Source organism: Nuphar pumila, chromosome 2 (assembly GCF_984573655.1).
Source record: "Nuphar pumila chromosome 2, dmNupPumi1.hap1.1, whole genome shotgun sequence".
NCBI lineage: Eukaryota > Viridiplantae > Streptophyta > Magnoliopsida > Nymphaeales > Nymphaeaceae > Nuphar > Nuphar pumila.
This window is the reverse complement of record NC_143250.1, coordinates 90560572-90632660: the sequence shown is the minus strand read 5'-3', so window position 1 is coordinate 90632660 and position 72089 is coordinate 90560572. Positions and strand designations below refer to the sequence as shown.

Genomic DNA, 72089 nt, shown 5'->3' with positions numbered 1-72089 from the left:
TCTATCACAGTGGAGTCTTACAGTTTTAATCTGATCATCCAATTCCTTCTAACTGTATGACGTTAAGCTTCTTTTCTTCATCCTTGTTTCATAAGCGTCTGTGTTAGGTTCCTCCAATGTTTTCTCATCCATTGTTTGCTTCGTCTGTTTGAACCCAGGCAGCGTCACCCATTTGCCTCCCCTCCAGCCCGTTACATCTCATGGGAAAGGACTACTGTTCTGGAGGATATGGCCATTATCCATGGCAGCTTCCTATGAGGAGTTATGGAGGCTTACCATCTGACCGTGGCCTTAGGTGGATTGAAGCTGGTGCCCACCCTGTTGGTGATGGCGGTTGTTACTCTAATTTCAAGCCGGCACTAGGTGCAGTTGGTGGATTTGCAGCTGATGCATGTCAGCTTCTAAATGAGCAGTTTCAACCATGGCGAAACTATTGCGAGAACCCATCCGTTCAGTTTTCAAATGCATCTTGGTGGGAGAGGGCCCAAGCCGCTTCTTATTATGACTGTCGTTTACAACTCAAGAAGCTTGATTTAGGAGCACCATTATTGGCACCTCCAAGTTCAGAAAAGAAATTCATTGTGTTTGATCAATCAGGAAGCCAGATAAGCATGTTTATCAGTTCGTTCAACTCTCCATCTCCGTGTGCTCCCCTTGAATATGTTGTCAACCAAAAATCATGCGGTGGACCTTTGCCCACAGGTCCTGGACTCTGCCAGAAAGTGCCCGGCCTTGTTACTTATGCCTCAGAACAGCCCAGTTGGGAAGAAAACAAGATATTGGCCGTTAATGAGGTCAGTGAGATGCATGAGAATACAGAAGATCTCGAAGCTCTTCTATGTTCAGAAGATGAAGACGATGAAGTAGCGAGTACAGGGCATTCACCCAGCAATGTTACTGGGCACGTGAGGAAAGAAAGGGATGATGAAGTCGCTAGTTCAACTGCTCAGTTTAAGAGAAGGAAGATGAATGATGTCGAGGAAGAGCAGGCAAATGAGGAACTGATATCAGATACGGAAAGTTCATACAGGTCTTACAACTCCATTTATTCACCTCATATAGGAGATTCCGAGTCGTTTTGCTGCTCAAGGTTTTCTCTAAAATCAATGCCTAACAAAAGTACTAGCCGGTTCCAAGGAAGAGAATCAATTTGCGGCAAAGACAATGAGGGAGAAGATAAAGAAGACGGTGGGCATCCTTCTGAGCTTTCTTCCAGGAAGCAATTCAATACCTGCGGTCGCTTAGGCTGAGTGTGAGAGCCTTGGAGGGCAACCCTTGGTAAAGAAAACGAGGGGTGGAGGAGAAGTGTATTATCGTATCTCAGTAGTCGTAGTAATAATCGTCAGATGGTTCTGTTTCTAGCTTTCATTAGGTTCATGCTTTGACGTCATCTTGAGTGGCCTTTCTCGGCTCTGGTAGTGGTAGAAAGTTAGGCAAGCAAGCGTGCGTTTTGATGGGGCTCACCAGAGAGAGAGAGAGAGAGAGAGAGAGAGAGAGAGAGAGAGGCACCCGGGGAGGGATGTGATCCTTTTGATGTCCACTTCAATGATTCAAGTAGTATCTGTTCTCAGTGGGATGTTGAGAAAGCAAAAGAGAAACGTATGGAAATGATGATGAGATGGGCCACTTGGACATGATTGGTTTTACATATGGGTCAGTTTGTGTTTGTTGGCCCTATCCCTTCCCGAAGGCTTGTTGAGTTTCGTGTTTCTTGTTCTAACTACTCTGCTCATGTGGGGGATTGCTTTCTACGTGCTCTGCTGGGATCGCTACTGCTCCATAGGTTCTCGTCCTTTTTCATCTGACCATCTTTTGCCCTTTTTGCCAGTAATTGTGATATGGGATGCTGTAAGTCCAACTAATAATCTTGCTGCTGACTCGGGTTTTTTTCTGTCTGGTTACATGATTTGCCCTTGTGACTGAGGAGGAACGCCGCTGGTTGTTGCAGTTGTTATGTGTTTCCGTCTGGTATATGTAAGTCTTTCTTTAGATGTAGCATTCCGGTAGTAAAACTTCGGAATCACTTTCCTTATTTGCCTTGTTTGAGATAAATCCGTGGCTATTGGATGACACTGATTTGAGGGTTTTATCATCTTTTTGCCTGGGCCACTGAATGTACTCAGGTTGAGTCACTGAGCCTGGGAACTGGGATTGAGATGCGTCTCAATGGAGTAATTAACCTCACTCAGCTTGTTCGGATCTCAGTTGTCTGGATTACTATTCTACCTCCAGCCCACGAGGGCTCCACTCATCTGGTAGGTGTAACTCGTGAATGCCGTAGGGATGCACACGAGTCGGGCTCAAGATGAGCTTGGCATGTGCAAGCTTGGTTCGCCCAACTATGTAATTGTACGTGCTCGGCTCATGCCGAGCCCAAGCACAACCAGAGAGGGCTGAAAAATAACCTAGAATGGGATTATGGTCTCGAGTTAAGACGACAGGAAGATGATGGTGTTGGAAAACCAATGTTCATGTAAAAAATTCTGTAGAATAACAAAGGAATTACGATGAGAATTGCAAAATCATAGATTCTAAAAACTGTAATTTTGTTTTTTAACCAAATTCACCACTCCCATAACATTGACAACCCGAGAACAAAGTAGGGAAAAATGCTAAAATTATTGAAAAAAAAAATGAAGGGAAATGGAGAAGCATCCTTAATTATTATCCAAGGTTTTTGAGACTACAAAGAAAAAGGGAAGAGGGGGAGAGAGTGGGAGTACCTAAGGCAAAAGACCTTGAATTGGGTCTTTAAATCTCTTTTGCGTGGAAGGTAGATCTTCTAGAGCTATTTGTAGGTTAGCTTTTCTCTTCTTTTTAGCTTTACTTTGAGGCGCCACTTGTGTAGTGTGTGTTTGTGAGTTAGATCCACTGGGTCTAATAGGGTTTTCGTCTAGTCTTGGGCTAGCATACAAGAGCTTCACGTATTAAGCTCAAAATAAGGCTCATGGCCTGCCTTGGCTACACTCAGTTGACCTATCAACCTTGCCACACTCGGTACCTTACAAAGTATTACAATACAACGTAGCAGGGGGAGGTTCACAGATTGCACATGGCAGTGGAATGTAGAGTTGCTGCGACTATCCTCGTGCTAGGCCTGTGTGGTGATTTGCTGGGATGCGTGCACTGGAATGTGCTGCACTATGCAACTGTCGACTACTCAGCTTATGTGCAGGAGATGGCACACTGGAGTGTGGGAGATGGCACATAGTTAGGTGTGCGCAAAGGATCACTGCAGGATGTAGTATTTGTCTGGATTTGGTGCGTGGCTGTGGTAGACGACATCGTGTGGAGGTCTGCGCACTCGGTGAAGCTGCGGCACACGGGAGTTGCGCAACAGAGGTGTTGTGCAAATGCAGCAGAAGGCATGACACTTAGAAGCTTGCACACAAGCAACGTGAAACAAGGCTTGTCCGCTACTCGATCCTGAGCCTATGGACAATCTCCACGCGGTTTGCTGTGGAAGACCTCATGTCTTCACTGCACTAAGCGTGAAGGACTTCTCTAATCGAGAAACCTCCCTTCACTTGGTGCTGATACTGAAAAGGCATGACTGCATCTGCAGTGGTGCTCGGTGAAGTGCTAAGCCATCGACACTCGTTCGAATAGGTGCAGCACATGCAAATAGATTGAATTAGAGCGCGCGCTAGATGAAACAGAGATAACAAAGATTTAACTGTGAAAAGGTCAAGTACTCACCTTTAGTGCAAGGTCAGCACTGCACACATCTTCACTTCAACGTTGTAATTGAGAAGATTCGCAAGTTGCTGGATGTGCGATGAGCTTGTACTAGGCACGAAGCATTTGATCTCACTCTAATCCTATTCAGATAGCTTTAAACTAGCCGATATTGGCCCAAAGGAAGATGCATGTGCATAATCCTCCAATATCCCTTAAAAGGAGATCTGAATGTCCTAAGGCACCAAGAGAGAAACTCTCTTCGAAAAGCAATTCTATTTCAATATTCAAAAGTTTTCAAAATAAGAGCATGAGGCGCCTATTTATAGGCCATTACAAAACCGAAAACCGGCTCAAAGCAAAACCACTCAGTTGGTTAGAGACAAGTTGGTTTCAAGCTCCGCCCAATGCCACTTGCAAGTGGTCCATGCACAAGGCTCTCATTCACTGCATCTAGACGGTTGAGGTGGCGCATCTATTATGCGTTGCTAGCCAAACTGTTATTCCCTGTTGACTCATGCACTGAAGTGGCGCTATGCTGACTGGATGTCCACTGTCATGTGCGCTAGCCCATGCCCTGCTTATTCACTACCCACGCAGGCAACTAAAGCCTTTAAGCCATGCGGCTACGCCCTGCATGGTTGCGCTGGCTGATATAACCGAATGTCTGGCCTGTGATGCTATCACATACTGAGTGCTAAACTGCGGGTCACATCAGCCCACCATGCTCTGCCTACCCTTTGTCCTCAAGGGGGTATTTGTCTTCATCATGCGTCTCTTCCCCCGTTCGAGATAATGCATCTGCCACTATGTTACATGTTCATTTTTTGTATTCAATTTTAAAGTTACAACTTTGTAGCTTGACAATCCATCTTTGTTGACTCACTGTGATGACTCTCTATTCTAGAGAAAACTTGAGACTATGATGATTTGTCCTTACTTTAAACTTTCTTCCAAGTATATAGGGTCTTTATTTTTCAATGGCTAATACAATAGCCAACATCTCATGATCGTAAACACTCATAGTATTTACTCTTTTTGGTATAGCCTTGCTCATAAAGGCTATTGGGTGCTCATTTTGTAGAAGAACAACTCTGATTCCATAGTCACTCGCATCGGTTTCAATCACAAACTCTTTTGAAAAACCAGGTAGTGACAATACCAGAGCACTAACCATGGCCTCCTTGAGTAAATTGAATGCTTCTTTGGCTTTCTTATTCCATTCAAAGGCATTCTTTTTTAACAAGGGGGGCGGCAATTGATCCATAGTTTTTGATGAAGCGTCTATAATACTCGGTTAAAGCAAGAAACCCTCTCAACATTTTAGTAGTTTTTGGCATGGGCTAATTTTGCATGGCTTGTAGTTTCTCGGGATCCAGCATGACTCCCTTATTTGAGACAATGTGTCCAAGATACATGACTTGTTGTAAGCCGAATTCACACTTGGATCTTTTTGCAAACAATGTGTTCTCTTTAAGGATCCCCAATGCTTTCCTTACGTGTAGTAAGTGTTCTTCCTAACTTCTACTATAGATAAATATGTCATCAAAGAAGACCAAGATATACTTTCTCGAAAATAGTCTAAAGATGTCATTCATGGTTCTTTGAAATGTTTTCGGGGCATTTATAAGACCAAAAGGCATCACAAGAAATTCATATTGCCAATCATGTGTTCGAAAAGCAGTTTTGAAGATATCATTTTCGGCCATTCTTATTTGATGATACCCCAGCCTTAAATCCAACTTGGAGAAGTATCTTGCCTCATGTGACTCATCAAGTAGCTCTTCAATAACCGGTATAGGGTGTTTATCTTTAACCGTGATATTGTTGAGTGCTCGATAATCAATGCAAAACCTTCATATGTTATCTTTCTTTTTACTAGCAATACTGGAGATGAAAAAGGGCTAGCACTTGGCCTAATTATTCCACTTTCTAATATTTTTCTTACCATTTCTTTCACGGCTTCTTTTTTAGTGACCGTATATCAATACAGACGTACATTATTGGCTTGGAGTTGTTGCTTAACACAATGTGGTGGTCTTGTGTTCTTTTAGGGGGTAATTCCTCTGGCTCTTGAAAAAACATATAGAATTCTTTCGAAAGCATAACCATATCCGGTTGGATGTTGGATTGATTTTCTTTCTCCTCTACCTTTTGTATCAAGCATAAAATAGCACTCTTAGATGCTTTTAACATTTTAAGAACTTTTTTGTCTTTTAGATGTTTGGAACCGTTTATTTTGAGAGTTACTCATTCATCTCTCTTTCTATATGCCAACTCCATGTTGTCAAAGTCCCATGTCACTCTACCAAATTTCTTGAGCCATGTCATTCCCAAAACGACATCGATCTCTTTGATAGGAAGAAGATATAAGTCCATCATGAACTTAGAGTTTTGAAGCATTAGTGGAGCATCTTGGCAAACTTGGAGGCATTGTAAGCTACCTCCATCGCCAATGAGGACTTGGAACACTGGATGTTCCTTGATATGACAACTTGTTCTCATTGCCATTTCATCTTGTATAAAGCTATGTGTTGCCCTCGTATCCACTAGAACTTGAACTTTATGCCCATTAAGCTTGCCTTCAAGCTTCATGGAATTGGGACCCAAAATTCTGGATAGAGCATGGTATTCTTCTCTGACTTCATCATTCTCTTCAAGTGTCTCCTCATTATCGTATTCATCCTCCTCTTCCTCATGGATTTTGAGAATTTTGAGACCTTTGCATTTGTGGCTTGGATTATATGGTTCACCACAACGAAAATACTCACTTTTCTTTCTTTTCTCTTTGAGTTGTGATTGAGTCACAAACTCGGTTTTAGGATTTTGAAAGCTTCCTTTCTTCTCCTCCCTTAGAGATGGCTTGATATGTTTGGGAACCTCCTTTCCCTTCCACTTGAGTAATGAATTACTTAACTTTAATTTTTCTTTAAACATCTTTGCTATTTTCAATGCATAATTCATTTTTTAAACTCCCCACATATGAGCTAAATAGTATTTCTTGATCCATAGGAGGAAGCATAGAGAAAACTTCTTCATACGCACTTTGGCAGTCATCTAGTGTTCCTCTTTGCTTGAGTTGCTTAAGAATAACACTATGATTCACCATCATAGTAGGGCCAAATCTCTCTATTAAGGCTTGTTGGAAGGTATTTCAATATGGTTTCCCATACATTATTTCGTACCATGAGTGCCACCTTAAAGCAGTCTCCTCTAACCTTGAGATGGCCTCATCCACTTTGCGATCATAAGGAGTTTGGTGGCAAGTGAAGTAGTGAATAGCTTTGAAAAGCCACTCTCATGGATTCTCTTCTTTGAATATAGAGAGCTCTACTTTGATTTTTGGCTTTTGAATAATATTCCAATTAGGAACCGCATTTATCCGTTCTTTTTCTCTACCCTGGTTTTCATGGACTTGAATTGGTGTAGCTCTATCATTTGTCCTTCCCACCATAGCATTCATGTTTTGAGTGAGTTAGAGCATAAGCATTTCAAGCTTTTTCATCCGTGCATTAACTTCATCATCTCTTTGAGTAAGCTTCCTCATGAAATCGGATTGAGTTTTAACATAGAAGGAACAAGTAAGTTCCTCACCCCCATAATGTGAGCTAGAACCTTCCTCGGTTCTATGGCCTTCATTAGCTTTGATACCACTTAGTGAGACCTTAGTTTTATGATCCATAATCGAAGGCAAAAGACCTCGAATTAGACCTTTAAATCTCTTTTGCGCGAAAGGTAGATCTTCTAGAGTTATTTGCCTTAGCTCTTCTCTTCTTTTAGCTTTAGTTTGAGGTGCCACTTGTGTAGTGTGTGCTTGTGAGTTAGATCCACTAGATGCACTATACTATTACAAGGTCTAATAAGGGTTTTGTCTAGCCTTAGGCTAGCTTACAAGCTTCAAATCAAAACAAATGAGCTTCACATACAATAAACTCAAAAGAAGGCCCACGACCTGTCTCGACTACACTCAGTCGACCTGTCAACCCTGCCACACTCGGCAACTTACAAAGTATTACAATACATTGTAGCTGAGGAAGGTTCATAGACTGCACACGACAGTGGAATGCAGAGTTGTTGCAGCTATCCTGGCACTAGGCTTGTGCGGCGATCTGCTAGGATGCACTCTCTAGAATGTGCTACGCTATGCGGTTGTCGCCTACTCAGCTTCAGATGCAATGCAAGATGCGCAGGAGATGGCACACTGAAGTGCGCAGTGAGGTGTGCGCAAAGGATTGTTGCAGGATGTAGTGTTTGTCTGGATTTGGTGCGTGGCTGCGGTAGATGACATCGTGCGGAGGTCTGCGCTCTCGGTGAAGCTGCGATGCACTAGAGTTGCATTGCAGAGGTGTTGTGCAGATGCAGTAGAAGGCGCAACACTTAGAAGCTTGTGCACAAGCAGCGTGCAACAAGGCTTGTCTGCTACTCGATCCTGAGCCTATGGACAATCTCCACGTGGTTTGTTGTGGAAGACCTCAAATCTTCACTGCACTAAGCATGAAGGACTTCTCTAACCGAGAAACCTCCCTTCGCTTGGTGCTGATACTGAAAAGGCATGACTGCATCTGCAGTGGCGCCCGATGAAGTGTTAAGCCATCGACACTCGTCCAAAGAGGTGCGGGACATGCAAATGGATTGAATTAGAGCATGCGCTAGATGAAACAAAGATTTAACTGTGAAAAGGTCAAGTACTCACCTTTAGTGCAAGGTCAGCACTACACTCTTGACATCTTCACTTCAACGTTGTAATTGAGAAGATTCGCAAGTTGCTGGATGTGCGATGAGCTTGATCTAGGCACGAAGCACTTGATCTCACTCCAATCCAATTCGAATAGCTTTAAACTAGTCGATATTGTCCAAAAGGAAGATGCATGTGCATAATCCTCCCACTACAAAAAAATAGTTGATTAGCGACGGAATTTAGCGACGGAGTTATATCGTCGCTACTTAGCGACAGATTAACGAGAGAAATGAATCCATCGCTATATTTGTAGAATTTTACGAAACTAGCGACAGATTATATTCCCTCACAAAATTTGTCGCTACTTAGCGACGGATTGTGCGAGAGAATATTTTGTCGCAATAAATACGACAGTTAGCGACGGAATTGCGACGGCTAAAATTCCGTCGCAACATAGCGACGGCCTAGGCGACGAAATATTTTCTGTCGCCTTTTTTGTTTTTTGAATTACGATGGCTTAGCGACGGAATTAATCCGTCGCTAAATGTCGCATTACCCCTAATCCCAGCCCTCTTTTTCCTTTCTCCTTTCGCTGCTCCCGCCCGCCGCCCTCTCCCTCCTGCCGCTTTCTTCCTTCGGCCGCCCTATACATCCCGTCGACCTCTCTGCCGACCCCCACCGTTCGCCGGAAGTCGATCTCCGTCAACCTTCCGCTGCCGCCGTCGCTGCCCGGAGCAACCGCAGGTACGTATTTCACCATAAATGGATTGGAGGTCGACCCCCTGCGTTTTCCGGCAGGGGGTCGACTCTGCCAGGCGGTCGACCCTCTGCCGTGTCCGGCCGGGGGTCGACCCCCTGCCGTGTCCGGCCGGGGGTCAACCCTGGTAGGGGGTCGACCCCCTGCCGTGTCCGGCCGGGGGGGGGGGGGGGTCGACCCCCCGCCATGTCCGGCCGGGGGTCGACCCCCCGCCGTGTCCGGCAGGGGGTCAACCCCTTTTGATGTCCGGCAGGGGGTCACCCCCCTGCCTTGTCTGGCCGGGGTCGACCCCCTGCCGTGTCCGGCCAGGGGTCAACCCCCTGCCTTGTCCGGCAGGGGGTCAACCCCTTTTGATGTCCGGTCGGGGGTCGACCCCCTGCCGTGTCCGGTCGGGGGTCGACCCCCTGCCGTGTCCGGTCGGGGGTCGACCCCCTGCCGTGTCCGGTCGGGGGTCGACCCCCTGCCGTGTCCGGCCGGGGGTCGACCCCCTGGTTTCTTGCTCTCTTTTTTCTTTTTTCAGAAATTAGGGTTTTTATTTTATTTTTATTGTTTAGTTTTCTTTGATTTTCATTGATTAGGATTTTTTATTTTGATTTTCATTTATTAAGCAATTGAATCAAATTTCTTAAATTAAGGCTATTTGTAGTTAATTTAATTAGGGTTTTTTATTTGATTTTATTTTATTAGGGCTTTGAATCAAAATTTAAAAATTAGGGCATTTTATAGTTAATTTGATTAGGGTTTTCTTGGATTTGATTAGAGCTTTTATTTTTATTTTCTATGATTAGGGATTTGAATCATAATTTTTTTAATTAAGGATTTTTAGTTAATTTGGTTAGGACTTTAAATCAAATTTTTTTAATTAAGGCTTTTATAGTTAATTTGATTAGGTTTTTTTTATTTATTTAGAGTTTTTATTTTTATTTTCTATAATTAGGGATTTAAATCACATTTTTTTAATTAATACTTTTTAGTTAATTTGATTAAGGATTTTTTTGTATTTGATTTGGGCAGGTTTTTTCCTTGTTTGATTAAGGTTTAAATTGTGGCTTTTTTATTTAATTTTATGATTTATTTTTCTTATAGTTTATGATGTTTTGGTTTATTTATAATTTATTTTCTTGTATTTTAAGGTTTTATGATTTAATATGGTCGAATAATTTCATGGTGACTTCATTTTAAAACATCATTTTTTTTTGCAGATTTCTCAACAGAACTCGCTTGTGCCCCACCACCCGTGGTAAGTAAGTGACAAAAACAATGCAAATCGGGTAAATACCCGTGGTGAGTAAGTGATGCAAGCGCATCACATGTTATTTAATTTATTGAATATAACACTTTATTGTTCACACACTCACTTAGTTGTTGATATCTAGGACTACTTTGTTGGAGTTCGGAGATCATGCTGAGCATGATTTTAATGTATGAATATGGAAGTGTTCTTATTTTTGGAGTACGGAGTCCATGCTATGCATGGTAGTAGTTGGTGGGATATTGAAGTGTGTTTGCTGCAGGTACATGTTTGATATTTGTTTGATATGAATTATTTCGATGTATTGCAATGTTTGATGTGATTGTATCCATGCTTACATGTAGTTACTTTCAATTTGATTATGTCTTCCATGTGAAATTGTATACTGAAAGCATGCTTCAAATGAATGTATCGTGTCATGAATAGTTTGCACATGAAAATATTAAGTTATCAATGCATGCATCATAATTCTTGTGATTGTATGACATCATATATTGCATGATAAATTTGATATTTTCTTCATCATAGTATTCTGATGGTTCTCTTTTAACTGGTTAGGATACTATTCGTAACATCATACGACAGAATGACTGCAAACCGTGAATGGATGTACTGTAGGATAGTGGACAATGAGTTATCGCATGAATATATGGATGGTGTCGACAGTTTTATTGAATTTGCAACGGCAAGTGTCAGTACGGTAGATCCCACAGGTCGGATTAGGTGTCCCTGCAAGATTTGTAAGAATAATCGATTTGTAGAACCTCATGGCGTTAGACATCACCTATACAGGAAGGGTTTTGTGAGTGATTATCAGAACTGGACGTTTCATGAAGAAGAATTTAGAAACGATTTTGATGCACGGGTGAATGTGGTGCACGATAATCCATATACGAATTTGATATTTGATGCTGCAGGAACAGAACTGGGTTCTGCTATGAGTTCTAGTGATGTAAGAACTGTCGTAGATGAAGAATCACCAAACGATGCAGCTAGTAGATTTTATGATTTACTTAGAGATGCTGATGAGCCACTTTGGAACGGTTGTGAGAGTCACACTATCTTGTCTGCAGTTCTTCAACTAATGAATTTGAAGTCCGAGTATAATTTGAGTCAATCATGTTTTGACCGTTTGTGCATGATTGTGAAGAGTATGTTGCCTAAAGATGAGAAATTGCCACAAAATTTCTATCGTGCGAAAGTTATGGTCAACGCTCTAGGTATGGGTTACAAAAAGATTGATGCTTGTCCAAATCACTGCATGTTGTATTTCAAGGAGCAGGAAAACGACATATCATGCCCGTCATGTGGGCATCCTCGGTTCAAGCCAAAGACAAGAGGCAATGGTAGCACGAGATCAAAGGAAGTTTCATACAAGTCGCTCCGCTACTTTCCTATCACTCCTAGATTGCAGCGATTGTATATGTCTTCAAAGACAGCTAAACACATGAGATGTCATGCAAATAAAGTTCGACACGATGAAAACAAGATCACGCATCCTGTTGACGCTGAAGCTTGGAAGCACTTTGATCGTACTCATCAGAACTTCGCAATGGAAGTGCGAAATGTTAGACTCGGTCTATGTACAGATGGATTTAATCCATTTGGGGGTAGATCAACTCCATACTCGTGCTGGCCAGTATTTGTAACTCCATACAACCTTCCACCAAGCTTGTGTATGAAACGTCCAAATCTTTTCTTGTCTCTGTTGATCCCTGGTCCGACCTCACCTGGCCAAAATCTTGATGTATATCTAAGGCCATTGATTGATGAATTAAAAGTACTGTGGGATGACGGTGTTACCACGTATGATGCCCACAAAAAACAAAATTTCAACATGAAGGCCGCTGTTCTATGGACAATCAGTGACTTCCCTGCATATGGTATGTTATCTGGTTGGAGCACACATGGGAGGTTGGCTTGTCCGTACTGCATGGAGGATTCCAAAGCTTTTAGATTGAGGCATGGAAGGAAGCCTTGCTGGTTTGATTGCCATCGTCGATTTCTACCCAGCGATCATTCGTTCCGACGTCAAAAGAATGCATTTACAGCAGGCACAACTGAAATGGAAGGTCCATCCTCAAGATTGTCTGGCATAGAGATTTTAAGAAGATTGCGATACTTTCCAGATGTATTAACAGATGCCCGCAGTCCTACACCCTTCCGTGGATTTGGGAAGAAACACAATTGGACGAAAAAATCTATTTTTTGGGAACTACCGTATTGGCCGACCCTATTGATACGACATAATTTGGATGTGATGCATGTAGAGAAAAATGTGTTTGATAATGTGTTCAATACAATAATGAATATTAAAGGAAAAACGAAGGATAATCCGAAGGCCCGTATGGATTTAAAATTAATATGTAAAAGACCAAAATTGGAACTCAAAGAGTATAATGGCAAAGTACTGAAACCAAAGGCGAAGTACGTGCTCGGACCTGATCAAATAAAACATGTATGTCAATGGTTGAGACAACTGAGATTTCCAGATGGATATGTCTCTAACATTGCTCGGGCTGTGAAGATTGACGATGGACAGTTATATGGGTTGAAGAGCCATGATTGTCATATCTTTATGCAACGATTGATACCCCTAGCATTCCATGATATGTTAGACAAACCTATATGGGGGGTATTGTCTGAGTTGAGCGGATTTTTCAGAACATTGTGCGCATCGGAGGTCATTGTATCAGATGTAAAGAATCTCGAGGACTCTGTCATCACCACTGTTTGTCTGTTAGAAAAGATATTTACGCCAGCATTTTTCGATATTATGGAACATTTGATCATACATTTGCCATATGAACTAAGGGTTGGTGGCCCTGTGCAATATCGATGGATGTACCCATTTGAAAGATATATGTTTTTAGCCTCGCAAGCTCAACAAGTTTATTATACTTCATATCCGAGTATAAAAAAGTCAGATAGAAATGAATGGTGGGCAGTTTGCAAGGTGAAATCCAAACTATACCCCGAGTATGATCAGTTACAAGAAGATGAGTTAGCTGAAGACAGTGATTACTATCAATCAGATGATGTCTGTGACTTCGCTTATGGTCACGATGTTGCGCATGATATGCATGTCATATCTCCATTGGCTGATGAAACATTCATAGAGGAATGTGATCCAAATGATGTACCAAGTGGATGGGCAAACAATGAAGAAGAAGAAGAAGAAGAAGAAGAAGAAGAAAGTCAAACTAGTGACGAGAAAGAATTCTCAAGCTAGTGAGCAAAATCTTATACTACAAACCTCTATTTAAATGCATTGTAATACTTGATGTGAGTTGTATTGCAATACTTGGTGTGAATGATTAAAAATTTTATTTCAATGTATTGTAATACTTGATACGAATGATTCGAATGCATTGTAATACTTGATGTGAATGATTTCAATTATCTGAATGTATTATAATTTATGCAATTAACGAATGATTTGAATTAGTACAATACTTGATGTCAATGATTTGAATTATTTGAATGCATTGCAATGCTTGATGTGAATGACTTGAATGCATTGTAATACTTGATGTGAATTATTTGAATGTATTGTATGACATATGTTATTTGTTAGAATATGGTTCGTGGAGGTTATAGTGGTCGCTCATCCAGTAGTAGTCAGGCTCAACCTTCATCTTCACGGGCTCCTGTGATAGGTATATCATATAACTAATTAGATGCTTGATTAGTTCAAATGCACATTCTGAGAACTTGGTGTGTATTTTTTTACAGATGATGTTGCGCCTGTACACGACCCACCTACACCAGTTGATCGCACAAGTCAACAACCAACACAGGAAACAGGGTCTTCTCAGGCTGGCACAAGAAGACTCATTTGAATAGTGTATATCGATAATCGACCGTAAGTATTTTGTTTTCAATTATTGCATATCTTTTAAATATTTTATATTGATATTTACTGTGTAACAATTCATGTGCAGCACGAGGTTTGAGCCACAAGAAGTAGTACGGGAGATTAGGAATTCACTTCTTCAACATCTACCAGGACCAGTTGCTCAATGGAAAGAGTACCCAAAGGAGGTATTAGACAGATTGTGGTCCTCATTCATGGTATACAGTTGTTCCTCATAGTTAATGTGTTTCATATTTAATTTATTTAAGCAATGTCTACTAACTTTCTGAAAATATTTGTAGGCTTCGAATCGCTTTGCAACTACGGTGAAAGAAAATGATGCAAGGAAGGTGTGGCAGAAGGTGGCTGCCAATCGATTTGCAGACATGCTGCACACTATGAAGACTGCAGCAAAAAAAGCATCTGGCGTAGTAGATGATCCATTACTGTGAAAGGGCCATGGTCCTATTACTATCAGGAGAGATTACTGGGATGAAATGTGCGATATGTGGGCGGGAGATGCATTTAAAAATCGCTCTGCGAAGGCTTCACAAAATCGATCAAAGATGCCCGAAGCCCATCTACACACAGGTGGATCTAAGACATTTGGGAGCCACCTAAAGAAAATGGTAACTCATCAATATATAATATTAATTTTATAAGTATTGTTGCAAATTTGTGTACTAAATCTTTTGTCATTTAACTTCGCAGGAAGCAGAAAAAGGAGACAGTGTACCATATAAGGATGTGTTTGTAGAAACACATAAACGGAAGACCACGGGAGTCTTCGTATCAGAGAAGGCGAGAACGACAACGGTATGTATTAATTCTATTAATAATCATTGCAATATATATGCAAGTCATCATAATGTTATCATTAATTATTAATGAATACTTTAAACATTATTTTGTAGGAGGCATATGAGCAACAAATGGTAGAGCGATATGGCGAAGACGCTACTCAGCATCCATCATTTGATCCTACAGCATGGGTGACTGCAGCAGGTGAACCCAAAAAAGGTCGCGTGTTCGGGTTTGGGAGTAATATGAACACTTCACCAGTTATTGGTTCTTCCAGTTACGGCTCACCAACTTCTTGCGCCGACATAAGCTCCAAGCAGCCGACTATTCTTTCCGGTGATGATGTACGCGAGATCATTAATGAATCACTGAATAACTACTTCCAATACACCGTCGCCCCCTTTCTCCGAAATGAGATCAAGGCCGCTGTTCAGGATAGGGGATCTTCGATTCCAGGTCCCTCTCAGGTATAATCACATATATAGTTTTTTTGACTGTCTTAAGGCACATCTGAGCATGGTAGAATCACATATAGAGTTTTTCTAGATGCCTTAGAACACATATGAACATGCTATAATCACATATTCAATTTTTTTACTGCCTTAGCACACATATGAGCATGATAGAATCACATATATATATATATATATATTTAACTTTTTGTCTGTCTTAGAGCACATATGAGCATGATAGAATCACATATAAAGTTTTTTTGATTGCATTAGAACACATAAGCATGCTATAATCACATATTCAGTTTTTTTACTGCCTAAGAACACATATGAGCATATTATAATCACATATTCTGTTTTTTGACTGCCTTAGCACACATATGAACATGCTATAATAACATATAGAGTTTTTTAACTGCCTTAGAACACATATGAACATGTTATATATCATTTATGATAGAATCACATATAAAATTTTTGGCTTTGCCTGCCTTAGAGCACATATGAGCATGCTATATTCACATATTCAATTTTTTTACTGCCTTAGCACACATACGAGCATGATCGAATCACATATATAGTTTTTTGCCTGCCTTAAAGCACATCTGAGCATGGTAGAATCACATATAGAGTTTTTTTATATGCCTTAGAACACATATGAACATGCTATAATCACATATTCAATTTTTTGACTGCCTTAGCACACATATGAGCATGATAGAATCACATATAGAGTTTTTTTATTGCCTTAGATCACACATGAGCATATGATAGAATCACATATAGTGTGTAATTTATTTCATTATATTTTGTTTATCAATACTGACTGTTCTTTTCTTGTGTAGGCTGCTAGCGATAATCAGGGTAGTGGAGCTGAAGGGACAGATAAAGACAATGAACAAGAAGACGCACAAAATCTTGGCGATGATTAGAGGACTGTGTTGAAGAAGTTCTATTTTTTTTATTTTTCCTAATTGTAATTGTTGAATTGTAAATAATTAAACTTCTTAGTTTTAAGGTGGAACGATTAATTATTATAGATACTTGTTATATGAATTTTTTTGTGTGGTTTGTTTTTTATTTACAGGAAATATAAATTGTACAGTTCTCGGTAATTAATTTTTAAATAAATTTTTTTTTATTTTTTTTCGTTTTTGCGACGGATTAGCGACGGATGATTCCGTCGCTATTCATATTAATCTAGCGACGGCTTAGCGACGAAATTAAATCCGTCGCCACGCCGTGGTCGCCGTTTAGTACCGGCGGATTGGCGACGGAATATAGCGCTCGTTATTCCGTCGCAATTAGCGACGGACTTGGCGACGGAATTATTCCGTCGCCAGTTAGCGTCGAAATATTCGCGACGTAAACATACTGTCGCCGCGTTGTCGCTAATCCGTCGCTAACATGGTTAGCGACGGATTAGCGACGGAATGTGGTCGTCGCTAATCTACTGCTTTGTTGTAGTGTCCAATATCCCTTAAAAGGAGATCCGAATGCTTTAAGGCACCAAGAGAGAAACTCTCTTCGAAAAGACTGAAGTCAATTCTATTTCAATATTCAAAAGTTTTCAAAATAAGAGCATGAGGCACCTATTTATAGGCCATTACAAAACCGAAAACCGGCTCAAAGCAAAACCACTCAGTTGGTTAGAAACAAGTTGGTTTCAGGCTAACCCGCCCAATGCCACTTGCAAGTGGTCCATGTGCAAGGCTCCCATTTACTGCATCTAGACGGCTGAGGTGGTGCAGCTGTTATGCGCTGCTGGCCAAACTGTTATTCCCTGCTGACTCGTGCGCTGAAGTGGCGTTGTGCTCACTGGCTGTCCACTGTTATGTGTGCTAGCCCATGCCCTGCTTATTCACTACGGACGCTGGCAACTGAAGCCTTCAGCCATGCAGCTGCGCCCTGCGTGGCTGCGCTGACTGATACAACTGAATGCATGGCCTGTGATGCTGTCACATATCAAGTGCCAAACTGCAGGTCGCATCAGAGGGCCATAGGCCCACAACAAGGTTTGTTGGTGGGCGATGAACAATGGAGATCGGTGGCATAGAGAAGCGGTCCAGTGACCCTTTTTCGGCCAAAACGGCTGCACCAATGCCAGAGGCAAGTAATGGATGAGGGGCACAAACCTCGTTGGTGGAGAGGCAACTTAGGTGAGGAGGATGCCGATCGGAGGCAGGTCACGGAGGACATCATCGGAGGAGAGGAAATTTAGGTGAGGGGGCATCGACCATCGAATGGACGAGGGGTTGTGACACTTGCGAAGGCAGAAATGGCAAAAAAAAAAAAACTAGGTCGAATTCGATAAGGGTTAAAGAGCTGGAAGGGTGCTGCGGGTCTGAAAACTGGAATACTTGTTTACAATCCGATCGAGCTTTATCGAGCTCAGTGGGCTGATTAAGCTCAGCTCGTTTGCTGGTCCGAACCTCCAACCAACATACAAGCTCGCTCATTTACAGCTCGAGCCCGAGTCAAACCCGAGTCTGCTCGGTACGTTGTGCATCCCTAGCCATGAGTTCACAAACCACTGTTGTGTGCCCTTTGCCGTGTGGCAGAAACTGGTGGGGAAGGGGGGACCTGAAGTCTTTTACACAAATGAACTTGGTGTGCGAGGTGGTTTTCCCCGGTTCCAAGTTCAATCCTCTTAAGATGGTTTGAAGCCTACCCGATTGGCAACGGGCCCAGGCCCCAGCCCGTTTGCCAAACATTTATGGGTTTGAATGGTTTTGTTCTTAACAATTTCTTACCCAAACTGTTATCAACCTGGTCGAGTTCACATACAAGACAAACCTAACCCCGCATGTTTAAAGGCATAGCCAGTTTCTATCTAATGCATTTACCCCTGCCTTGATCTTTCAACATTGTAAAAGGGATTTGTTTTTCCTCTTTTTTTTATCGAGTCTTTTTCCACAGGTCCAAATTCCTCTGAAACCCATCTCCAAACGGAGAAAGATCTGGGTGCTTTTATTTTGCACTTGAGAAAGTCTTTCATATAAAAAATACTTTCTTGCTGATGACTCTCAAGGGCATATTTGCAAACTTATAGCACTTTCTTGCTGATGATTTCTTTCCAATCATAGGATTTGCATTCATGAGTCTTTTTTTCGTTAAAAAATCAACTGATTTTTTTCCTGGTGATAAGTCATCTTGCTTTTCTTGCAAAGCTAGCCCCATCCAACCTCCATTAATGAATAAAACTGTCAGTTTTATCTGTTTTAGCCTTGCACTGCACCAGTGTACCCTACAGAACAATTTCACCAATGTATCCTGCTTCAATAATCTAACAAGTAAATTTGTTGTCCGAAGTCTGTGCTTCAGCATCAAAATAAGATGGATCCGGTTCTATTAATTAACTGCTACTGCATTTGGACCCCAATATGGCTTTAAGGTCTCGAAGTCTATTGCTGATATTCACTTAAGAATCAGTTTATCAGTCTCCAAAGATAGAATGTGTAAGGAGCTAAGCAGTCAGATGACTCCTATTTACACGAGCAATCAGTTTTTGTGCAAAGCAAGAATTCTCATTAAATTGGATTCTGATCAGTAAAACCAAATGCAGCCATTGAAAATTTTCCACAAGTCGGTGTGATGGGTAGGTCTGAACTAGATTAATCGAGTACGCATCCCGTATGGATCAGTCCCAACTAAACTAAAAGAAAAAAAGGGTTACAAACTTACAATCAGCTGTGTATCAATTATTTCAATTTTCATTCATTTCAAATAATTCTTTGTTTTCATGCGATTATGTTTTAAGCTTTCAATGATAAAAACCCATCTCAACCCTACTTGATTTGTCAATCATGATCAGCTTGTTGGAATTTCTCGGCAATAGGTGGGACCAAAAGCTTGGAGTCGCACAACAATGACACTTTCTTAAAAGCAGTAGTCACCCCACCAAAGGTGAACCCGAGTGCAGTAGAGTTGGACACAATCTCGCTTCTGGGATACAATTAAGCCAACACTTCACGTGCAATACCAGGCACTCCTAGTAGTAAGAAGACTTGCCTTCACGACATGACAAACTTGAACAACTTCAAGAAAAAATGATAGATAAAGAGAAATGAAAAGCACGAAGAAAAGAGAGTGGGTAAGGACTAAGCTCGATGATGAAAGGACTCGATGTAAAGTTCACAATTTTTTTGGGATTTATCGGTTTAGAATCAATCTACTCTATAAATTACGAATATTTAGCAATTCACCATCTCTTGCAATTATTTAGAAAATTAAATTAGAAATTTTAGAAGAAATTGATTAAATAATAATAAATTATTATTTTTGAGAAAATAAGATTTGTATGAGAATTTTGAGGGAAAATGATTAAATAATAATAATATATTATTTTTTTAGAAAAAATAGGGTTTTCACATGAGTACAATGCTATTTGGGTCGAATTTGAGGTCTTTTGGATCCATTGTTAGCAGATCCAACTCAAACCAAATTCAAATTTGATTTTGGATCCAAGAACCAAGTGATGAGTTGAGATCCATTTGGATCCCATCACTCATCAACTCCCTCCTTTTCCTCCCTCTTTTCTTTCCCTTACCAAATCCTCTCACATCCCCTAAAATCCTTACCTACCCACATCACTATCCCCTAAATCCCTAATTTCTTTCTCTCACTTTTCCTTATAAATACCCCCATTTATAATCCTCTTTCAATCATTGTAACACTTTCTCTCCTCTCTCTTACAAAAGGAAAGTGGTGGCAGCCACCACTTCCACCACCACCTCTACCTTGCCTTGCTCCACCATCACAGCCACCACTATACCTGACTGTACCTTGGTGCAGTTGAGTGGCTGGACCCCAACCGAGTGGTGCTTAGGCCATCCGAGCCCTTGAGTTTATTTCCCCTTTACTGCCTGGGCTCCAGCCTCCTTGTTGAACCAACACCACCAATTGTGGTGGTTGTGCGGGACACCACCACTAGCAACTATTGTTCTCATCAGAGTTCTGCAAGCTTTGCACATTTTGATGTAGGGTAAACTTATACCAACCTTGGTGTTTTGTGTGATTCTAATGCATGCATGTTAATGTAGTAAATATTGTCTAAATATGATTTTGTATGGTTACGAGCTTTTGATGATACATGTACGAGTTATATATATATATATATATATATATATATATATATATATATATATATATATATATATATATATATATATATATATATATATATATAACTCGAATCTTATATGCATGACTTAAATTATGTAAGAATTTTGTATGCTCGATGTTTAGATGTTTTGTACCATAGAACAAACATGCATGAAATTTCATGATCGCATGCTTTGAGGTTCAATTTCTGAATGTATGAATTTTTATGCAGTATACATGTGGCTATGATATTGTGTTGATGCATGTAATGATATAATTCTATATTAAAATGCCACATGATGTGATATATGATATGTGATACCTGCATGAAATGATGAATGTTATTATCATTGAAATACAAAAATGAATTATGCAATAGTTTTGTTGATATTTGATCAGTTGATTGTTTGAGCCTGAACATATAGCTCATGACCTTGTGTATGATCAACTGAATTAACATGTGTGATACCCGATAACCTTGTTGATTTGTTAATTATTTTGATGCATGCTTGTGCCCGAAATGGTGGCCATCGACCCTATGAGTGGTCAACTATCTTTAGGCATGCATGAAAATATGAATTTCCTAAGATCGGGTAACCCATTGGTGAACTGTTCCAAAGAGGAAGATCATGTGAGGTTATACATATCTCAAGACCAGATAGCCAGTTAAGATAATCCCTGTGAGGATGTATATGGCCAAAACCAGGTCAGTCTGGCTATGGTGATTCTGTGAGGATGTACAAACCCAACAATAGGTAGTCCAGGTAAAATGAGTTTGTGAGGATGTATGCTTACAAGACTAGGTAATCCGGAAGGGAACTTGTTTTAATTTGTAGTAAATCCCTAAGAGAATAAACATGTTAAATATAATGGCTATGATGAATTGTGACAATCAAATAAGCTGGTTGAAATAATCAATTGTGAATCTATAGATTTAGTTGTACTTCAATTATTGTAGCATGATTAAATGCTTGACTCAGATCAACTATAAATCACAGTATGATTGAAATAAATATATTGATATATTGGGTGAATGACATATCACGCCTACAAATGAATATGTTGACTTATTAGGTGAATGACACATCACGTCTACTTAGTTACTTTGCAAATGAATGCATTATGTTCTCCTGATTGATATATATCACGTACGTATACCATGATTGAAGTATATTATGGACATCTGATTGAATAAATTATGTTATCATTTTCCTTTCTCGAACACTGAATTCAGATACATGTTACTATTGTGTTCATTTTGTAATACTTTGTTCGTTTGGAATTGAAATATTTTAAATGAGTCATGTTATCTGCATTTAAATTTAGTATAATTATTTTTGTGTGGAACGTAACCTGCATGAGGTTTTGAACTAAAGTTAAAAATATTTTCGCTGATGATTATTCAATAAAAAAAAGTTTTAATTTTCATGTGTTTTACAAGTGGTTAAAAATCTTGGGGCATTACACTTGAGGCAACTAGGATTTATATAAACGGTCTATAAGACCAGTTGCATTGACCCATAAAAGCTAAATGGATGCCACCCATTTTAAGCTCAAATGAGTAGCATGCACCCATTTAAGGCCTAAACAACCACCCACAACATGCTGCATGCGGCCACTTGACATCTCAACATGAAAAAGACATTGAGACTAGCCGTTAAGGCTATGTGTCACTCCTTAGATGGGTTACAATTAACCTTTAATTGCCCTTGTCAACCACCAAACGGTTTGAGAAAAATAAAAGATTTTTAAGAGGTTTTATGAGATACAAAATAATTCAAAATTAAGTGATAAAAATATCGATCAAAGTCAAACCAAAGACCAATACCAAATTGAGCAAAGTTGAATCTGAATCCAAAGCCCAAAGTTCAATTGACAAGCCCCTTGAGGGCCTTGCTCTCTAAGTCAACTCTACACATTTTAAACCCAATGTGTTTCTTAAAAAATGTTCGGCATGAGATTTAGGGTATGTGTGGTTGCATCTCATATGATTCCAAATCACATAAGGTTGATAAAGTGAATCTCATTTGAACATCACCCCAAAAGCACCTAAACATAAAACTTTTATGGCACAAAACCTTAAAAGAAAGCCTCATAAAAAGTGAGTTGACACAAACTCCAAAAGTGAGATTTATAAAGTGAATATCATTTGTGTGAGATTTATAAATTTTGAAAGTAAATCTATTTTGAACAATATTTTCACTTTTCAAAAACACAACCAACATACCTTTTAACATATTTTATAAAAATAGATTTTCCTCCAAAATCTATTTTCCAAAAACTAAGGCAAAGAGAGAGGGGGTCATTTGATCAAAGAGCTTGTTTTAAGACTATAAAATTTTAGCCAAACAACATGGCTTCCCTGCATTAATGCATTTCTTATCGCTGAATTTCTTCTGCTTAGATGTTGGACTGTTTGTCACTCTCGATAAGAGGAGGATGAGCCTAACTATCAAACCAATTGACTGGCGAGAAATGATAGAAGGGTTCATCATGAGCAAAGGAAGATGGTTAGAAGTTGATCTATTGGCATCCTAATGAACAGGGAAAAATTAAGTGCGTACGTTCAAATGGCACAAACAATTTAATGTTGGCTAGACTTGGTCGGATGAAGATTAACGTTGGAGTCATGATATTTTGATTTTTAACCCAGTGTATCAAGCCAACTGAGGCCTAAAAGCCAACTTTGTACAACTGAGGGGTCTAGACTCTAGACATAGAACAAAGAGCAGACCAATGTCGTTAACATAGACAGCTAGCAGAGCTTTTGTTTACATGTTTAGGTTGGGTATGCGGCTGTAGGTCAAAAGCATAATTTAGGATCTTTTTCGTCTAAAAACTTGATGGGGTCCACGTTAAGAGAACGTTGGTGACGTGCCTTGCTAGCTAATATGATGAAGCAATACAACTGTCCTGGATCGAGCCTTTGGAATTGGGCATATGCAGTGCAAAGATCTAGTGAGTGGAAAATGTATCAAGTGTAGGAATATACGGTATGTGTTGGGCTGATTGGTGACGTGCAGTGGTAGCGTGGCATGCGATAGGCAACGATATCGTCATTAATGTGATGGTGTGTGACACTACAAATAGAGTAGTTTGATTAAGTAGTATGCCAATAGATCAAAGGATGTTGCCTTTGGAGACTTGGTTAAGGACCTCTCAACTTGAATAAGTATCCCACGCATAGCATTGGTCGCACGAGGTGCGTGTGGGTTAGGATGAATTCTCCTAGGAATCACATTAGGTGGTTCCAACCGAGTATGGTGACTCAGGGCTAGGCAAGTGAATGCCTAGGAGCTAGTGAGAAATACGGGTAGTGTTGCTTGTTATGACGTATCAACTATCAACTAGTTTTGGGATTGGGAGTTGAAAGACCTTTCCCTTTGGTAGGTGAGGTTTCGTGAGGACGGTGCCCACGAAGTCGCTATACGCTCCATGACATGTGAAGCTAAGACATCCGTGTGCGTTTGCTTTCGGATGACCATATCTTTGGAACAATTACTCATAATGGAACTTAGGAGCAGTCTGTGCATCGACAACACTTAAGTGATGTGTTATGCTCTTTATGATCCGTATCAAACGTTGAGATGCTCGTAGTGTTACAAAGGCCTTGGTGGCAGTATGCACTTGCCTGTGGGAGTGGCAAAACACATTTGACTCTTTGGTTGAAAGTGCTCATCGGTATGTGACGGCAATACACATAAGTGATGATCGGGTATGCGATGGCAAGGTTCAAGGATCCTTAAAAAAGAGTCATGAAAAAAAAAGAGTATTTGATGCGTGTATTTACATGTGTTTGAGAAAATGCCTATTGAAGGCTAAGTTCAGTTGCCTAGCGGAATCACAGGAGTTTGAGGCATGCCAAGCACAAAAAATTATTGTTTGCTTCACTCGGGCTATGCCCGTGACAACAACAAAATAGAGTCATAGAGGAAAGGGGAAGGACCAATGGCCAGATGAAGAAAAAAAAACACCATACCAAATTACACCATCCATAGAAAATGGAAGCGGCACCTTGTGATTTTAGGGCATGTTTGGAAGAGAGAAAAACTCTTATAGGAAAAGAAAATTTTGCCTATGAGAGTTTTTGATATGAGAAGTTCTCCAAAAGAAAGTTTTTCACTTGTTTGTGTAGCATGAAAAAAACAGAGTGAAAAAATGTGAAAAAATGAGAGAGAAGAGGAAGAGGGTGGTGGTGATGGTGAGATGGTGGGTGGTGGTGGTGGTGAGATGAGTATTGTGGAGTGTCAAAATTAATTTTCTCTTGGTAAGAAACATTCCTTCACCAACCCCAATGGAGGAATGTTTTTATTAAGAAGAGTACTTTTTAGAAAAACTCTCAGCAAAAAAGTCTCTCTTAAGTGTCTGCCAAATTAACCCCAGCTTGCCTTTAAAAAAAACAGGAGATCTTAGGGCAAAACCCATTACAACCCTTAGAAATGGCCAAGAGCTATTACATAAGGTAAAAACAAAGTGAAAAACTTGACAGTGGAGAACGCATGCAAGTTTCTTTATACTTGTATTTTACACTTATGATGCTATTGGCCTCTGTGTGTGTGTGTGTTGGGATGAGGCACACCACAAATTTGGTACGAGTGAGAGTAACATGCTTATACCTTTAGGTAAATCTGACCGTATACACATGGATTTATCACCAAGATTCTTATGCATTATAACATTTTTAATTTGAATCAATAAATTAAATACTACATTATCTTTTTAAGAAGGATAAATCGAATTGTCCAGATTGCAGTAAAATGCAACTATTAAAAAAATAATTTTTACATTCAAATGTGAGATGAAATCTATCATTTGTAAGAGGTGAACTATGCTAAACCCATTCATAGTACAGTTTGATGTACTTAAAAATGCATGGGTAGGCGAGATTCCACTCAATGATAACGAGGTATACATCGGTACACCAGGCTTATATGATAACCACTTTGTAGTAATCATTTTTTTCATATTTTATTGCTTTTTTTTAGCTCAAACCCTACATATGTAATGCACATTTTTTTGAATCATGTGTACGATGGTTTGCCAAGGGTTTCAAAAATCAATGGTCCACAATGTGACAAAAGTTTATGACTCGAGATCCATTTCGTTATGTTGGAAAAACTCGATCCAAGATCTAATCCTTAGCAAATAAACTATTAAAAACATTTATGTAGTTAAATTTAGTGTTACAACTTGCCATATAGATTTTTAAATCAATAGCTCCATACTTTATTAGTACCAAATAATTACAATGTGTGATATTTTGTCGTCTCATCAAATCATGTTTCTTGCCAATACCAAACCCTATTGGTTGCTTGCTAATCAACATTAGGTAGAAAACACTAGTGCATCATGGTTTTTATAATAAATGTATAGAAACAATGTCCTTGGGAGACGACATTGGGTCTGCTATCGAGACGGGTTGTTGGGTTCTAGGCTGCGATGGTTTGGGCTGGAGATGCATTTTGCAGTCTAGGCCCGAAATGGCCTCAACCAATTTGCAAAATTAGTAGGGCTCAATAAGCTTAGGCTATTAATTGGGTTGGGATTAAAGGGCTGGGCCCAAGTTAGGTTCTAATTGGGTCACGCCCAGCTGGGACATGATGTCCACCCTCTACTTTTCCCCCCAGGCCCCCCAAAAATATACACGTGAATGATGCGGTGAGGATGTTGGTTTATTTATCAATCAATGAAATTATTTACGGGCAATATTGTTTAAGACCGCCATGTTTTTAACTTTTTGCATATGATATATATACCTCTTTGGCACTCTCTAGTGTTATATAAATGACCTTTGTTCTAAGGCCTCCTATATACTTCGGTAACGGCCCCTCTCCCCCTCTCTACGTACTTTGATTTCGCTTGCTATAAAAAAAGTTTATCTTGCTCTCTTTGTTTTGTACATGCGTGTACTTTTATTTTCGCTCATGTGTATATGTTGAGAGTTTGCTTGTTCACTTAAAAGGTCTGCTTTCAGTGTTTGCGATTGATCGAGGCGTCATTGTGGGAGCCTTCGCTTCTAAGCTCGTGACAAGTTAGTATCAGAGCCTTGTCGACGTTGGGATTGACAATGCTTTCGAAGAAACAAAACATCTCATTTGAGTAGTCAGGTTCCTTCCAGAGAAGAGTTCATGTCTAGTGACTTTATGTCAGCCGTCATGCACAATGTTGTTGAGCTAACGAGGACCATAACCAACATTAAGAAGTTGGTCAACGTGCCTAATGTTGCTTTTATGATGCTTGATCATTTGCAGTAGAGGGAGTGGAGGACTTTGTAGAAAGTCTTGCCACTAGATTTGGGGATTTAGTGGATGATCTTGCTATCAAGTTTGATGACCCGCTAGAATGGTTCAACACCATGGCTACGAAAATAGATGTTGTTCGATGAAAGAATGATTGGTTAGAGCTACAATTGAGAACTGTCCCAACTGGTGGAGCAGCGACGCATGTGGATAGGCCACGTATCAAGCCACTTGAACCTGCAAAGTATAGGGGCACTCAGAACTCAAAAGATCTCAAGAACTTTATTTATCAGATTGAGCAATACCTCGATGTTGCCAGAGTTAAGGAAGACACAAACAGATTGTGCACTGCAATGATGTACTTTGCGGATGAAGCAATCCTTTGGTGGAGATGCTACTTAGGTGATGTTCGATGAGGTCTTGTCATGGTAGACTCATGGGAGGATTTCAAGAAAGAGTTACACAACTTTTTTTACCCAAAAATGAGGAAAGATTCGCCCATAATAGGCTACTAGCATTGATGCAGACAAGGTCAATTCATGATTATGTCAAGGCATTCACCTAGGTGATGTTGGATATCGAGGACATGGGCGACGCAAATCAGTTGTTCCACTTTAGGCATGGATTGCAAGGCTGAGTAGCCACAAAATAAATTGACAGTGAAGAACAAGTATCCACTTTATTTGATCAGCTAAAAAAGGCTTAGATTTTCTCTCAGTTGGACCTGAGATCAGATTATTGGTAAGAGTAGCTGAAGGAGACGAAGTCAAGACCACTTGCATGATGCGTTGTGGGGCGTTCAAATTTTTTGTTATAACATTCATCCCGATGAATGCTCTTGTAAACCTTCTCAACCTTGGTAAACCTTCTCAACCTTGGTAAACAAGGTTTTTTACTCATATCTTGATAAGTTTATCGTGATTTACTTGGACAACATAGTAGTGTACATCGACTCTACGGAAGAGCATATTCAACACCTTCAAATTGTGTTTCAGTCTCTGAAGGATAACGAGTTGTATGTCAATCGAGAAAAGTACCTATTTGGTCAGGAGAAACTTCACTTCATAACCATATTGTGGGAGGAGGCAAAATGAAAATGGACCACAAGAAGATCGAAACCATTCAAGAGTAAGAGTCACCTGCTAAGGTTTCCGAATTACATTCTTTCTTGGGACTTGCCAACTACTATCAACAATTCATAAAAGGGTATTTGCATATCGTCGTCACGCTCATTGATCTTCTAAAGAAAGACATGTCATAGCTATGGTGTGTTGCATGCTAGAAAGCTTTTAAGAAGCTAAATCGCACTTTGATAGAAGAACCTATGCTAAGGTTATCAGATTGTCAATAGTCATTCGAAGTGCATATATACTGACGCGTTTGACTTCACTATTGGAGAGGTATTACTTCAAGAAGGACATCCCATTACATTTGAGAGCTGCAAGCTGAATAACGTCGAGTGACGATACACTATGCACAAGCGTAAAATGTTAGTAGTCGTATATTGTCTCTGTATATGGAGGCACTGTCTTTTGGGGTCCCAATTCGTTGTGCACACTGACAATATTGCGATGAACTACTTTTAAACTTAGAAGAAGGTGAGTCCAACAAGCCTGCTGACAAGATTTTTTGACAAAATTTGATATGGTTATTGAGTACAAGCTATGCAGAACCAATGTTATTGTTGACACCTTGAGTTAGAAGGTGAAACTTGCAGCACTGCTCGCTTGGGATGACAATGTTAACCAACCGATGAACGATCTTCTCAAGCAAGTTTGAAAAGCATTGAGGAATGATTTGACAACTCAACTGATCATGTTGGAAATGAAAAAAAAGACGCAGAGATTTTGGTTGGAAGATGATTTACTCCGCTTTACGTGGGATTGTTTGTATATCCCATGACAGGATACTCTATAAAGGCACTTAATGCATGAGTGACATGATACCATCTGGGTGGGTCACCCAAGATAGCAGAGGACCTTGGCATTTTTGAAACGTGCATTTTACTGGACACAAATGTGTGATAATGTGGATGCTTATGTGTATACTTGATTGATATGTCAGCAAGATAAGTCTGTCAACCAGGGACTTGTAGGATTATTGGAGCCACTACTAGTGTTGAGTCGTCCATGGGAGTGCATCTCCATGGACTTTATCATCTTACCAAAAAGCTCAAGGTTGCAGTTCAATTTATATGGTTGTGGACAAGTTTTTTAAATATGCTATCTTTGTGTCTGTCTCTACCACTTGCTCACTTGTCAATACTGTAAAGTTGTTCATGTGAAATATGATTAAGTATTGGGAAATCCTCGAAAACATCGTCAGCGACCGAGACGCCCGCTTCATGAAAAAATATTGGCAAGAAGTATTTCGCTTGATGGGACAAACTTGTATTTCAGTACAAGTTTTCATCCTCAAATCGATGGACAAACAAAAAAGATCAATGGCATGCTAGAGGAATATCTTAAACACTTTGTTAGTGTTAACCAAAGAGATTAAATAGATTTACTTTATGTCGCCTAGTTCTGCTACAACCTTCAAAAGAGCGAGTCATTCGATCATAGTTCCTTTGAAGTTACAATAGAACAATAATCGCAGACTCCACACTCTCTTACTGTGCGAGGATGTTACAAAGTGCCTTATGTATACCAGTTTGTTAGAAACTGGCAGAATCAAACATAATTGGCAAAAAATGTATTTGAATAAGGTGACAAAGCGCATAAAGAAATGGGCAAACGAGAAGCATCGACCAACATAATTTCGTGTTGAAGATAAGGTATTGCTGAAGCTTTTCCCTGACCGCACATGCATCTTTCGGGGCCACCATTGAGACTTCATTCGCAACACTACAAGAAACCTGTGGATTAACGACAACCTAAATCTATTACTAATCCGTCGCTAAATGGTTTAGCGACGGATTAGCGTCGAATTAGCGATGGATAACTTTCATCACGAATTTTTCGACGCTAAGTAGTGACATAACTTATCCGTCGCTACTTTTGTCGCTAAGTTGCGACGGATTAGCGACAAACATGATCCATCGCGAGTTCTTCGCTATTTTAAATTAGCGATGGATAATATCCATCGCTAATCCGTCGTTAAATTTAAAAAATAAAAAATAAAAATAGCGAAGAACTCGCGATGGAGAGGCGGGACATGCGGTAGAGACTGGCGAGGGGCACCGCCGGGAGGAGGAGGACGGCACAGGGAGAGGTAGTGGGAGGAGGAGGATAGTCCGGGGGTCGACGCCAGTCACGCTAGGAGGGCCTCAGGCGAGGGAGAGGCAGGATGGGCGGTGGAGACCGGCGAGGGGCACTGCCGGGAGGAGGAGGACGGCGCGGGAGAGAGGTAGCGGAAGGAGGAGGATGCTCGGAGGGTCGACGCCAGTGTCACAGCTCGGGGGGGGCGTTGCTCGTTGTCAGAGGAAGGGCGGTTTAAATCGAACGGGAGGAGGGAAAATGGAGGGAGGGAAAATTTCGCGCCTCAGGTGAAACAGTTTAAATCGAAAATTAGCGACGAAATTAGCGAGAGAATTTTCAGTCGCTAATCCGTCGCTAGCGACGGATTAGCAACGGAAAAATTCCCTCGCTAATTTCGTCGCTAATTAGTATTTTTTGTAGTGTTTTGGCGACAGAAAAATTTTGTCGTTAATCCATTGCTAAGTAGCGACGAATTTAGCGAGAGAAATATTTTTGTCGCTACTTTTGCAAATATTTTGAATGTTAGCGACAAATAGTTTTCTCTCGCTAATCCGTCGCAACTTTGCGACGAAAAAAATCTGTCACAAATTTTCGTCGCCAATTAGCATTTTTCTTGTAGTGCAAGTATGACGATCCCTTCACCATCACAAAACGCGTTGAGAACTTGGCATATAGGCTGAACTCACCATCAAATTTTCAAGTGCATCAAGTCTTCCATGTGTGCAACTTGAAGTCATTCCATGAAGATGAAGGTGACCCTCAACTGAGCATGCCTCAACGTGCTCTCATTCCGCATCACATGTTACCAACAGTCAACATTCCAAGTAGAGAACTAGAAGTCATCCTCAACCACTTTAACAATTACATCAACAAAGTCAAGAAGTACCTAGTGTAGTGAAAATGTCTACCAGAGAGTGAAGCCACTTGGGAGGAAGCTACCCACATGTTTCACCATCATCGATTTGTGGAGGATTACTATGAACAATTGGCGTCAAGGATGATGTCAACTTAGGCGGGGGAGCGTGTTCTGAACCACCATATTTTTTACTTTTTGCATCTGATTTATATACCTCTTTGGCACTCTCTAGTACCATGTAAATAGCCTTTGGCCTAAGCTTCCCTCGTATACTTTATTAACGGACCCCTCTTTCCTTCTCTATCTCTTTATGTACTTTGCTTCTGTTTGTTATAAAGAAAGCTCATGCATCCTTGCCTCCTTTCTTTGTATTTGTGCATATACGTACTTTTGCTTTCGCTCCTACGCATGTGTTGAAAGTTTGTTTGTGCGCTTAAAATGTCTGCTTTTAGTGTTTGTGATTAATCGAGGTGTCGTCGTAAGGGGGCTTCACTTCTAAGCCCGTGACACATATAAAGAGAGAGTCAAAGGGTCATGGAAGGGGTATGCACCCTCATTGGTGAGTATGCATGAGTTTCAAGTGCCAAGGCTCCAATCGCCCATCACAACAGCACCTAAAATCCACAAAATTGAATGTCCTTTCAAGTGGTGCAATGTCATCGTTCTCCATCGATGGCGTCTTTGGATATTAACAAATCTGAAGGGATAGTAAAGCATAGCTTGCCCGTTCATATTCGACCACCACTAAACTTGAACCATGGGTGGCGTGTGGCATGAACGACCAAGATGCATCCCTCGAATCAGGTGTGGTGTTTCAATTGACCCACGATGGTACTCTTTTTTTGCTTATTTGGGAAGTCACTTTTAGAAACCAACCTACTCATTTTGGTTTGTAAAAAAAAAAAAAGATTGTCGTAAAAAAAAAACTGCTTATTTTGTCACATAGCGACAAACATTTTTTTCGACAAAATCTCGTGAGAAATTGAAAATTTTTCATAAATCTTGCATTTTTTTGGCAAAAACTCGGCAATAAAAAAATAAATTAAAAATTTTAAAAATTAAAGAATTATTTTTTATAAGAAAATATTAATAAATTTTATTTAAAATAAAAATACAAGTTTTTTTTAAAGATAAATAGCCATTTTAAACACAAATATCACATTTAAATTACGGTATTTATATTTTTTTCATAAATCTAACGATATTTTAAAAATCTCACGAGAAATTATCGTTTTAAACTTTCAGGCAATTTCTCACAATATTATCGCAAGATTTTTTTTATAAATCTCGCGATATTTGTCATTATGTTTTGGCATATGAAAACCCACCACGAGTCACGCCATTGCTGACGCACACACAGTTCTCTTCGCATCCTCACTCATTTTAAAAAAAAAGTACAACAAAGTCGGACAGTGTCACACACGCCAAACGGGTTCCGCTTCTCATTCCGTTTCCCGAACCTCTCGTATCACCCTTTGAGATCTCGTTCTTGCAAATTGTTAAACAATCAAATCTGACCCTACGTACAGATGGATCCAACAATGGTTAATTTTGATAATAACTGATCCTTAACCCAAAAATAAAAAATAAAACATGATTTTTTAAATAACAAAATGTTGATGATTTTTGAATTATCGAAAAAACCTGCAACCTAGATCGGATCCGGATGATTTCAATCTTCGCTGAACGGAAATGGACGTTAGAGGGTGATGATGTGGCATATGCGAATCTTTGATCGGCTGGATACCATGCGCACGAGAGAAATGTCAATTTCGTGCAGCTTTTGGCTTTTGAGTAAAAAAAAAAAAACAGGAAAAAAGCAAAGCGCATCCTTGGTAGGTAGGAGGAAGCCCTTCCCTTCTACTTAATTTGTCCCCATCTATGATTCTTAACCTCTCATCTCAACCATATCCACGGTCAGCCAGTCAACCACCATCAAATTAGTCATGGATGAACAGCTCAGGTTTGAAGAGTAGCTAGTAATTAACAAAGCTGTCCTTGGTAAAGCATATAAGATGCTTAGGAATAGGGGTGGCAAAACCTGACACGATCCGCCAACCCTACCCGCCAACCCACCTCTTAGGCGGGTTCGGGTTGGGCAAAAATGAACCCATTTAATAAACGGGTCGACCCACCTAACCCGTTTATTAAACGCGTCGGGTTCATGTTAGGGGTATGCCAACCCGGCTGACCCGTTTAATAAACGGGTTAGGTTGGCGGGTCAACCCACTAATCCGTCCGCCAACCCTCCAACCCGGCTGACCCGTTTAATAAACGGGTTAGGTTGGCGGGTCACCCGCTAATCCGTCCGCCAACCCTCCAACCCGACCCGCCAACCTGCCAACCCGTTTACCCGACCCAACCAGTTTATTAAGCAGGTTGGCGGGTCGTGTCGGGTTACCCGTTTAATAAACGGGTCGGGTTAGGGTTGAGGTATGCCTACCCGCCAACCCGACCTGATTGCCACCCCTACTTAGGAACGAATTTTAGCAAAATGGGCATGTTTGGGACACGCCTGCCTCTCTGCATTGTGTGTGATAGGAGAAGTATTTTTTCTTTTCTTTTTTTAGAAAAAAGAAGAAGAAAAGGTTCAACTCTTGATCCAACAAACAAATATGAAGGGCTTAAGAGAGAGAGAAAAAAACGTAATGCACCACTCGAGTGAAAACGATAATTTAGTTAATGGAGGGTAAAGTAAAATTATGATCATACATTCAAAATGTTTTATATCCGTGCAATTTCTCCAAATGTTAGGTAGCTATTCCAATTTTTTCATGCTACCTATATCAGGGATTTAATAGAAAAATGCTGATTAGTGAGGGGTCTAAACCTAAATCACCCAAAAGAAAAAGTTAAGCTTGCGGCAAGGCCCGTAATCCGTCTTCCCGTCTTCCCTGCCTGCGGACCATGTGTTCACCTACCTACCTATGCACTCTCTCTCCACTTACCTACTACCTTCATGCTAACCAGAGGTGCGCACGCGTGAAGTATTCTTTTGCAAATGTGACGATCACCTAATCATCTTGGCCTATAAGTGCCAGACAATCGGAGGGCCCGTCGGTGATAATCATACTTTTCATAAGGTAATATGGTAACATCCGGATTAGTTGTCTTCACATGGGCCAACTGCATTAATTTTTTTAATAAAGAATAACATGAACATGACACATTGGTTGGTGGATCCCATGGAAAACTGCAACCTTCAATTACGGGCTGAAGACGCATGACTAATTTGTCTCACGTAATGTCACTATTCCCTTAGGCCACATTTGGAAGCAAGAAAAAAATAGGGTAGGAAAACAAAAATTGTTACTAATAAAAAGTTTTGATACCAAAGTTTTTTTTTAAATAAAAATGTTTGCTTATTTGTGTGTAGTAAAAAAAAAAAACTAGAGTTAGAAGCTCTCTTACTAAAAGAAGATAAAGAGAAAGAGATCTATCAAACCCCTTTTGAGAGAGAGAGAGAAGGAAGATGAAGATGGTGGAAGACAGTCAATGAAATGAAATGCTTTTAAGGGAGGGGTTGCTTTCATGCAAAAAAGGAAACATTCAATATTCTTATAAAAAGTTTGAGTTTTTTGTAAAAACTTTTTTTTACAGAGTAACAGTCAACTGCTTCCAGATTCCTACTTTGGTTTTATTATAAAACATTGATAAAGCTGGCTGCTAAGGGTAAGGCATGGGAATGAGCCAATTCAGGCAGATGCTATTATATTGGAAGGCTTGGTAAAGAGCTAGGTGTCTTGCTACAATTTGGTGTCCAGGTGAGACACGCCTGTAATTTTGTTTGTTGAAAAAGTGAGGTACGCTGTGCGGGGACGTCCCTTTCCTGAACTCAAAAGAAGGCCGCGCGTCTGCCCCCACCTGCGCCCGAAAGAAAAAGAAAAAGGGACTCCTCCTACTTGGCATTCCGAACCTTAAAACTGGAGACAGAGGGTGAGGTTTGCTGTTAGATTTTATCAGCTTCCGTGTTTAATTGCTGGAGCTCGTGGTGGGGCAATGGAGGCCGTCTCTCCTCGTTTCTTCTCCATTGGAAACGCCTCCAAATCTCTCCGTTGCCTCCAATCCTCTCACAAGCCGACCTCCGCCCCTGCTGCTGCTTCCCTCCAACCGAGAAGGATCCCAATATCCGCAAGAAGGACCCGTTTCTTCGCTCGAGCTGTAAGTCAAGAACAGCTCGACTTCAGCGATCCGGAATGGAAAACAAAGTACCAGCAGGAATTCGAGCGCAGGTTCAACATTCATCATCTCAGAGACGTCTTCGATCTTCAGTCCGTTCCCTCCACCTTTTGCCTCCAGAGCAGGTCTCCTCCTACCCTCCTATTTTCTTTTTATATATTATACATACCTGCAAGTGGTAGGATGCTGTCGAGCATTGTTATAGTGGTCTTGTTTTGGAATTAATTGTTTTCTGGCTCTTACTATTACAGGTGCCCTGTGACGGATGATTTCCTGAATGGGTATCCGTCAGATGAACGATGGAACGGATACGTGAATGATAATGACAGGGTGCTCCTCAAGGTACTTAATACCAAACTCTGCATTGGTTTTCTTGTCAATTTCCTTCTCGCTTTCGCTGAGGGCCTTGGTTTGTTCTTAGTCTTCCCAATTATCCGTCAATTAGTTTCGGCTCCTTCATGGTTAATGCTAGCGGAACGCTTTCCTTTTTCTTTTAATCTTAACCTTAAAGTTCATGTATGTAGAAATTTGTTTTATCATCGATCTGCTTAACTTTAGTGTTGAGTAGCTCCGGTTGGGCCATAGGGGTTATCCATAAATATTCTCTCACATTCAACGTGCAAACGGAATATCTTTGAGAGAGAGGAACATGTATGTCCATCATTCTCAAGTTTCTGAACGTAATACACCCTTTTTCAATCCTAGATACATCAGTGTATAATTTGTCCTGGAATTTGGCACCTTTGGTTCCTCAAGTTCAGCTCAACTTTTACTGATATATATTATGCATAATACCACTATTTTTGGAAGCCCTGATACCTTATCATTTGCACAGAGGATACCTTCAAGATTAATCAATAAAAGGACTGCTGAAGAGAGACTCTGTCTTCCCAGTTCATTAATTGTGAAGTCTGTCATCCCTTGCATCATAAATGATAAACAGAGTTTTGCCTGCAAGCACGGTCACTAATAGCATTCACTTTATGTGCTGCTGCACAGTTTCAAACAAAGGGTATCCAGTAGTTTCGACATTTCATATCCCTCGTATTCTGTTGCCTTTTTTGTTTTCCTTTTTTCCAGTTCTGCTGCAACTTATGCTGAAAAATAACTGTGTAGTATAGAAACAAGTTGATCTTGCATCTTCATGCTTATATAATCATAGGACCCCTTAACCAATCTTTGTTTTTAATGCCAGGTTATACACTACTCTACACCTAGTTCTGCTGGCGCTGAGTGTGTTGATCCAGATTGCACTTGGGTGGAGCAATGGTAAATATCCCAAGCCTTATTACATGCGCACAACTATGTCACTGGAGTGGATCGGGTGCGGGTGCGGCACCCAGTTGAAGAGTCCCTGTGACATATATAAAGTTAAAGTCCAAAAGTTGGACATAAATGACCCTGGGTGCGGTCAACGCACCCAGGGTCAGATTGACGGCACCGGGTGCCGCACCCGCATGCGCACCCACGTCGTGTCGCGTCGATGTGGGTGCGGCACCCAGTTGGGCGAGTCCCTGTGACATAGGCGCACAAGGATATCGAGATTGATTTTCAAAAAAAGTAAATATTGGGATTTTCTGTCTCTGGAGTGGATCTTTGTACTTGAAGATATGAGTTGGATGAAATATGGATTATAGTAGATTTTTTTATGAGTACGGTCTGGTTTGAATGGAAACTAAAAACTTTGGAATCTTATTTGAGGCAAATTCTGTCTGGATGATGGTTTGTTAATCAGTTCTCCTGAAATACTGTTTTTGTTCTAGGATGATTCTTACAGTTGTATGCTTATGTCAAAAAGTTTGCAATCATATGTACTCTCTTTCTCTCTCTATGTGTCTGTTCTTGAGCGTGCATGCATATGTTAGTGTGTGTGTGGAAACACAATAAAAGCTTCAGTCAATCCTCATTGCAATGATAAAAAGAATAAGATGGTTTTAACTTTGGCTGAAGATTTGATAATAATTTTTAAAGCCTGAAACTGTCAAATATTTTGAATGCTTATCTCCCCTGAACTGAATATATAAAAGCATCATTGCTAGATAGAAGATCAGTATAACTTAATGTTAGTACGGTGTTAGAAGACACGTCATGAATTTTGTTCTCAAAAGATATTATTCAATTTCCCCCTCCCCAAAGAAAAAAAAATGCATACCTATGTAACAAATGTTGTTCCTAGGATTGATCATTTAAAGAGTATGTTGGGAGGCCTATGCTGTAAAGACTTCTACTTTTATGACCAGTAAATTTAACTTCCTCAAAAACAAAAGAGTACGTTGAGCGATTTTCAAAAAAAGCTTTAATTTTCTCAGAAAAATCTGGCAAAAAACATGCCATACATTAAGAAAGATGAAAAAATAAAATATAAACTGAAGCTTGGTTTTGCTATTGTAAGTTATGGGAAGCAAGATAATATTCTCATATTAGGATCACAAGTTGGGAATAATATCATGTTGAGTTTAGACTTGCTAATATTTGGAAATATCAGGATATATTGGGCTCTTCTGTTCTAGAAAATCTCGGTAAAAAGAAATCGTGTTATCTTCAAAGTAATGGGGGTCCTTGCCATGGAGCTACAAACTAGAGTCATCATCTTTAGACTTCAATTTACATTCTATAACCGGAAAAGAAAAACTCTAATACTGCATTCTCCTACTCAGCAATGCACACATTGTTCTCATTTACTGAATTAAGGCTACAAGCCAAAGCTAGCCTATCCTTGAGCATACAAAATGTATCTTTAAACATTTCTTTAGCTACTTTATTTTGAAACTAACTTGTAGATGTGAGCTTGGCCTTCATCTTGGGAACAACAAAAATCTATCACAAAGATTAGGCTCCAACAGAAGAATTGACAAGTCTAGCTTCTTTTTGGTTAATTGAATGTGTTGTGCACAGACATGCACATGCGCACATACATGGAATGTTGCTATGACCTTTAATAGTAACACTATGAGTGGCATTGCTCAGAGATGCTGCACCATTCTAAATGTATCATTGTGATGAGTGACACCTGCATCTAGCTTCCTCTCTGAGCTGCTGCACCATTCTACATGTAACATTGTGATGAGTGACACCTGCATCCAACTTCCTGTGTATGTGTGTGTGTGTGTGTGTGTGTGAGAGAGAGAGAGAGAGAGAGAGAGAGAGAGAGAGAGGAACGAAGTGAAAAGGACAGTTGAATTAATTAACTGAAGCATTTGAGCATTGTAGCACTCTTCTATTTTCCTGAAAATTTCCATGAGATCTACATAGGGGTCCCATGTCACAAATCTGCACTGCCTGTGTTCTTTCTATGGTCAGCTGTGTGTTCCCATTGGCTGTTCGCAGGCATCCATTAAACTCAGGAAAATTTTGGAAAGGCTATTCCTTATAACTACATCCCTGTAATGAAAACAAGTGCACTAGAACAATGCCACTAAGGGCTACAATGCGTGTGCACACACAAAAGCCTCTAATGGGAAAAATATAATAAGTCACAAAGAGCTAATACATCATACTCACAAAAGGAGAAAGAGAGCAGAATAAAAATAAATATAATTTGTATTCAAATGCTTAAGAAAAGCATTAACAGAGGGGCTGAAACCCTCTTTAAATAGGCCACAAGAAAGCTCAATAGAGCTGTTGGGGATCTCCATGTTAAAAATGTAAAAAAAAATATATATATATATATATATATATATATATATATATTGACTAGTCAAAATCCAAAACCAAAGAGACATTGGGAAAGGCCCAACGGCTCTATTTAGAGCTGTTGGGCCTCTCCCAATGTCTCTATCGAGGTTGTTGCTTATGTATATATAGGGGTGAAACCCCCTCTCTTATGTATGCTTCTTGCATTGGTTCATTTTCAATAAAATATTTATTTTTTAATTCTTGCATTAACCACCTTTGGTGGATTTGGTATGTGAGCCCATTGTGTGGCTTTTGTGTATTCTTTTGGTGCTTTGGTGGAACTTTTTTGAGTGTCCACTTTGATAATTTGGTGAAAATCTTCGGAAAATTTTGTTTTTTTTTACATGGTATCAGAGTTTGGTGATCAAGTTGATTTTATTTTTTGGTGAATTGGGAAGTGTGCTACTCAAGATTTGAAAGAGTTGAAGCCTTTTTTGCAAAACCCATTCAAGTGCTTCTGAGATCATTATTGTGTTCCAAGAAAAAATTTGGTGGTGCTCACTTTGTGGAGTGTTTGTGCTTTTTATTGTTGGTGTTCACTTGGTGGTGTAGTGCTCGTGATCTTCTTTTTGTTTCTTTCTCTCTCTTTTTTTTTTCTCCCTCGTCTCTATTTTTTGTTTTATTCTCTTTAGCTCTTATAAAAATGGATGACAATTAAAATGTCGCCATAAAACCCATCAAGTTCAATGATACAAATCATGTAACATGGTCTTTAATCATGAAGCACCTCATATGGGGAAAAGGGTTGTGGGGATTAGTGGATGAGTCTGATTCGAAACCCAAACTAATTCTTATTAAGATAGAAGGTGAAAAAGAAGTACCTCTTACAAAGGTTGAAAAGACCAATGCTATGGTCACATATGAGAAAAAATGGAAAGAATGGAGAAGGGGGATGCTAAGATTATGTCTTGGCTCACTAGTAGTGTTCATATCAAAAAGTGCTCTGGTCTTGCCAAATTTGAACATGCAATTAAAGAATGAGATCATCTTAAGAGTATATTATTTTAAAGATATCGCATATGTATGCAATTTACAAGACAAAATACATACTATGACTCAAGAAGAAAAAAGTATTAGAGAATACTTTAGTGAGTTATTCAATCTTTGGAATGAGTTGATTCTTCTTGAGCCTAGATGGCATTGTCTCGAAGATATAGAACTCCACCAAAGACAAATTAATGCAGGGTATTTCTATTAATTTATCAATGGCCTAAGACTAGAGTTTGAGTCTACAAAATCAGCTTTTCTTCGTAGGGAGAAAGTTTCCTCTATTGAAGATACCATTGAAGAGCTAAGTATGGAGGAAAATAGGCTTAAAAAGAAGACATCTAAGAATGATGATGACTCGGTTCTAACCATATCTAGGTCGGGAAACCATGTCTGTATTTACAAACCACCACACTATGGAAGACCAAACAATGATCACTATGGTAAACAAGGCAATGAGTTTGAGAAGAAAAAAATTATTTGCTATTATTGTCACGAACTGGGACACGTCAAAACTTATTGCCCTAAGTTGAAGAGACCTTATGAGAAGAAGGTTGATTTAGTTACACAAGAGTCAAGTGAATTCAAAACTACTCAAAAGTCAACCATTGGGAACATATCCTTGACTTAACATGTAGAAGCCCTTCAACCCTTACTTAAAGAAGCTTCATGAACCGAAGTCGCGGTCTCTTCTGTTGGCATTTCTGATCCTGGCGAATCTCTTTGGATTCTTGACTCAAGTGTCTCATTTCATATGACACCAAATGGTGATATTTAATTTGAATGTTATAACTCAAGCTGGTCAAATGTATTTACTGTCGATGGGACATCTCTTTAGATAAAGAGAATAAAAATTTTTGAAAATATTTCTCAAAACTCAAAAAGGTTTTCTTTTCCAAAAATTAGATATATTTCCAAATTAAATCTAAATCTTTTATCTATTTCTCATTTATCTAACCATAGATATAATGTTTTCTTCTCTTCTATTGGTTGTCGAGTGCAAGATCGCTAGTCAGGGAAGTTGATTGGGGAATGCCATAGAGAAGGAAGTTTATACTATATAGATTGTTTGAAAATACCCAAGAATACCTTTTGTTATAATGTTCAGAACCTAAATTTGGATTTATGGTATAAAAGGTTTGACCATCCTAATGTATCCAAAATTCAACATTTTCAAATATGAAAAAGTTTTGTAATCTTGAAAATTTTACATGTGAAAATTGTATTCTTGGCAAAATGAAGAGATTGTCATTTCAAGAAAGAACCTTTATCTCTACACGACCGCTTGAGTTAATATATTCGGATGTTTAGGGCCCATCATCTATTATATATAAGGGTATGTTTGCATATTATGTATTCTTTGTTAATGATTTTACTAGACACTTGGATTTATTTTCTTAAACACGAACATGAAGTTTTTTTATACTTTCAAATATTTTACAAATTGGGCAAAAATAAGTTTCAAAATGATATCTCTATCTTTCGCACTGATTCAAGAGGAGAATTTTTATCAAAAGAATTTAAAGATTACCTAGAATTAAATGGTATCACACATCCAAAATTTTGTTCCTACACTCCACAAAAAAATGGTTTAGTTGAAAGAAAACATAGGCATATCATAGAAACCACAATAACTTTGCTTATTTCAAACCAAGTACCTAAAGATTTTTGGGCTAAAGCCACATTAACTGCAGTTTATCTTATTAATAAAATGCCATCTGCCTCTTTGAAAAATGTATCATCAGTTGAAAAACTTTTTAAACTTATCCCTAATTATTCTAGATTAAGAGTTTTTGGGTGTAAATGTTTTGTTTTCACTGATAAAAATGATAAACTTTCTCCTCGTGATATTCCTTGTGTCTTTTTAGGATATGCAAATAACCAAAAAGGCTATAGATGCTTTGATTTTAAAAATAAAAAATTGTATGTTTCAAGAAATGTATCTTTTTTAGAAAAAGAAAAGTTTTTTGAATTTGAAATTCCTAAGGAAATAATTGAGTATTCTTTCTTATTGGATTTAATTTCAATGTTTGATGTGTGAAAGTATCTCCAACAAGATACTACGAACAATATTACAATATTTTTGAAAATAAATGTGTATACAAACGCCCAACAGGAATACTTGAAACACTTATGCACACAATGCACAACACAAACTCACAAATACACAAATACAAACCCAAAAGTCATAAGTTCCACTAACACAAGCTTGAGCTATAATCCCAAAGGCTTACCAATACAAAGGGAAAAGCCCTTATTTATAGGGCAAGAGAGAGCCTTGGGAGGGGCTCCACACATAGTCGTTGGAGCCCCTCCAACGGTCACAAATGTGACCGTTGGAGGGGGTCCAACGACTAGTGTGTTGCCCCCCCCCCCCCCCAAGGTAAGGTACATTGTACAAAATAAAATAAAAAAGATTTAAGGAAAAAAAAAGAAAAAGAAATTGCAAAAATAAATTACAATCATATTCAAGAAATTGAATATGCGTAAAAAGACTAAACTACCCCTACAACTACTATTAGAAGAAATATATATTATATATATTTAATAAGTCGATACATATATATTAATATATATATATATATGTATTACTTTATATATATAATATATATATATATATATATATAACATTACATGATTTGATTACATAATTTGATTACATAATTTAACACCCCCCCTCAAACTTAGGGCAGGATGACCGAAAGTTTGCTAAGAAGGAAGTTGAAGCGCGAAGCACACAAAGCTTTAGTGAAGAAATCCGCCAACTGATATTCTGATGTGACATATGGAAGGTCAATGACTCCTTTGAGATACGCCTCACGAACATAATGACAATCCATTTCTATGTGTTTGATCCGCTCATAGAAAGTGTGATTCTTAGTAATATAAATCGCACTTTTGTTGTCACAGCATAGCTTGGTGGGCCCTTCTATTGTGATCCCCATATCTTCCAGCAACTGATGGATCCATACAATTTCCATAGTAGTAGTCTCCATGACACGATATTCGACTTCAGTTGATGATAGAGACACCTTTTGTTGCTTCTTACATCTCTATGAAATCAGCGAATCTCCTAAGAACACACAAAACCAGTGGTAGAGTGACGGTTATTTGGGTCACCTCCCCAATCAGAGTCAGTATATGCAATTAATTTTAAATCAAAGGAAGATGATAAGAAAACTCTCTTATTTAGAGTGCTCTTTATGTATCTTACGACTCATAAAATAGCACTCATGTGAACGGAGGTTGGTGCATGCTGAAACTGGCTTGCCGTATGAACTGCATGTGAGATATCTGGTTTTGTAATACTCAGATACATCAAGGATCCTACAAGCTTTCTGTAGGGAGTAAGATTAGATAAAAGAACACCATCATCAATCTTCATTTTAGCTCCTACTATAGCAAGAGTTTCACAAACCTTATCATCAGTAATACCTGACCTGTCAATAATCTCAGACGCAAGCTTAGTTTGAGACAAAAAATACCCTCTATGAGAGTAAACTACTTCAATACCCAAAAAATAAGTTAGAAAACCCAAGTCAGACATTTCAAACTTATCCTTTAAAATTTGATTTTATGCTTTTAACCCCTTTAGAATCATTTCTGGTTATAAGCATATCATCCACATATAGAAGTAAAATAACAATCCCTGCATTAGATTTCTTAACAAATAAAACAGTATCAGTAAAGCAAGATGAAATCACTTTTGCATAAGCTTTTGACAAAAGGTAAATGGAATTTTTTTACAATATTTGGATGTCCAAGTCTTTTGTGTCATACATTAATATCTTTTTGGACAACATTAAAAAAAAGATTCTTTGGAACTTGAAGAGAATCGACATAGTAAAGATCACCCTTCCTAAAGCCTTCCCCAATCAATCTCCTGGACTGGCGATCCTGTATCCAACATTTGTTAAATGACAATTTTATATCACACCCATGATCCGAGAGTTGAGAAACGGAAAGTAAATTTAAGTTTAATTTGGGTATAAATCTAATTTTTGGAATAAAGAATCCTTGTTTTTCAAAGTTACCCATTCATTTTACTTCAAGAGACGTTCCATCCGCGGTTGAAACAAAGGATGAAAGAAGATTTTTTGTATACTCGGAAAAAGGATTAAAACTTGGAGTCATATGAAAGGAAGCACCCGAATCCAAAAGCCAAGAAGTCTTACCGGGGGGAGAGGAGGTTGACATGGCCGCACCAGAAGTGTCCCTTTTTAGAAGGGGTTGAAGAGCATCTACGATTTGTTGAAGAGAGAGGGCTTCATTTGAAGATGATGGGCCTTCTTGAGATGTAGTGGCCATGGCAAGAAGCTTTTTTAACTTTGGACACATGGGTTTGATGTGCCCCGGTTCCTTACAAAAGTAGCAAGTAAGCTTGCTATAGTCCCTCCTTCCTCCTTGTCCACTTGGATTTTGATTTTTGAAATGAGGAGGCTTGTATGTCTTTAAGTTGTTTCCCGGTCTTGAAACGGCATGTACACCTTCATTATCTTCATTATTTGAAGGTGTGGCTAATACACTTGGGGTATTCTTGCTTATACTCATCCGAGTTTCTTCCCCACTTAACTTAATTAATACATCTTCAAGAGTGGGAGAAGAAAAAGCGGATAAAAGAGAAGATCGGATTTGTTCGAATTCGGGTCTAAGCCCATTCAAAAAATTTAAAAATTTATCTTCTTCCAATTGTTTGTGATGAAGCCCTATGACTTCACCACTCCATTTGGGTTCGATCATAGCAAGCTCATCTCAAATACACGAGAGCTCGGCAAAGTACTCTCTAATAGACATTTCTCTTTGTTAAAGCGTTAGTGCCCTCTTTTGGAGATAGTATTTATGGGATAAATCCCTCGAGGTATACATCTTCTCAAGATATTCCCATGCTTGAGAAGCCTTCTTGAACTTTATGATATTTGCATTGATTCTCGTTTCTACGGATGAGAATATCCAAGAGAGGATTTTAAAATTCCTCATTTCTCATTCTTCATGCTTTTTCGTATATTCTTCAAGGGCCTTGGTTCTTTCATCTCCTTCAAGAATCTTTATCTCTCATTCTTCTATTGAAGTTATCTTGGGTTCCGGTTCGGGAATCGAGCCTTGGACATATCCCCAAAGCCCTTTTCCTTTGATGTGAGCTTCCATGTTACCGGCCCAAACATGATAGTTGAACCCATTGAGTTTGAACCCAAGAGAGAAATGGGAGTCTTTTTCACCCATTAGAGATGAGAGATTATGAGAAACAACACGTACCTCAAAGGCTTTTCAACTCTTTCTTGACAAAAGAGGCTTCTAAAATATTGCCCGAAGGAAATGATCCACTCCAAAGTCCAATAGCTTGAAGGCACGTTTTTTGAGGCACTTCAAAAGAGAAGAAACACACAATCCTCCTTCTTCAAACCTGACTTTGATACCATGTGAAAGCATCTCCAACAAGATACTACGAACAATATTACAATATTTTTGAAAATAAATGCGTATACAAACTTCCAACAAGAATACTTGAAACACTTGTGCACACAATGCACAACACAAACTCACAAATGCACAAATACGAACCCAAAAGTCATAAGTTCCACTAACACAAACTTGGGCTATAATCCCATAGCCTTACCAATACAAGGGAAAAAACCCTTATTTATAGGGCAAGAGAGAGCCTTGGGAGGGGCTCCACACATAGTCGTTGGAGCCCCTCCAACGACTAGTGTGTTGGCCCCCCCAAGGTAAGGTACATTGTACAAAATAAAAAAAAAGATTTAAGGAAAAAAAAGAAAAAGAAATTGCAAAAATAAATTACAATCATATTCAAGAAATTGAATATGCGTAAAAAGACTAAACTACCCCTATGACTATTATTAGAAGAAATATATTTTTTATATATAATAAGTAGATACATATACATATATATTAATATATGTATATGTATTACTTTATATATATAAAATATATATATATAACATTACATGATTTGATTACATAATTTAACATGGTGATGGTGATCTTGATGAAGATTAGGAAGTTAAAAATGATATAGCAAGTGAAGAATCTCATGATAATGAGATGAGTGAAGAACAACCTCATAAGGATAAAAAATGTATCTAATATTCCAAGCGTAGTAATTCTTAACATCCATTTGCCCCTGAAAAATATACCAATGATGAAAACTATATAGAAATACAAACTAGAAGGTCATCTAGAGTATCAAAACCCTTGAGAAATTTGTGTCTTATGAGTCTTTTTCACCTAAGTATCAAGCTTACATTGTGTTAATACATTCCTATATAAAACCCTCAAACTATGCTAAAGCAAAAGAACATCCTGAATGGGTAAAAGCCTTGAGGGTAAAATTAGATGTCTTAAAAAAGGCGAATACTTAGACTGTCTAAGATATTTCTTAAGGAAAGAAACCCATAGGGTGTCCATAGATATATAAGGTAAAAATAAAAAGTGATGGAACTCTTGAAAGGTACAAAGCCAGATTAGTTGTCAAGGCATATCCCCAAAAGTATGAAATAGATTATGAGAAAACTTTTTCCCCAGTTGCTAGGATGACCATAGTTAGGACCTTAGTAGCCCTTGTCTCTATGAAGGGATAACCTATTTATCAAATGGATGTTAAGAATGCATTTCTTAATGTGTAATTGGTTGAAGAAGTCTATATGGAAGCACCGCCTGATATAATTATTCCTAAAGGAAAGACTCTTCGTTTAGATAATGCTTTATATGATCTTAAACAAACACCAAAGGCTTAGTATAATTGGTTTAGTCAAGTTATGCATGATGCTGGATTTCAAATTTTTTTGACTGACACAACTTTGTTTATTAAGATTTTTTATGCATATATTATTACCCTTCTCCTTTACGTGGACGACATAATCATCACAAGAGGGGACAAATAAGGAGTAGAACACATTAACAGACTTCTCAAAACACATTTTGAAATAACAGTTTTGCATATTATTAGATGTATCAAAACTTTTATTTTTCGAGGACTTTTCTTGTTTGCTTCTTCATCATTAGATTTAACTGCTTATATTGATGCTAACTGGGGAGGTGATCACAATAACTAACACTCAACCACTGCTTTTTGTTTGCTTTTAGGTGACTTATTGATCTCATGGAGGTGTAAGAAGCAACAAATAGTCTCTCTTCGACTGAAGCTGAATACCGAGCCATGTCTATAACCACTATAGAAGTGGTCTGACTAAAAGATTGTTGGCGAACATGGAAGTTCAGATTATAGGAGCATCGCGAATGTACTGTGACAACAAAAATTCCATTTACATCGCTAGGAGCCAGACTTTTCATGAACATATCAAGCATATAGAGATGGATTGTCATTATGTATAAGAAGAGTATCTATGTGACACTATTGATCTGTCATATGTCACTTCCAAATATCAATTGGTGGATTTCTTCACCAAACTTCTCATTGCTTCTAGTTTTCACTTTCTCTTAGACAAACTTTTGGTTATCTAACCATAAGTTTTAGATATATATATATATATATATATATATATATATATATATATATATATATATATATATATATAACTAGGTTAGTAGACTCTTGTTTTTTTGGTTAGAAGCAAACTAGTCAACTATGTTGACTTGTCAAAATCCAAAACCAAAGAGACGTTGGGAAAGGCCCAACGGCTCTATTTAGAGCCATTAGGGCTTCTCCCGACGTCTTTATGGAGGCTGTTGCTTATGTATATATAGGGGTTAAACCCCCTCTCTTATGTATGCTTCTTGCATTGGTTCATTATCAATAAAATAATATTTTTTAATTCTTGTGTTAACCACCTTTGGTGGATTTGGTGTGTGAGCCCATTGTGTGACTTTTGTGTGTTCTTTTGGTGCTCTGGTGGAACTCTTTTGAGTGTCCACTTTGATGATTTGGTGAACATCTTCGGAGAAACTTGTTTTCTTACACTCCCAACAGCTATAGCTACAATTATAGCTGTTTGGGAGCCCCTACAGCTCTATTGTCTATTTACAAAAATGCCCTTTCACTAATGTGAAAGGGACACCAAACAAAAAAATAAAGAAAGATTACAATGCTGCCCCTAATGGGCAGCTCCTATTACATAGGGAGAAAATGCTGAAAATGCCTCTGGTGGGCATTACTAGTTTACAATCATAGGAACATAATATATATACATATAAATGTATATATATACATAAACAAGAAATATATATATATATATATATATATATATATACATTTACATGTATATAAATAAACAAATATATACATATATGAATATATGTATATATTTTAACAATCCCAATGAGTTGTTTTCTGTTTCCTGAACTGCTGAAATGTTGTATCTGTTTTCACAAAAAGTTGATGTTTATGCATTTTTTAGTGATTTAGCATAATTATTTTAGCTGCCTGATAAGTATAAAGCAACCTATTTCAGGGTTCACCGAGCCGGGCCACGGGAGCAAATATACTTCAAACCTGAAGAAGTAAATGCAGCAATAGTAACTTGTGGGGGTCTTTGCCCTGGTCTTAATGATGTTATAAGGCAGGTTAGTAACTGTAGACCTTGTAAACTTATCTGTTTTCTTGATCTCATTTAACAAGAAAATTCTAAATTGTATCTAGAAAGATGATCTTTGTAAATCACCTCTTCAAAGTAATTTGAAGCTGCTGTCATGAATTTCTAATGGCTACCTATTTTGTCCAATTTTACAACTCCTTGTTGCATGTGGAACCCACATGAGATTTACTGATGGAGGGGCCTTATTATCGGTTCTATCATTCTATACAATTTTTTTTTAGTTGTACAAGTTTCATGTTTTCCTAATCCTTTTTGTGCATTCTCTTATTTATAATTGCCAATCATGATTTATTTGTTCATTTTTTATCCAGTGCAATATTTTCCTGAGATTGTCATCTAATAAAATGGGTGAAAACTTGTATAGTATGTGAGAATCAAAGGGACAACCATTGTCATTGATCAAGATAAGAGATGCCAAGTGTTATCACATTTAAACGAGAACATTTTTCTCTATTCATCATCCACCAATCATTTTTTTATCCAAAATATAGTGTCAAGTATTCTAATACCAAAATTCTTAGGGTATATGGAATTTGATCCTTGAGTTATACCACTGGTAATATTGCCTCCAATAATGAATTCAGGTATAATTCCTCAAGTCTATCATATGCATTTCACAAGAATCAATTCTATATCTTAGGATGGCAACAGCTTACAGGAAATGGCAATTTTTTTTCACCTGATTGTAAGTGTTGATACATTGGTGAATAAACAAGTTAAATGCTATTTTTGGTCTAGATGAGTGAATTGGTCAGGAAATTGGTCTACTGCTATCAAAGCATTCCAACTTGTCTTCATATGTAGATTCTGTCAAAGGGTGTTCCAAAGGACTTCACCAATACAGTCTAGATAGAGTTGCCAGGTCCCTCCGGACAATGTTGCATGCCTGTTGCCTGGAGTTTTCCAGGAGACTTATTTGTGGGATATACAACCTTCACAATTTTTTCAAGCATTCAATTAAAAAAGATACTCTTGTGTAAGGTATCTTATTTTGCATTTGTTATGTATTTTTGTAATGCCCCGGATTTCCAAAACAACACTTTGTCCAAATTTCATGGATTGTTTTTTTTCTTTACAGTGAAATTTAGAAAAGACTTTAGTAGCAGAAATAGATGATAGTTACCGGTTTAGAAGATGTCGGACGGGTCATAGGTATGTGGTCCATCACGCATTGTCCACCAAAATATTTCATTTAAGCAAACCAAAACGAGTTATTTATTACAAACAATATTGCTTAGTAAAGCAGTACTAGATAATTTGGGTTTATAAACAAAATGTCTAACGAAGCTTAGAGAAACCTTGGATCTTGATGGTGCCCTGCTCCGCATCTCATACCGCAGGTTCAATACCTGTATCCCCCATAAAACAAGGTCAAAACTATTCCCGGTCTAGTAGAAAAAAACATTTCAATTCTAACAAGTATAATACATTGAAGACATAAAAAGTCACTCCAAGGCCGCAGTTGAAAACATCATAGTTCAAGTATTATTTAACTTAGCGTATAGGTATCATATGAACCAAAGCAGGAGCTCCTCGAGCGTAGCTTAGTCATGCGGATACAATTTGGGTTTTTTACCCGATCGGTCATGCAGTGTACTGAGATCAGTACCTTACTTAAGATGATGCATAAGTAGTACTAACGTGCATTCATCCGTTAGTGTACCTATGACTAATGCATTGTTTCAATAATTACAAGTTCACCTCCTGGTACGCAGAAGAACCCAACTTCGACGACAAACGAAGCCATATGGGTGTTTCTTATGTTATGTATTTTTGTGCCCAGACGCCTGAGTGATCTTGTCCGTAGCGGGGTGACAATTTTTTGTAGGGAGATCCCCGTCAGGCTGGTTCAGATGTATCCTACTACTGTAGTAGTGGGGTCAACCCCTAAGTCTTAGGGATAACCTGACCTTTTAACCTATGATTGATCAGGAGACCGCATGAATTCTTTGTTCATAAGATAAAGTATGTCACTTGAGGTGGTATCATCATCGTCTTCCTCTATGAGCGTAAGCCTTGAAGGGGTACTGTTAAAATATACATGTAATCAATATTTATATATATATATAAATATATATATATATAAATATATATATATATATATATATATTCACCCATACCCGATAAGGGGTATTTCTGTAAAATCGCCCAATAGGGGCAGTATAGTCTTTTTCCTTTTTTTACTTTTTCTTTTCTTTTTCCTTTTTCTCTTTTTTCTTTATTTTTTCTTTTTCCTTTTTGTGCATTAAATGCACCTTCATTGGGGGCCCCAACAAGGAGTCGTTGGGCCCCCGAGCCCAACGACACCTTGTTGGGTCTCCCAATGGTGCCTTTTCTCTCCTTTCTCTAAACCCTCTCTCACTCCTCTCTTGCCTATAAATAAGTGGGGTCTCCCCCTTTGTAAAGGGTGGCTTCTTCGAGCCCTTTAGTGCATTTATAAGATTTTATGCTTTCTAGCCATTATTGGCTTTTGTGTATGTCCTCTTTTGGACTTGTTCTTTGATTTCTATGTGTGAATGTCCATTGTAGGACATACATTTCTTTTCCGCATATTTCATTACATGGTATCAGAGCCTTGGTTGTGCTCTTGATTCATATAGCTAGTTGTCTTGTTCTATCTCTCTTTGCTTGTCCTCCATTGTTGATTATATAATGGAAGGAGAACAAAAGATTGATCTCTCCTTCAAGCTCAATGGTACTAACTACATGATGTGGGCCGCCGCCATGGAGAACAACCTCAAAGGTAAAAAGCTTTGGGGATACGTTATGGGCACCATTAGGGAACCTCAACTTCAACTTATGAAAATAGATGGTGATCAAGAAAAAGCCCTAGAAGGAAATGCTCGCATGAAGGCTATTGAAGATCACCAATCCAAGGTTGAAGATTGGGAAAGTAAGCATGCAAAAATTCTTGCATGGTTCATGAACAACGTGGAGCTAAAGATTTGCGCCAACATTGCTAAATTCCGCCTAGCAAACGAAGCATGGTTCTTTATGAAAGGTATGTATAACCAAAAAGACCTTGCTCGTCAATTCTTTATCCAAGAAAAAATTCGTACCATTAAGCAAGGTGAAATGAGTGTAAGAGATTACTATAGCACTCTTGGCCCTTTGTGGGATGAGTTATCTCTTCTTGAACCTAAATGGGTATCAAGTGAAGATGTGGAAATGCGAAGAGAACAAATGGAGAAAGAACACTTTTTCCAATTTTTACATGGGCTTAGGCCCGAATATGAACAAGTGAGGTCCTCCCTCCTTCATAGATCCAAACCACTTCCTTTGGAAGATGCAATAGCCGAAATATGCCAAGAGGAAACACGTCTTGGTATGATTAAAGGAGGAGATGAAGTTCTTGCCGTGACTAAACCTGGCAATCATATGAAAACCTACAAGCCTCCACACTTTGGGAGGCAAAATAACTATAATGGCAATTATAGGAAAGCCATTTGCCATCATTGCCAAGAACCGGGTCATATAAGACCTAATTGTCCAAAGATAAATGAACCTCCAAAAGGTAAAGTTGCTATTATTGAAGAAATCCCGCAAAAGAAGGAGGAGCCAATGAAAGGGAAAGAGTCTTTCTCCCTTGCTCAACTATCCGAAGCACTTCAAATCCTACTCAAGTCACCATCAACTTCGGGAGCCGCCATTGCCTCTTCTTCTCCTCCAGGTACGCCTTCTTGGATTCTTGACTCTGGAGCATCTTTTCATATGACCCTTATTGAAAATGGACTATCCAATATATGTAGCAACTCCAAAAATTCCTATGTTTCCACCGCCGATGGTACCTCTTTACAAGTTAAAAGTTTTGGAACCTTAGATTTTTCAAAAGATTTTTTTGTGCCAAATGTAAGAGTAGTACCTCAACTTAATTTAAATCTTTTATCTGTCTCTCAAATATGTGATCATGGATGTGAAATCTCCTTCTCAACCCAAGATTGCTCTATACAGGATCTCCAGTCCGGGAAGCGGATTGGGCAAGGCCATAGGAGGGGAGATCTCTACTACATGACCAATTTGAAACTTCCTACTAACTCATTTTGTAATCATGTCCAAGATAAAAATATAGAAACTTGGCATCAAAGACTTGGACATCCAAGCTTCTCAAAAATGTACTCCTTTCCTTTTGGAAAGAAATTTTGTAATGAGAAACATTTTGTTTGTAAGAGTTGTATTTTTGGAAAAATGAAATCCACCCCCTTTCCAAAGAGAACATTTGTGTCAAAAAGACCCTTTGAACTAGTTCATTCGGATGTTTGGGGTCCTTCTCCGGTCATATCAAAAGGAGGATACTCGTATTATGTTACTTTCATTGATGATTTCACTCGATATGTGTGGATATATTTTCTCAATCTAAAATCCGAAGTCTTTAACTTTTTTAAAAAGTTTCATATGATTGTCAAAAATCAATTTTCAACTAATATCTCCATTCTTCGATCCGATTCCGGTGGAGAATATCTATCAAATGAATTTCAAGAATATTTGGAAACCAATGGAATTTGTCATCAAAGGTCATGTCCTAGGACTCCCCAACAAAATGGTCTAGCCGAAAGAAAGCATAGACATATCTTGGAAACCTCTAGGACTCTTCTCATTTCCAAAGAAATTCCAAAATGCTATTGGGCCGAAGCCGCCTTAACCTCTACTTATTTGATAAATAGGATGATATCATCATCTCTACAAAATATATCTCCATATGAAAAACTTTTTGACAGAACACCCGATTTTAATAGATTAAGAATTTTTGGGTGTAAGTGTTTTGTCCTTACACATAAAAGAGATAAGTTATCTCCCAAAGCTATCGAATGTGTGTTCTTAGGATACGGAGAAAATCAAAAGGGTTTTAGGTGCTTCGATCCCAAAAGCAACAAACTATATGTATCCAAAGATGTTACCTTTTTAGAAAATGAGAACGGTTTTGAGAAAAATAAAGATATTGATGAAAGCGAATATGCTTTCTTATTTGATCTTCTCTCTCAAGAAGATGTGACTCCTCACGTTGAGGATGTTTCTAATGATTTAGAGGATACTCCTCTTAGTAATGTTGAAAATGGAAGTAATGATGTTGAAAATAGGTTAATTCAAACCTATGCTAGGCGTGGTCAAGAAACTCCCATTAGTGCGTTAGAAAAATATTCTCAAAGTTCCAACATAGAAGAAACCTCTTTAAGGAGATCTAGCCGGATCTCAAATCCACCAAATAGGTTTGTTTCCTATGAGTCCCTAACACCTAAATATAGGGCATGCCTAATTGCATTACACTCTTATCATGAACCATCACACTATAATGAAGCCAAAAACATTCCTCAATGGGTTGAAGCCATGAAACTAGAACTTAGTGCCCTTGAAAAGGCTAAAACTTGGGAAATATCTTCATTACCCACTGGAAAGAAGTCTATTGGATGTAGATGGGTCTTCAAAATTAAAACTAAAAGTGATGGGTCATTAGAACGTTATAAAGCTAGGTTGGTAGCCAAAGGGTATGCTCAAGAGTACGGAATAGATTATGAAGAAACCTTCGCTCCCGTAGCTAGAATGACTAGTGTTAGGACTCTTATTGCAGTTGCATCCGTTAAAAAAAAAAATGGCCTATCTATCAATTGGATGTTAAGAACTCATTTCTTAATGGCGAATTAAGTGAAGAGGTCTATATGGATCCTCCACCGGGAGTATCTATTGGTGAAAACAAAATTCTTAAACTAAAAAAGGCACTATATGGGTTAAAACAAGCTCCGAAAGCTTGGCATGACAGATTTAGCAGTGTAATGACTAGTTTGAATTTTCGTTCATGTTATACTGACACTGCGTTGTTTGTGAAAAGTGCAGGATCTTCAGTAGTGATTCTACTACTATATGTTGATGATATGATCATCACTGGAAGTGATGAACAAGGAATCCATGATATTAAGAAAGTTTTAAAAGAAAATTTTGATATTTTTTAGGTATTGAAGTTGCCTACTCTCCCCGAGGGTATATTCTCTCTCAGATGAAACTTGTTGCTGACATTTGTTCCAAATCTGGCATTTCCGATGATAAGAAGGCAGACACCCCTGAGGTCATCAATGCAAAGTTAAGGTTGGAAGATGGAACACTTCTCGAGAATCCTACTCCCTACCGGCAACTAGTTGGGGCCCTGACCTACTTATCCATCTCTCGGCCAGACATAGCTCATGCAGTTCACTCAGTCAGTCAGTTTCAACATGCACCTACATCTGTGCACATGAGTGCAGTCTTAAGAATAGTCAGATACATTAAAAACACCATAACTAAGGGAGTTTTCCTTTCCTCTTCATCATCTCTTGATTTAATTGCTTATACTGATGCTGATTGGGGAGGAAACCCTAATGATAGAGTCTCAACTACCGGTTTTTGTGTTTTCCTAGGTGACTCTATGATCTCTTAGAGATGCAAGAAGCAGCAAAAGGTGTCATTATCCTCAACTGAAGCGGAATATCGTGCAATGGCCACTACAACCATGGAGCTTGTATGGCTTAGAAGCCTCCTCAATGATATGGGCGTAATCATCTCCACTCCTTCGAAGATGTGTTGTGATAACAAAAGTGTCATTTACATTGCAAGCAATCACACCTTCCATGAGCGGACTAAACACATAGAGATGGACTGCCACTATGTTCGAGATGAATACTTAAAAGGAACCATAGCACTGCCCTACGTCACATCCGAGTACCAGTTGGCGGACTTCTTCACTAAAGCTCTTGCTACTCCTCGTTTCATGTTTCTTCTCAACAAGCTTTCGGTTGTATCCCCGTAAAGCTTGAGGGGGGGTGTTAAAATATACATGTAATCAATATTTATATATATATATATATATATATATAAATATATTCACCCATACCCGATAAGGGGTATTTCTGTAAAATCGCCCAATAGGGGCAGTATAGTCTTTTTCCTTTTTTTACCTTTTCTTTTCTTTTTCCTTTTTCTCTTTTTTCTTTATTTTTTCTTTTTCCTTTTTGTGCATTAAATGCACCTTCATTGGGGGCCCCAACAAGGAGTCGTTGGGCCCCCAACGGTCACAATTGTGACCGTTGGGAGCCCAACGACACCTTGTTGGGTCTCCCAATGGTGCCTTTTCTCTCCTTTCTCTAAACCCTCTCTCACTCCTCTCTTGCCTATAAATAAGTGGGGTCTCCCCCTTTGTAAAGGGTGGCTTCTTCAAGCCCTTTAGTGCATTTATAAGATTTTATGCTTTCTAGCCATTATTGGCTTTTGTGTATGTCCTCTTTTGGACTTGTTCTTTGATTTCTATGTGTGAATGTCCATTGTAGGACATACATTTCTTTTCCGCATATTTCATTACAGGTACGACGACATAATCTTTATTATTAGAACATCGAGTGCCATATAGGCAACCAATGCATTATGCACAAAGGGAATATGAACCCAACTCCAACTAGTTTTTCGAAGCACGGGTTGGTTCCTGTGTGGATAGAGACTATCGTTATGTTTGTTTATATGCATGCAGACATCACTCTTGGCTCCTACGACCTTCATGAGCGCTTCACCCCATTGCGAGTAGATAACCAACTCTGGCACAAATGCGCTTGCAAGTATTATTCTTGTAACAGTAGTTTACAGAGGCATGCATAATCAAGGATCACTTTTGATCGACTGCTCGGGCGTATTTAGTCGCAACGAGCACCGGCCTAACAAGGCGCAATAGCTACTCTGGCAGAATGACCCTTATAAGTACGATGCCCTTGAAAGCGAAAATGGAACGAGCTATTCTGGCAGAGTTTCAACAACGAGGGCATCATTGTGCCATCCATACTAGCTTAGGTGGGTATTTTGCCAGAATGTTTGGCAGCATCTGCCCTATTTAACAGGAAAAACATTGTTCCTTTTTAGCTTAGAGAGCATATTGTCAGAAATTTCGACAGTATCTTTCCTGTTTAACGAGAAAAATGCTACCTTCAATTTTGGATAGATGCTCACCATTGTGTGTACGTTGCATCTTCCATGGTTTATCGAAAACCTAGACCTTAGTTAGGCCTTACACTAGTGACTTTGATGTTTACGTAAATACGGTTTTTGCGCAAATTCGAAACCTTTTCAATAAAGGTTTCTTCGCCGAACAATGTTTTGAACACAACAAAGATTTTGAATCACTTTAAGCGATAGAGATCAGCCACCATTTGTATGCTTATTACAACACAGATATATTTATTAAAAGTAGGAGCCTGTGCACATAACAACGCGATGACAAAGTAAATACTGTAAAGCAAGAGCTTGTGCACATAATATAGGCACGAAGAAACACACAAAAAATCTAAAAAGAGAGCTCTTTTCTAGAGAGAGTAAAAATCTAAAAAGAAGGCTTTTTTCTAGAGAGAGAGAGCAAAACTAGAGAAAGGAGAGAAAAGGGGTAGCGGTTTTCTAAAAAGGAAAGGGGGTCTTATTTATGGAGGTTGGCTGTGGGTCTCATACCAAGAGATAAGTATACCCTTCTTCCTGATTTCTCCCTACCCTTTTCGAATAGGGACGGATATGTCCTCGGTGGGGTCCACCTAGATACTTTCATGAGATATTTATGTGGGGTCTACAAGATATTTTTGTGAGATATTTATGTGAGACCCACAAGATATTTTTGTGAGATATTTATGTGAGGCCCACAAGATATTTTGTGAGATATTTATGTGGGGCCTGCACATTTTCAGGTTTCGCCGATATTTTTTTGCGAAAAAGTGAGTACGTCATTCTCTTTGTCTCGACGAGACAAAGCATATTTTCTCTGAGGAATTATCTCATTTTGCCAAATGAGGGCCATATGGCTCTTTGAATGTTTTGAGTGTATATCCCTGAGGATATATGCATCCTAAGTATAATTGGCTCTGTGAAATCATTTTGTTTCACATTCTAGGTCAATATGATGAAATTACGTAAAAATACCTTGTATTTCTATTCAGAAGTTTACTGAAAAATTATGGATCTTACAATTTTAGCCTATGAGCAACTGAACTTAATCCATCTTATATAGGAGAGCCTTTCTTCCATGTACTCTACGGTCCAAATGCCTAATCTTCTCTAATAGACCTGTACAATTTCCAATCTAGAATATCATCACTCCTCTAATTGAGCTGCAGCAGAAAATCATGGAAAATCTTCTCAATTTGCTCCAGTCAACAACCATCAAAAGCATGAGAGATTGACCCTAGTAAAAGTTCAGATTTCAAATATATGATAGGAGACAACTTAAGCCTGCCACAAATTAATAATAGATTTAGATATTTGGTGAAAGAGATGTTTACCACTTCATTTTTTTAACAATGGACAAATTACATATGGAATCCACTATTTTCTTTGTGAGATTCATGAGGTGACCCTTATGGTTGTACATATGTGCAAGCCTTTTTTCCTTTTAGTGGGTAAATACTCAATTCTTTTCAAGGCTGCATCTTTTAATCACTAAGTGAAAAGAGTTAGATGGTTCTTATGTATCACTTATATCACACACCTGTGTGAGAAGTTGTCTCATAACATAAGCCTGTAGTCCGGGGAAATATTTCTAATGAGCATACGGCTGGATCAAACAGGCATAGTAACCTGTGAAATTCTCCTTTCAGGTTGAATGGCTCAATTCAGCTTTTAATCTTTTTATGATTGCTGTCTCTTCAATTTTGGAGCAAATTCAGCCGTCATCTAATCATTTTAAAGGACGGACCCTTATTAGATGTCAAAATGCTCAAGAGAAGCATTACAATAAAGGGGACTAGAAGTTCCTTAAATAGACAAGAGGGAGAGGGCAAAGGAGAGCCCATAATAGTTGTTGAGGAGCTCCCAACAGCTAGAATTATGGTTGTTGGGAGGCCCCAACAACTATATAGGCTAATGACATAAATGCTCTTATAAAAAGAGTAAAGGACAAAAAAAGAGAAAAGTAAAAAAAATGAAAATAACCATTCTGCCCATAATGGGCAGGGCCTATTACACATGTAAAATGACAAATATGCTCCTAGAAGGCATTACTTATTACAAAAGAATAAATACACACACACACACATATATATATATATATATATATATAATATGTGGCTATGCACATATATATTAAACACTCCCTCAAACTGACCATGAGATCACCAAAAGTTTGCCAAATAGAAAAGAAAAGCTAGGTGCTGGCAATGCTTTGGTGAAGAAGTTCTCGAGTTGATATTCAGATGTTAAATAGGGAAGCTCAATAGTGCCTCTGAGAAACTCTTTGTGAACTTAATGACAATCCATCTCAATGTGCTTTATGCACTCATGAAATGTATGATTGCTAGCGATATACATAGTGCTCTTGTTATCACAACACATCTTCGATGGAGTAAAGATGATTACACCCATGTCCTTTAAAAGACTTTTTAGCCAAACAATTTCTATAGTAGTTGCCATTGCACGGTATTCAACTTCGATGGAAGAGAGCAATGCCTTTTGTTGCTTCTTGCACCTCCAAGAAATAAGAGAATCGCCAAAAAAATACAATAACATGTAGAAATACGATCATTACGATTGTTTCCCCAATCTGAATCAGTATAATCAATCAAATTTAAACTAGAAGAAGAGGTAATGAATAATCCTTTAGTTAGAGTGCCCTTGATGTATAAGATGATTTGTATGACTGCACTCATATGAACAGAAGTGGGTGCATGATGAAACTGACTGATGTTGTGTATTATATGTGCTATGTAAGGTCAAATAATAGACAAGTGAGGAATCCAATCAGTTGTTTATACCACGTTGGATCGTCTAGAGGAATCCCATAATTAGCTCTTAATTTAATATTGATTACTTCAGGTGTGTCAACAATCTTTTTATTTGACAATCCTGAGCTAGCAACAATCTTGGATGCCAATTACATTTGAGATAAAACATACCAAGGAAGAGAATATGCAACTTCGATACCTAGGAAATACCTTATAAAACAAAGGTCAAACATATCAAAATTATTTTTAAGAATATTTTTTATATCTTCAATTTCTTTTGTATCACTACCAATAATATTCATATAATCTACATATAAATAATGATGTTTGTCCCTTCAGTATTGATAAAAAGAGCAATGTCAATGTCAGTGTAACAAGAAATAAAACCAAGATTAATCATAACTTTACTAAAACGGTCATACCAGGCTTTAGGAGCCTACTTAAGACCAAAGACCATACAAGGCTTTTGTAAGCTGAAGAACTTTACCTTCTCTAATGTCTAGCCCAGAGTTACCAGTCAAGGAAGCGGGAGCGAGAAGCGAGGCACTTTAAAAAATTTAGGAAGCGGGAAAGCATGGGACCACTTAGAAGAAAATTACGAACCGTCTCGGAAGCGACCTAGGAAGCAAACCGGAAGCGAACCGGAAGCGAAAAAAAATGAAAAAATGGGGAAGCAAGGGGGAAGCGCGCTTCCATAAAAGGGAAGTGCGCTTCCATAAAAGGGGGACACTTCCCCATGAGTTTCGGAAGCACGACATTTCGTGCTTTCAAAGCGCGCTTCCCCTTTTACCTAGGCGCTTCCGGTAACTTTGGTCTAGCCTGGGTGGAGGATCCATGTACACTTTTTCATTAAGATCTCCATTAAAAAATACATTTTTAACATTTAATTGGTCACTGCCGGTCCCAAGCCCGGATAAAGGAGGAGGGTTGCGGTAGGCCTATGACAGCCAGCATAAAAACTTAGTCATACCCTATGAATATGAACCAATATGAGAATTTTGTTGGGGCGTTCCCTACTAAGCGACGCGCTGTACTCTATAGGCCTGGATGCAGCGATAAATGGGCAAGGGTTGCTAGGTCGTCGCCCGGAAGCGACGCGTCACACCGGCGCCCGGGTGTGGTGTCAAATAGGCAAGGGTTCCCTCACTTTGTTGGACGACGGGTGGGGGTAAAGAAGTTAGTCCAAGACCATAAAATTAGGTTAGCCACTTGGAACATAGGGTCTTTAACTGGTAAGTTGGTAGAGTTAGTAGATGTTATGTGTAGGAGAAAGATTGATATTTTATGTCTACAAGCGACCAAATGGGTAGGTGAGAAAGCAAAAGTGATAGAACCTTGGGGATATAAGATTTGGTATACAGGAATAAATAGGAATAGGAATGGAGTAGGGATTGTTATGAGTCGTGAGTTTATAGATAATGTAGTTGAGGTCCGTAGGAAGGGTGATAGGATTTTACTTATTAAATTAGTATTAGGTACGGATATTATTAATATTATTAGTGTTTATGCACCTCAAGTAGGTTTAGATGATTCCACTAAGCGTCAATTTTGGGAAGATTTAGATGGAGTAGTGCAAGGGATATCTTATGGAGAAAGGCTTTTCATCGGCGGTGACCTTAATGGGCATGTAGGCATTAGTAGGGATGGATTTGAGAGTATCCATGGAGGCTATGGTATAGGAGAAAGAAACGATAGTGGAGAAAGGATTTTAGATTTTGGTTTGTCCTATGATATGATCTTAGCAAACACTTGGTTTAGGAAGAGGGAGTCTCACCTAGTAACATTTAAAAGAGGGGTTAATACGAGTCAGATAGATTTTTTCCTACTTAGAAAGAGAGATAGGGGTTGTTGCATCGATTGTAAGGTTATACCGGGAGAAAGTGTAGCTACACAACATAGAGTCTTAATTTTAGATCTTAGAATTAGACAATGCCGCAAAAAGGATAAACATAGGATAGATCCTAGAATTAAGTGGTGGGCACTGAAAGGAGCTAAACAAGGAATGTTTGTAGAGCGGGTAGTTAAGGAAGTTGATTGGTGTCTCGAGGAGGATTCAGAATCTATGTGGAATAAGATAGCGGGTGGCATGCGAAAGGTGGCTAAGGAGGTATTGGGTGAGTCTAAAGGCGGTGCACCGCTAGGTAAGGATACATCGTGGTGGAACGAGGATGTCAAATTAGCTATTAAGGTTAAAAGAGAGTGTTATAGAAATCTAAGTAAAAGTCGTGATAATGAGAATTTGGAGAAGTATATGATAGCAAAGAAGGAAGCTAAAAAAGTAGTTCGGAACGCGAGGGATAAGGTATATAAGGAGGTTTATGACAAGTTGGATACCAAAGAGGGTGAGAAGGATATTTATAGGATTGCAAATATGAGAGATATGAAATCGAGGGATCTGGGTATGGTTAGATGTATCAAAGATGAAACACAAAGGGTTTTAGTCAAAGATGAGGAGATTAAGGAGAGATGGAAAGATTATTTTGTTAAGCTATTTAATGAAAGTCTTGCTCAGGATCTTGGAGACTTTTCCATTCCTTTTCATGAGATGAATCGTGACTTCATGCGCAAGATTCAAAAGAAAGAAATTGTAGAGGCTTTGAAGAAAATGAAATCAAGAAGGGCAGTTGGCCCAGATGGTATACCTATCGAGGCTTGGAAATGCTTGGGAGATAAATGTTTAGAATGGTTGACAAATCTTTTTAACAAGATTTGGCGGACAAATAAGATGCCTAATGAGTGGAGGAAGAGTACTTTGGTGCCTTTATATAAGAATAAGGGTGATATACAAGATTGCACAAACTATAGTGGTATAAAACTCATGAGTCATACTATGAAACTTTGGGAGAGGGTGATTGAGTTTAGGTTGAGGAAGATTGTCATGATATCGGAGAATCAATTTGGTTTTATGCCTGAAAGATCTACTATGGAAGCTATACATCTTCTTAGACAACTTATTGAGAGAAATAGAGAGAGGAACAAAGATTTGTATATGGTTTTTATTGATTTGGAGAAGGCTTACGATAGAGTACCTAGGGACGTTCTCTGGTGGACAATGATGAAGAAAGGTGTTTCTCTCAAGTACATTAGTATAATTAAAGATATGTATGAAGGAGTAGTAACCAATGTCCGCACTTGTGGAGGGGTGACAACCAATTTTCCTATAACGGTTGGGTTACATGAAGGATCTGCTTTAAGCCCTTTCCTATTTGCAATAGTGATGGATGAGCTTACGAGATCAATTCAAGAAAATGTGTCGTGGTGTATGTTGTTTGCTGATGATATTGTTTTGATTGATGAGTCTAGAGATGGGGTTAATGCTAAGTTAGAATTATTGAGACAGACATTGGAAGCAAGAGGTTTTAAGTTGAGTAAGAGTAAGACAGAATACATGGAATGTCAATTTAGTAAGCAACGAAATAGAGATGGGAGTGTAGTGAAGCTTGGTGAGCAAGAAATACCGGTGGATGATTCTTTCAAATATTTGGGATCTATCATTCAAAAGTATGGAGAAATTGATGGAGATGTAAATCATAGGATAAAGGTTGGGTGGATGAAATGGAAAAGTGCAACTGGAGTATTGTGCGATCGTAGAATGCCATTGCGGTTGAAGGGAAAGTTTTATAGGACGACTATTAGGCCCGCTTTACTATATGGTACGGAATGTTGGGCTGCCAAGAGACATCATATTCAAAAAATGAGTGTAGCTGAGATGCGTATGCTGAGATGGATGTGTGGGAATACAATAAAAGATAAGATTCGGAACGAGGAGATACGTAAGAAGGTAGGCGTTGCACCCATTGAAAATAAGATGAGAGAGAATCGTTTACGATGGTTTGGACATATTCGACGAAGGCCTAATGATGCTCCAGTTAGAAGGATGGAGAAATGGGAAAATATATTAGTTAAAAGAGGTCGGGGTAGGCCTAGGAAGACATGGATGGAGGTGATAGGAAAGGATATGAATGCTTTGAACCTCACCGAGGACATGGCATTGGATAGAAATAAATGGAGGAGAAGGATTCATGTGGAAGACCCACAATGATTTTCTTTGTTGGTTCATATCGCCGACCCCAATTGTTTTGGGATGAAGGCGTAGTTGTTGTTTGTTTGTTTGTTAACATTTAATTGGTCAATTGGTCATTTCTTAATCGAGACTACTGCTACGAAGGCCCTAACACTTGTCATTCTAGCTACAGGTGCAAAAGTTTCTTCATAGTCAATACCGTATTCTTGAGTATACCCTTTAACTACTAACCTAGCTTTGTATCATTCTAATGTTTCATCACTCTTGGTTTTAACTTTGAATATCCATCAACATCCTATGATTTTCTTTTCTATAAGAAGACTTATTATTTCCCAAGTTTTGGCTCTATGGAGGGTGCTTAATTCAATTTTCATCGCTTCTACCGAGTGAGGATAATCTTTGGCTTCTTTGAGTGCAGATGGTTCATAGACGGCATGAATAGCTAGTAGACAGGCTCTATATTTAGAAGAGAATGACTTGTACAATACAAATCTACTAAGTGTTTTGGATATACAATCAGACCTCTTAATGCATGTCTCATTTATAGATTGATTTTGCATATACTTATCAAGTTCACATAGGTGTTCCTCGTTGTTTCTTTGGGAATAGACTTTAATCTCATGAACATCATTGGTTTTGTTAACATCATTATCATTACCAACAATGTCCAAAAAACAAAAATATCATTATGATCATTGTCATTAGTACTAGGTTCATTAATGATGCAAGCAATATCACTCTCACATACTTCATCAATGCTTGATGATGCATTTACTTAGGCAATGAATCAAATAAGAAAGAATAATCATTATCTTTCTTAATTATTTCTTTCTCAAAACCATTGTCATTTTCAAGGAAAGTCACATTTCTCAAAATATATAGTTTCTCACTTTTAAAATCAAAACATCTATAACCTTTTTGTTGTTTCCCATAACAAATAAATACATATTCAATGGCCTTTGGTGACAACTTTGCTCTGATACCATGTAATGAAATAGCACACGTACACAAGTCCACTAAGGGACATGCACAAGTCACTAAGGGCTAGAGAGCAACACTCTAGAGCACACACAAGCCACTAAAGATCTACACTCACAAAGTATAAAAATATAATTTTATTAGATGTCAAAATGCTCAAGAGAAGCATTACAATAAAGGGGACTAGAAGTCCCTTAAATAGACAAGAGGGAGAGGGAAAAGGAGAGCCCATAGTAGTTGTTGGGGAGCTCCCAACGGCTAGAATTATAGCTGTTGGGAGGCCCCAACAGCTAGAAATATAGTTGTTGGAAGGCTCCAACAACTATATGGGCTAATGACATAAATGCTCTTATGAAAAGAGTAAAGGACAAAAAAAGAAAAAAAGAAAAGAAAATGAAAATAACCAATCTGCCCCTAATGGGCAGGGCCTATTACACATGTAAAGTGACAAATATGCCCCTAGAAGGCATTACTTATTACAAAAGAATAAATACACATATATGTATAAAATATGTGACCATGCACATATATATTTAACATAATCAAACAAGTCCAAAGTTTATTGGATTCTCACCTCCACAATGTTTTATGCCTTATTATTTTTAGTTCAAAAAAGGCATAGATTTATTGAATGTAGCCAAAAGGCATGACTAGAAGAAATTTTTGTGCACGTCAGACCACTTATCCTTACTGTTCTCAAGTAGGCGTGGGCATCGGGCCAGCCCAGGCCCGTTTAGAGCTCAGCCCGTTTGGGCTTTAAGTGTGGTCTGTCCCAGAGATGGCCTGACCCATTTACTAACTGGCCGAGCTTTGGCCCGGTTCTTAACATAATCGGGTTTGAAAAGCAGCCCATGCCCGGCCCGACCGAAACCCAACTAATTAGGTAAATAGTAAATAGTTAACAAGTTCCCATGTACCCAACTAATTATCTTTCTAGTTTTCATAAAATCAATGCAAATAATTAGGTAAATAATAATAGTTACCAAGTTACTATGCAATTAATTATTATTTTTAAAATTTATATTATTAAAAATTAATAAATAGATCAGGCCCATCAAACCAACCCGAACCCGGTCCACGTATATAACGGGTCGGGTTTTGGCCCGGTAGCTAATGGGTCCGGAACTAAAAATCTTGACCCAAACCCGGCCCATGGCAGGCCGGGTCGGCTTGGCCCATCGGGCCGCCCAGCCCATTGCCCACCCTTAGTCTCAATTGCTAAGTTATCTTCCTCAATTTTTTGTGTTGCGGCTAGAGTTCCATTGGTAGAATAGAGTGGGAGGATTCACATTGTAACAACCCAGCATGTTCAAAACAGTTTATGTCAAAGACAAATGTTCGTGCTGAATTTCACATTCCCATAATTTTGTGCGCCCATCTTGAATTGGAGCAAGCAGGGTCACAAGGCCGTGATGTAGTATTTATGCTTTGATAGAAACTATCCAATGATAAATCTGGCCCTGCCTACTTGTGCTTCTCTATGCGAAATTTGGTTGTGTACTCGTCCTACTACGTGTTTCACCTCCTTGCTTTGATTTTTTATCCAGAAAATGAGCATAGATCTTTCAGTGACCACATAGTAGGTCTGTCTCATATTATCTAGTGTAGAATATGGTTTGAAATACCTCTGTATCTGTTGCTAATCATAAGCATTCAGAGTAAATTTGAAAGAGGGTGGGCGCTTATAAACATATTGCACCACAAGTAAATAAATATATGCAAATACAAATCAAGAAATTGTGTATAAAACACAAAAAGGTTATGCTCAAATAAACAAAATTTCCAGTTGAGCTTGTGAATGATGTGCAAGTGACATTGATTGGACAGACGTTTCCAGATCATCTCTATTTGTGCCCTGGCCATGTGTTGGAGATGGACACAATCCTATTTCCTGTTTTACCTCTGGAAAAATGGTTCTGAGTTCTGGACTACTAAGGTTTGAAGCTATTAGTAACCAATAATCTGCCCTTTAAGCTTGAAATCATTATCATTATAGAGATCTCTTTCAGACTAAAAACCATATTAAAGTTAAATATCTTCATCAATTATCTGGTTCAGTACATTTATTCACAGCTCCTATGATTTTCCATATGATGATCTGTTCTTTGTCAACTCAAGAGTTTATTTATGATATTGTTCTAATTGTGTGTGAAACTACAGATAGTTATCACACTTGAAATATATGGAGTGAAGAAGATTGTAGGAATCCCATTTGGATATCGGGGATTTCTTGACAAAGACATATCCAATATACCTGTAAGTTTTCTTGGGGCCATCTGGACCAATTCATACTGTGATAATTCAGATGTTTTGTTCTGAAAGTATTTGTACTGATTTTCCATGTACTATACTATTCGTTTCTTTCCCAGCTCTCACGTAAAGTTGTTCAAAATATTCACCTTGGTGGTGGAAGTATATTAGGAGTTTCTCGTGGGGGTCCTCTTGTTAGTGAGATTGTAGACAGCATGCAGGTGAAGTAAAAGCAGTCATTGTTAGTTGGAGAGATTAATACTTCTTCATGAAATCATTCTAATTGTCATCATATTCTAATATCAGGAAAGAGGGATAAACATGCTGTTTGTGCTAGGTGGAAATGGTACACATGCTGGAGCAAATGAAATACACAAAGAGGTTGTTGAATCACCTGATTTCTCAGTTTAGCAATTTCTGATTTATGATAGCCCTTCATTTTTGCTGCTATTGTTTTCATTTTATCTAATATGATTTCATTTACAATGTTTTTCTATATTTTATACTTTTTGTGAAAAGACCATCTATTTCAGGAAATGTTTGGAATAGCATACTAGGTGGCACTGTGATGTTCAAATGGTATTAATCAGTCTTTAAGGCCCTCTTTAATGATTTGGAGGTGTTTTGAGTGAATAAAATTGGTGGAATAGAAGAAAAAATAAAATAGAAGAAAGAGGAACATCAAGAATGATTGAACTCAGAGCCTCTCGTTTGACCCATCTTTTCCACTAAACATGAAGTGCACACAGAAAAGTTGATGCAAGTAGCTCTATCTACTACTATCACATAGACAAAGCGTTATCGGTCAAAACCTTTGACCTTAGTCAATCCTACTTAAATAGGCGTAACCTTCATACCAAGTTTTTGTAACATTTTTTTTGACTTAGTTGAGTACATCACTTTGTTTTCTATTAACCTATTAGGAAATTACTAAAAGTAACAAATTATGTAATTTCCTAGATATTAAACATACCTGGCTACAAAAGGCAATTTGTAGCTAAAAGTGTGCATACTGGTTTTCCTTGGAGCCTAGGGGAGGGTGACTAAAAAGAAAATATTGTATTTGATAAAAAATGTTGACATGTTTAGTAATCATTTTCTACTTTAGATTTTCAAATATTTCTAGTGATTTTAAATTTTATTTATAAATTAGTTTATTTATTTTGGTCTCCTGCCAATAGGGGGTCTGACAGTTGATATCAAAGTAATCCCTTGAACCCCATCAAAATTTCCTGATGTTCATTCTTAGAAATATCATGTTTATGCAGGGCTGAAACCCTAGCGGGATGAAATATCAAAATGCATGTAATCCAATTGGTACATACAAAGAAGCCCTTATGTTTGTTTTTCTTAAACCTGTTTCTTCTTAGCTTTTACTTTGTCATATAAGAGTACAATTCTTTCAGGAAAATGACCTGTTCTCTGTGATAGTTGTTTTTGTATTCTCAATGGGTGAATTGTTTAAAAAAATTAATCATACCATATTAAGAAGGTTTTATTTCATGCAGTGCCGGAGGAGACGCATGAAAGTAGTTGTTGTTGGCGTTCCAAAAACCATTGACAATGATATTCTATTGATGGACAAGACATTTGGTTTTGACACTGCCGTAGAAGAGGCTCAGAGAGCAATAAACTCTGCCTACATCGAGGTATATGGTGGAGAAGCAGAAACTGCTAATCAATCACTTTTGAACCATATTGTCATTCTTTTGGAAGTTGAATTACACGATTTGATGCATAACTAATTTCATGATCCTTCTTGGTTGTTTTTTTATTTTTCTTATGACAGGCTCATAGTGCTTACCATGGTATTGGGATTGTAAAATTGATGGGAAGGAGCAGTGGTTTTATAGCAATGCATGCATCGCTAGCCAGTGGACAAATTGACATTTGTTTAATCCCAGAGGTAGAATGTAATTCTAGATGTGCTCTTATGATGTTATGGTGGTATACATGACTAAGCAATTCTTTCTTTATGAAGTTGCCATTTGAGTTGGATGGTCCACATGGTGTTTTGAGGCATCTAAGGCATCTTATCGAGACAAAGGGATCAGCTATGGTATGTGTAGCTGAGGGAGCTGGCCAAGTGAGTATATATCCCCTGTTCTTGAATGCAAGAACTGTCAAATATAATATTTTCCGAAGTTATGACTAGTAATTATTTTTGTCCTATTACTAGCCTTTTTTTGCACTATACTTGTTAAAGGTAAATATATTACGGGCACATAATTCATTCTATGTACATTTAGACCTAGTTCATCACAATCAGGATTTCCAAAGCTGACTGCATATAGATGGGTCAAGGCATGATGGTTTTTGTGATAGCCATATAGTTACAGTTGCTTCATTCCATTCAGGTATATAACTTTAGTCAAACATCCTGCATATGTCCATTCACCTTTTCTATAATTGCATCTTTCAATTTTGAAAGCTACTTAATGATGCTTAGAAGCTAGGAATTTAGCATGGGTATGATTATTTCTGCAGACATTGCTGGAAAAGACTAATGCCACAGATGCATCTGGGAATATTGTGCTTGGAGATATTGGTGTTCACATTCAACAACAGGTATCAGAGTTTATCCTCTGGATGGAAGTTTACGCTTGCAACTTTAGTAATGCAGAGCACTTTTCTGACTTGTTTGGGTAAAATTATTTTTAGATTGAAAACAGGACTTTTGAAGGTCACTATCAAGGCAAAAAGTTAACAAAGGAACCTCTATTTATTCTTGCTTATTGCTTCCATAGACTTTTAAAGTTTAGTTGGCAAATCCGGCAAATCGACTCGGGAATTGCCCGAGTCGACCCAGATCGGACCCCAACTGGGTCACGATTCAGGACTGCCGATCCAACCCATTAAATAAAAATTTTTATCATGTATTTTATTATTTAATGAATAATTCTTATATAAAGTCACTTGTTATGAAGAATCTAATATTGTTCAATGAAAAAGTTAATAATCATATATAATTATATGTTTTTGTAACTTAGCTATTGACATATTAGCTTAAAGTTTAGTTATTTTCATGTCTTACTTATGTGCTTACACTATAAAATATAGACTCGGTGACTCGTCCGAGTCACCGAGTCAACCCGCTGACTCAGTGACCCAGTAGGGGTCAGTCCTGAGTTTGCCAACTATGTTTTAAACTTTTTAATCTTAGATAATAAATAGACTTTTATTGGACATGTTGAGAATATGTTTCACGTTAGATGACCATCTGAGACAGAAATTTGTTGCCAGGCCTTCTTTAATTGTTGATGTTGCTTGAGCAAGTATGGAGGTGCACTTCTTGGGATGGTTAAATATTTCATAGTCAGTTGGAAGAATACCTTCATGATATATATATATATATATATATATATATATATATATATATATGTATATATATAGATAGATAGATAGAGAGAGAGAGAGAGAGATGATGATTTAGTATATTTCTTCATTATGTTTATTCCATAGTCACAAATATAGGCGATATTTTGAAAATATAGTGATAATATCACTATAAATTTATAAAATGCTATTAAAGGCAAAATATCATGATATTTTGAAAATATCAGAAGTTTATATATATATCGTGATTTATCAACTAAACCTATATTATCACGAGAAATTGCCTTGACGAGATGTAGCCGAGACTGACATTTGTGACTGGCTTATCCTATCATTATATAAACTATTAATTTCTTCTTTTATCTTCAAGAATGATTCTTATGATTTATTAGCTATAGTCAAGCCTTTGAAAATTGTGGGTAGAACACATCAAACATATTTTAGGATGCAATCAAGCTAATAGGGATTCAGCTTTATATATGCATACTCATGTGTGCGTGCGTGTATACATGCATATGCACACGTGTGTGCATTTTCTATTTGTTAATAACCTTAGAATATTTCTGCTGCTTTGGTAATACTTGACCACATGCTTCACTATAATTTTGAGCAAGATTATGGTCATTGGAATATTAGGCCAAATTAAGTTACAACAAGAAGGGTACGCTGCTTGATCTTAGGCAAACTGCTAAATTTTGTTCTACCATGTTGTGGGATCGATAAAACGTAGTTCAACCAGTGAACTTTGTTGTCCAGAAACCTCGGTTATGAGTTGCGTTATTCACGGACATGCAAGGAGTTTTGCTTTTTTTGATGCTACGGGAGACTGGTTTGGATAATTTCTCAAGATGATGTTCATATATAGTTCGTTCAGCAATAACCAGGGGAGTTGGATTTTCGTGTCTTTAGATGCTAAATCTTTTCATGCTTTTAGCATAAATACTATGTCTAGTGAAAACAGAGTCCTATGCTGTGCGCAAGTCCAGCATGACTACCTGACCCGCCTCGTGGACGTGGACCGTATAGAACCTCCGAATCATTGGGTAAATTAAGTTTAAAAATCAGGCTTCAAGCTCTTGGGTAAATTAAGTTTGAAAATCAGACTTCAAGCTCTTGGGTAAATTAAGTTTGAAAATCAGACTTCAAGCTCTTGATGTTGGAAGGATATATTCTGTTTTCTAGGACTTGTGACATTTTTTTTTTTTTGCTCAAGCTGCTGATAGGCGTCAAATGTTTCTGTTGCAGACCAAGAGATATTTCAAGCAAATTGGCGTCCCTGTTGATGTGAAATATATAGACCCAACATATATGATCCGAGCTTGCCGTGCAAATGCATCGGATGGAATTCTCTGCACCGTTCTGGGGCAAAATGCGGTAAGAAACCATTCTATTTTAATGGGTGTATATGTCATTTTTCTAATTGGTTTCATAATCTGAGCGACCAGACCTGAGCAAGGTCCTGAAGAGGAGTGATACGTCTACGGACAATTGTTTTTTTTTTTTTAAATCTGATATGATTACACGCCTGTTGCGGAGCAGGTTCACGGTGCATTTGCAGGGTACAGTGGCATCACAGTTGGAATATGCAACACACACTACGTCTACCTTCCCATTCCTGAAGTTATTTCTTATCCAAAGAGTGTTGATCCCAACAGCCGTATGTGGCACCGGTGTTTGACATCTACAGGCCAGCCAGATTTTATATGAGGAGGGTAGTCACTAAATCATCATCTTTAGTTGGGAGAGCTCCAGATGAGCTTCAAGTCCTCTCAGACAAGGGATTCTGAATGAAGAATCACATTAGATTTCCCATCCTCGGAAAAGAAATAATACAACCAAACGGCTACGGCTACGGCTACGGAACACCATTCTTGTGTAATTTTACATTAAGAACAGTATATAAGTGGACACGACACATGAATAAATTTGAGTATCCTGTGACACACAAGAAAGTTCCAACATAAAAATGTGTATGTTAACCCCATTTGACATTCGTCTGAATGTCTGTTTAAAAAATCAATTTATAAAATAAAATAGAAATTTTTAAAAATATTGAATAAAGAAAATGCCGAAAGATTTCATTTGATTTCTAAAATTCTCGCATGATGCTTAACAATCATGTACGGGATAGGAATTGACACCACAGCAGAGTCGACAAATTGGATGTAGACCACCTTAAGCGAGATGGAAATCAGCGATTAAAGAGAAATTTCTCAGTCGACCAAATTGATTAACATATGTAGTAGGAAAAACATTGAAAATAAGATTTTTAGTGCTTTAAAGGTATGTTTTTTTTTATTAAGCATCTTTAAGCTCATATGTGTATTTTAAAATGATAAAAAATCAATGATTGATATTATATTAAAATTATTCATATTTTTACATCAAATCAAGTCAAAACAAATCTTGTTTATATATATATATAATATATGAATAGGCTTTTACATTGAATAGATAGGAGGTCAATTCGGTTCACACATTTACCCAAGCATGAACCAACCTTAAAAAAACT

The 72089-nt window shown here is 38.3% G+C and overlaps 3 protein-coding genes across 5 annotated transcripts in view; all 3 read left to right on the top strand.

The window, feature by feature from the left end:
• The window catches only part of LOC149846059 (uncharacterized), a 5345-nt gene extending 3253 nt beyond the window's left edge, over nucleotides 1-2092 (top strand). For 2 of the 3 annotated variants that reach the window (XM_089996133.1, XM_089996134.1), the window contains 2 exons: nucleotides 1-54; nucleotides 159-2092. The exon at nucleotides 1-54 is cut by the window's left edge and continues 108 nt beyond it. In XM_089996133.1, the coding sequence (XP_089852259.1) occupies nucleotides 201-1250 (1050 nt within the window). In that variant the 5' untranslated portion in view covers nucleotides 1-54; nucleotides 159-200 and the 3' untranslated portion in view covers nucleotides 1251-2092. The remainder of the gene's footprint in view (nucleotides 55-158) is intronic. The other variant, XM_089996135.1, reaches the window with a different exon arrangement.
• Nucleotides 2093-15232: 13140 nt separating this feature from the next.
• LOC149846058 (uncharacterized) lies at nucleotides 15233-16522 on the top strand. Its single transcript, XM_089997834.1, has 2 exons — nucleotides 15233-15489; nucleotides 16320-16522. The coding sequence occupies exons 1-2, from the start codon at nucleotides 15268-15270 to the stop codon at nucleotides 16404-16406; spliced, it is 309 nt and encodes a 102-aa protein (XP_089853960.1). The 5' UTR covers nucleotides 15233-15267; the 3' UTR covers nucleotides 16407-16522.
• Nucleotides 16523-34781: 18259 nt separating this feature from the next.
• LOC149846057 (ATP-dependent 6-phosphofructokinase 5, chloroplastic-like) lies at nucleotides 34782-71412 on the top strand. The gene is made up of 13 exons (XM_089996142.1): nucleotides 34782-35176; nucleotides 35303-35393; nucleotides 36247-36320; nucleotides 48140-48251; nucleotides 66152-66247; nucleotides 66361-66462; nucleotides 66548-66622; nucleotides 67750-67890; nucleotides 68031-68147; nucleotides 68223-68327; nucleotides 68729-68809; nucleotides 70823-70951; nucleotides 71117-71412. Exons 1-13 carry the CDS (start codon nucleotides 34872-34874, stop codon nucleotides 71282-71284), a joined length of 1596 nt encoding a protein of 531 aa, XP_089852268.1. The 5' UTR covers nucleotides 34782-34871; the 3' UTR covers nucleotides 71285-71412.
• Nucleotides 71413-72089: the final 677 nt, after the last annotated feature.

What these genes read in the sequence shown, in the direction of transcription:
- LOC149846058 (XM_089997834.1), top strand. Translation starts at nt 15,268, where the DNA reads ATGAACACTTCACCAGTTATTGGTTCTTCCAGTTACGGCTCACCAACT. An exon ending in CGATTCCAGGTCCCTCTCAG is followed by an intron (nt 15,490 to 16,319) that starts GTATAATCACAT and finishes TTTCTTGTGTAG; the next exon opens with GCTGCTAGCGATAATCAGGG.
- LOC149846057 (XM_089996142.1), top strand. Translation starts at nt 34,872, where the DNA reads ATGGAGGCCGTCTCTCCTCGTTTCTTCTCCATTGGAAACGCCTCCAAA. An exon ending in AGATTGTAGACAGCATGCAG is followed by an intron (nt 66,463 to 66,547) that starts GTGAAGTAAAAG and finishes TTCTAATATCAG; the next exon opens with GAAAGAGGGATAAACATGCT. An exon ending in CCGTTCTGGGGCAAAATGCG is followed by an intron (nt 70,952 to 71,116) that starts GTAAGAAACCAT and finishes GTTGCGGAGCAG; the next exon opens with GTTCACGGTGCATTTGCAGG.